The sequence below is a fragment of the Equus przewalskii genome, chromosome 1 (genome assembly GCF_037783145.1).
Source record: "Equus przewalskii isolate Varuska chromosome 1, EquPr2, whole genome shotgun sequence".
Lineage (NCBI taxonomy): Eukaryota > Metazoa > Chordata > Mammalia > Perissodactyla > Equidae > Equus > Equus przewalskii.
Genome location: NC_091831.1, coordinates 149466819 through 149538907, shown reverse-complemented (window position 1 = coordinate 149538907; position 72089 = coordinate 149466819). Strand labels below are relative to the sequence as shown.

The following is a 72089-nucleotide window of genomic DNA, read 5'->3' as shown; positions in this document are numbered from 1 at the left end:
TGTTTCTTGAGCTAATGTTCTTCAGTGAACTGGACTTTACTGTGGGCACTGAAGCCCTGTATGGAACATGTTTGTAAAAGGGTTCCAGAAATTCCTGTATCACAGGGCTGTTATAGGGATTAAATGACAGAATATGTGGAAGCAACCAGCACAATGACCGGCCCACTGGAAGTACTCCCCAGATATTCAAAGTTAGACTTACATGTCCTTAAGTTTGCCTTTCATGGGTATTTAATAGGACAACCAATGGCATAAAAACATAAACTTATTTTGAAGACTGCGATATCCTTTATTCATCAAATATGATCACACAAAGAAAACTATGCTACCATGATAAATGCTATTCTGTTAATATTGTATTTTAATACAATCAAGCCTATGTGTGTAGAACTACATATAACTATACTTACTAAGTCATACTTAATTACGTTATACATAAGTATTTTTTTAATGATCTAATAAAGAAAAACACATTTGAAATATAGAATATTAGGCTTGAGTTTAGGCATCAGAAAGAATTTTGTGACATAGTGGTTGTTAAGCAAACGAGCCTATAGAATTCTGTGGCATTGTCTTCCCTGAATTTTTTTGTTTTTTAAAAATTGCTGTTTAAGGCTGCCTCACTCTGCTAATTATACTGAGTCCATATTCTGATTCATTTTTAAAAACTTGAAAATTAAGCTCTAACTTTCAATGTTATTTTCTATAAGGACACATTTATAAATTAACTACATTTATATTAAACAATTAAGAATTTCTACAACAGATTCAACAGCATCCTCCCCCATCTGCTTCACTTGTCTTGAGGTGAGGTAGCAATTAATCATCCAGGAAAATGATATTCTCTCTTATTTAAAGATTGCTACAGATGGTAACTTAAAACTTTATATTGTGGCCTGTTTTCATGTTTACTAACTGTTACTGGGAAGAGCATGTTTCACAAGTCTAATCAAACTCTCCCTTTTTAAACTCTAATATAGATTCTTTCATTAATAAAGATTTATATAAAAGACTTATTTAGTCTCTGAAGATAGAGGAAAGACAGCTTTGTAGCTCTGTGTTGAAATGCCACACGTGGATGTAGGGTAAACAACAGAGAAAGAACTAGAGCTGTCCCACAAGCCAGCAACTCTGTATTGGGACATGGTTTCAAAGGGCAACTGGAAAATCAAGATCAGAATTTGCACCTTACATTCAGTTTTAGCTTCTAAATATCACCCGTGAACTCCAGAAGGAGCTGGGCCAAGAAAAAAAGGATCTCTGTCCATAGCAGATCTATAAATCTCCAGAGGATCTGAGGAGAATCTAAGGAGGACGTCTCTGAATCAGTTCCCTGTGTTGAGATCATAGCCTGTTGCATGACACTTGCCATCTCAGAACAAAGAGAAAGAGTCAACACCTCGTGACTGTATTTTCACAATAGCTGAAAAGCTCATCTTCTCCTTGAACTCGAAGATGATCTCTTGCACCATTCTTTGACAAGCAGCAGACTGTGGAGACAAGGCAGTGTTTTTCCAGAGATAAACAAGGTTAATGGATATTCCATGATGGAAAGCTGCCGGTTCTAGATGCTGCCAGCTCCTGTTCAAAAGAACTTACAGAAAGGTTGTCTGGCTTTCACTCACTTCACCCCAAGGCATTAGATTACCCAACACAGGCAATAAACGCATCTCTTCCTTGTTTTCCTGATTGTCTGAGCTCTTTAATGGGGAACCCTGAGCTAGAGATCACCTCCTATCACCACCTAAGTTCCCATGCCGCGAGGTCCTACCAGGTCATAGGCTATCATTCGGTCAAGAGCACCAGGTCCCAACATGCTAAACTCAGTGGAAATGGCAGAAATAGGCAAGCCCTTCCCTCTTTTTATTAGATTATTTGATGAAAACAATAGTTATAGCCAACAAACATGAAGTCTCCATTAAAAAAAAAACCACTGATGATGCACCTAAGTCTATTGTTGCTAAAGAAGCATCCAACAAGTTGCAACTAATTCATCCCATCAGAACGAATTATGTAGCCAGACTCCCGCACTCCACCAGCCAGAGTGTTAGTGGGAGACCCTCAGGGTGATTTTGCTTAATGTCTGAAAAACAAACAAAGCAATTGAGTCTTTTATAAAAACTCAGGTCTACCTGTCCAAATAAATCAGATCTCCGATAAGAAAACTAAGATTCCAAGCCACCTTCAAAACCACAGCCACGAATGTAAATAGAAGAAAGTGAAACATCCCAATTGTGCTAAGTCTACCGTAAGAGTTACCTCTTGCCTCTAATCCCCAGGTTGCATAAATCATGTTGCTTTGAATTAAAATTGGCCTATAAATCTAAGGAATATCTGAAGATGAACAAAAATTCCAATCAGTCTTGCTCATTGTGGCCATTTTAGCAGTCCTGAGTAGGCACTCGCTAAATATTTGATGAATGAATGAATGAATGAATGACTCTCTGCTGGTGGAAATTGACACAGATCAACATGTGATTGTGTCAACCAAACATTCATTTTTCAGACTGGTGAACTTTAGGAAGGACTGTTTGCTCCAATTCTTTGCAAGGCATAAACAACTAATATGCCAGTATTAAGGTGCAATCCACACTTAAGCCCAAAGAGATTTTGATTTGCTTTTGTTTTGTTTATTTATTTTATCCTTCTTGTAATTTAACTAACTGGAAGACAGGACAATTTGCATGTTTTGCAATTACTTAGGTCAGAGGACTACGCAGAAGAGACTTCCCATTAGTAGATACTGACCCTAATATTCTAGGGCTTGACCATTCTTCCTTTTAACAGGCCACACAACTTTAACCAAATGGACATGGAATAAAAATTGATGCCATGTTCAGTATGACAGTGAGGGCCAGTCTTAATATCATAGGTCATGGTGTTACCTATTCTTTCATTCTACAGCTATAGAATATTTACTGTATTGGTTTCAGCAGGCTAGCTTATGTTGCAGTAACAAATATGTCACCAAATCTCAAAGTCTTATCCCAACAAAGGTATGTATCTCAATCACACAAAGTACTTTGCAGTTCCAGTGATTCACCATGACAGCTTTTACCATCCAATAACACACATATCTAGGCTCCCTCCATCATTTGATGCCTTCATCTTAATGTGTCATCTCTAAGGTTTTTGTACTAGAAGAAGGGAGGAAATGGAGAACTCACACCTACTCTTAAATACCTAAGCCCAAGTCATATCACCCTGTATAAATAAAAGGAAGCACACGGATCCTTGGGAAGTACTAAATGTCTCTTTCATAGTTACTACCTGTAAGAAAATGAGATAAATGCTGGAGGATGTTTAGGCATACAAAAAAATACACACTGACACTGTTGGGATTTCTGACCACTCTAGCACTCATCTCCAGCATCCTTTCCTTTCATTCATTCATTTACTTTCAAAGTCACTCATTCATTTAGTATACATTTATTGAGTACCTATTCTGCCAGGAGTTTTGCTAGGTGACAGCATAAAAAGATGATTAAAACTGATCTCTTTCATCAAGAAATTCATAATCTAATATGCAAATTAATGTATAAACACTTCTATAACCATAATTCAGTTCAGGACCAGCTATGATAGAAATATGCGTTAAATGTCATAGAAATACATTCATTCACTTATCCATTCAGCCAATACTCTGCCTTAGCTTATGCCATGCACCATGCTAAGCAGGGTTTTCTAAGACTCTAAGAGTTTTCTAACTAAGTTTTCACTGGCTACAGTGGGGAGGGAATTAAAAGAAGTGATTTTTGAGTTGGTCTCTAGAAGGTGAGTATGAGTTTTCCCTGACCATGAAAAATCTCCAAGGAATAAAATGTACCAAACCATTCCTTGCTGCAGAATCTAACAGATAAGAGTGCACGCTAGAGTCAGATGCCTAGTTGTGAATGTTGATTCCTCTACTTATTAGCCATTTATTAGCTATTGACTTAACTGCTCTGGACTTCAGTTTTCTCATTTACAAAATAACAACAACAATAATAATAATACCTACTGAATAGGGTTGCTCTGAAGCTGAAATAAGAAAATACATTTAAGCCTTAATAAGAAATAAGTGTAGGATATTATAATTATTATTATTCTCTCAGAAGAGGAAAGAATATGCTAAGACTACAGTATCTGTAAACCCTATTGCCAACTGGATCAATTTCCAAATAGATTCCAGCCTGTGTCTCTGAACAGCAGTAGCTAAAACAGTTGGGCAAGGTTTCCTACTATCTTCTGAGTGGCAATATTTACTGCCTTTATTTTGTGTTACAGCATAAGCCATGGGTTATTGGTAGTGTAAATCATGGGGTCTTGTGAGTGCATATTTATTGATGAGTAGCCAAGTGTTAGACTCTGGATCAGAATCTGAAAAATCCTCTGCCTAGAACAACCTCCAAACATCCCCTTCATCTGACCTATCCTCTTCCTCTTCTAGATGGTAGCTTAGATATTACCTTCTCCAGAAAGACTTGCTTTGCTTATCACCCCAACATGCCCTTCTTATGCTCTCTTCTGACCCCCTGGTCAGAGCCCCTGGGCTTCCATGTAGAAATATTTAATGAGACATATTACAATAGCCTATTGACTTGTCTCTCCTTCCTGCTCAACTCTGAGTTCCATGAGGAAAAGGACCACTTGTCACAAAGTCATTATTATATCCACAGTGCTTAGAATAGTACCTGGTGTAGAACAGGTGCTCAATACATTTTGAGGTCAAAAAACTTAAATATACCAGGAATGAGAGAGTAGGAAAAGGTTACGATGGAAGTAGTGAGTTGAGAGCTTCCATGAGATGATCAGCCCTTAGGTAAGGCTTATAACAGTTGAAGTAAGGGAGAATGTAGGTCATAGAAATCAGAATGGGGAGAAATTTCAAGACTGAGCATCATGAAGATGAATGTTAAAGTCACTGAGAGTCGTGGTGATAGGACTTCTCCTATAAAGAGGGTGGTTCAATCATATTTAAGAGTCTGATAATTTTTTGAGCCTTGGAAGAAAATTCCAGTGAGAAAATTCCCCTGACTACTTGGTCCTGTACTCAAAGATTTTATATCATTTTTTTTTTTTAATGGAAGTTGTAAAGACCAAAATTTCACTCTTTGGGACAGAGGCATAAACCTAAAAGAGCTCTTCGGAGTGAATGTCAAAGTTGATTTAACACACCTTGAACTACCATTTATATACGATACGCTCCTGCCTCTGGAACTCTGCAGTTCAATGGAGGGTGAAGGACCATCCAAACCAGTTTCTCAACAGACACTAATCATGAGTTGTAGCAGTCTTATTCTACTCGGCACATCAACAACTCCACCCCATTATAAAAGTAAAGTTCACCTCCCTCCCCCTCCCTGCTCCTCTAGTATCTTCCATCTTTCCAGTCTTTCAATTCCCTCATCTTACACTTGAACTTCTCTCATCAAGTTTCAACTCCAATCACCACTGCACACACAAGGCAATACCATAAACCACTGAACCTTTTTCTAGAGTGATTTTAAATCCAAAGAAATAGCTTTGAGGGTATACTCTTCTCACCTAAAACAATGAAAAAACATGTAAACTATGAAAAACCACATAACAGGATTTGAAACATTATACGAATAACTTCTTATGAAAAGAATCTAATCCTTTGACTTTTTTTTTGAAGAAGAAGATTAGCCCTGAGCTAACATCTAAGCCTGTCTTCCCCTATTTTATATGTGGACACCTGCCACAGCATGGCTTGATAAGCAGGTATGCACCCAGCATCCAAACCAGGGAACCCTGGGCCACCGAAGCAGAGCATGTGAACTTAACCCCTATGCCACCCGGCAGGCCCTCCTTTGACTTTTTAACATGATAAAAATATAAGACAAAAGTCAAAAGTAAAGAAAAAAAAACTAATAGAAAGTTGAAAGATCCCTTCAAATATAAGAGAAGGTTTGGGTATATTTGGGACTGAAGATAATAATTTTTTCCAAAATATGGTCCAGGGATCATAAGCAGTCTAAGAAGATTGTCTAATATTCAAGGTTGCTAGATACTTCTGGTATAGGAGACCCAATTAGGAAGAGGCAGAAGGATTGTAGAAGGAGGGAAAGTAAGCAGAACAACATTCTACATGGAGAATGTACTCTGAACAGAGTGAGGAAAGCTGTTCTGACAAGCAATATGCAAGTGTATTCAAGCTCTTGCTGTTCGTTCCTTTTCTCAGAAAAATGACTGCAGGAATAAAGTGAGATACACCATTTTGCAAAGGAGTAAAATTATATATCCCATTAATAATTATGCCAGAGACAGTTAATGCATATGCCTATTCATACTCCATTGAGCAAACAGGTCTGTAAGCCATGGTGTTTGAGTCCTGATGGTACCAAAGTTTAGATATCTGGTCCATAGTGTGTAGGCAGTGTGAAAACACACCACTGGGCCTATTTTGCTGAATAAATGCTCTGAACATGTCTATATCATGAAGTTTGGTGAGCCAACGAGATAACCTACACTCGTATACAACTTTTGTTTAAGATACGAAATGAAAATGAAATTAGTCGAGATTCATCAGGAAGAACAAAGACAGGTCTCTCCTAGAATTGTGGTGTTAAATACGACAGCGGTTATGATTCTGTTCCTCATATGAAGTAATGTTTTCCTAGGGATATTTAACAATATTTAGCCATCAATTATTTGGCATCACATCAAAAGAAACACCTCTGTTCCTCCTGCTAATGTGGTGTGGCTTCTTAATCCCATTGACAGGAAGTTAGCAAAGCATGTGACACGGTGGAAGTGAAAACCTGGAAAAGCTCTGCTTTACATCCCTCTTTAGTGGGATCTACAGTGGATCCTAATTTGCCTACCTTTGAATAGAAACTGAAAGTGCAAAATAAATACATTGCCCTAGCCTAAGAGCCTAAAAAAGCTGGAATACACCACTTGAAAGGAGAAAGAACTTCACTCAGAAAAAGAGACATCATTTAATCAGATGGAAAGAACACCTTTCCAGGAAGATAAGGAGGCAGCGTGTGAGCACCAGAGTTCTCTCAGACACAGCAGGAACAGTTCTATTTAGGAGAGTAATAGCCCATGTAACCGTGGAAGTTTCTGTGATTAGAGGCAGAAGGAATGATGAAACCTCTTGAAGCTGCTGCCTGTGATGGGTACAGGAATTCCAAAGCTTTGGAAGATTGGAAGAGCTGCCTTATTTCTGCAGGAGATCCTTCACAGATCCCTTAAATCATTTACCATCTTCCCTTTTTAATTTGTCATTTGTATCTACGTCTCTTTACAGTAAGTTCAGTGTCTGATTCACCTTCAAGGTCCTCACAGCACCTATTATAATGTTATTTAATGTTATATTATATATATATATAGTAAGACATACAGTAAGCATTTATATATTGTAGAATTGACCTAATACATCTGTACTTTTAATGCACTCCATTATCAGGGCACTTTTTTATCCTATGTCTATAAATTTATTCAGATCCGTGTGTGGAAATTTACATTCGTCATTTGTTCCTTCATTTATAATGGGTACTTACTAAATATCTACTATATGCATGGATCCTTAAGCCCTGTTGGGCAATAAATAGATGTTAAAGTCAATAACTTCACTACGAAGAACTTGTAAATGAAAATAGTTTTCATCTTGGTGGGAAAACTCTATTTCGAAATTGATAACCTAATTTAAAAAATTCTCAATCCAATTGAATCAATACTTAATTGGTGCCCACTATATCACGCTTTGTTGTAGGCACTGACTGTTGCTTTCCAGCCCAGCATATTCATTAATCAGGAGTGAGGGAACGACTTAGGAGATGAGTGAGATGAATCTGATCTATACAGCTTTGAATAAGTCATAGACCAGGATCAGTTATTCTAGAGCTGTCCTTGGCCAACACGTGCCTAGCTGAAAGGTCCCATATCATGGTCCTGTTTTGGTCCAAAAGGACAACTGAGCTGTGAGATGTGATGAGGGAAAGAGAGATGAACAAAAAAGAGAGAATGCACAGCCATGGATTCCGTGAAGTCCTTGTCCTTTAGGCCTCTTGTTCCTTCGCTCTGGGAAGACCCATCACGGAAAGAAAAGACCAGCTGTTCAAGGTAAAACAACACCACTTCTTAAATAAGAAGAACAAGACTTTTGACTGCATATAGGTAAATTATTAACTAGATAAAAAATATGCTTAAACTTTCCCAAATGAAAACATTGATTCAACGGAAAAGAATGCAGAAGGAAGTGTGTGCCCATGACTAGAAACTTAAAGTGTTAAGTGGAGCAAGGGCACCGGACAGGCCTAGGTTAAGAGCTGAATGTAAAGAATGCAGCTGACAAATGTCTGGAATTCTTGAGGCACCAGAATGGCTTTATTCTGAGCAGCCACATCAATAGGGGCCTGTCTTTGAGCTGATCCCTCAGCAAGTGACTCAGCAGTCCCGACCCTCCAGGTGAGGCCGGCTACCTGCTGGAGAAGAGAAGACCTTTTCAGGTACATCACAATGGCTCTGTCTCAAATAACCTGCCCTCGTCTTTGTGGCTGAGCTTCCAGAAACTGGACGAGGAGTTTCTAGGAAAGAGGCCAGAAATCCTGCAGTTATCTAGGGAGTTTGAGTCGGTATTGCCCAAGTCTCGCTTCTTATGCAGAGACCATCGTTTAACCAAACGGCCTCCCCCTGTTTCTCCTAGATGGGACTTCAATCGCTTTTCTGTGCAGGTTCCCGACTAGTTACCTGGTTCCTCAACCCCATTTAACTGTTGAAGTTTGGGGCCTCAGGATGAGAAACTAGATTGTGTCTGTCCATATCAAGACGGAGTCTCGCTTATGATGAGTAGCTTAACACTCCTTCGAGAGTATTGAGTTGCTTTGGAAAGTTCAGAGGATTGTGTTTTAAGAGGAATGGTTTTAAATCCCTCCTCTGCCACTTCTTTCTTGTGCGATTTGGGGGAAATCATTTAAACCTCATGTTCTTCGTCTGTAAAATAGGAATAATGATAACTTGCCTATTTACATGGTTACTTGGAGAGTTCAACCAGATGTACTATATGAAAAGTGCTATGAAATCTGTGAAAGTCCCAGACAAACAGAGATTCTTACCATCATATCTTTTCTTTTGTGTATACCTACTAATTTTATTTAACTCTACCACATTCTACTTTGTATAATAGCATCTCTTAAATATTCCTTTTTCCCCTTTGAGACAGCAAATTATTGAAAGGAACTTGTATCATTATGTCTCCCAGAAGAGGAAGCCTAGAAATTTTGCACATTTTCAGCAAATATTAAGGAAAGATCCATTACGTGGTAAGGGTACCCCGGTGGTACACAGTTGATAGCTCTGATGGTTGTTTTCATTGTTCATATTTTTAAAAAACTGCTCTTGAAGGGAAAATGTCTTACTTATTTCCTCCTAAAGTAGTAGCTTCAGATAGTATTCAGGAAACTCTCAGACATAAAATTGCTTCTAGAATGTCACATTGATAGCAATTGCCATATAGAAGAACTCCTAAGCCCAAAGCAGTAGTGTTTACTCTTTTAAAATGCACTAGCACCATGCTCCACCCACCCAAGTATCTGAGTTTCTTCCTTGTTCACTTTTCCTCAAAGGACTGGGGACAGTGGTTGCTTTCTATAGTTTCCACCCCAATTAAACTGCAGATGTCTCTATTCTATCCCTTTTAGAACCTAACCTTTTACCTAGTTAACAATTCTTCGTATTAAACCTCCCTGCTCAAACTACTAGTGTGCTTTCTGTCTCCTGACCGGATCCCACACAGCAGAGCTGGTACTGAGCGCCAGTCCAGCTCTCCCGCAGGAGCTGAATGGGTGAGATGTCTGCATTATAAACACATGTCTGGAAAAATCAAGATCCTTTTAGCAATAGATCAGAACATCTGGCAATATCCTGAAAGGACTTTTTTGGCAATTGAGAGTGTCATGGGAGTCAAGCCTTTACTTTAAATTTCCACAGTTTGGGCTTTATAATTATATTTTGCTTTTTTGAATGTGTTGTTCATTAAATAGAAACACACATTTATACATGCATGTGCCACCTATATATGAGGCACATACACTGTATCCATATTTTAGATATATAACATATTCTTATTTTTTTTTTAAAGATTGGCACCTGAGCTAACATCTGTTGCCGATCTTCTTTTTATTTTCCTTCTTTTCCCCAAAGCCCCTCAGTACATAGTTGTATATTCTAGTTGCGGCATGTGGGGCGCCGCCTCAGCATGACCTGATGAGCGGTTCTGTGTCCACGCCCAGGATCCAAACCAGCGAAACCTGGGCCCCCGAAACGGAGCGTGCAAACTTAACCACTCGGCCATGGGGCCAGCCCCAACATATTCTCTTTTATAATACATTTTGTAATGAGATCTGTAAGTCCTCATTAAATTTAAGTCAAGAATATGCAGCTATTTCCACTCAAAGCAATGGTTCCTCAGCAGAGACTATGGAAGCCCAGAAGGGGACAATCCCAGTACAAAGTTAAGAAAACAAACAGTTGTATTTTCTTTATAGAAAGGTGATTCTATTTGGTAGGGAATACTAGGATTCAACATGTGGCTAGGATAATTTATTAAAATTACTGTCTTATTGCATTGTCTGTATTTCCTTTATTGTGTAAAGTTTTTTTTTAACAAGCATAGAATTTTAACCTAATCGATTCTTCCACCAAACAGTGAGGTAGGCAAAGCTGACCTTTTCAGCTCATTTCATAGGATAATGTGGACTGGAGAGTTTAAGGGGTTTAGCTGAGGTCACACAGATAATAAGAGGTAGAAATAGGACAAATACTTTCTGACTCTTTTCCACACTACTAGGCTGCCTCTGTTCCCTTTTTTAAATCAATATAGTATTTTAAGGACTGGATATTATTAATACTTATTATACTAAACATATACTGTGTACCAGACATTGTGCCAAGTGTTTTTACATGGATTGAAATCATAAAAACAAAAAAACCACCTTCTAAGAGATGTCATAATTTTTCTCCCTCTTCTACAGAGGAGGTTTAGAGAGACTAGGAAAGCTGCTCAAGATTGCACAGCTGTTAAATCACACCAAGGTGAGAGTCACATCCAGGACCTTGATCTAGCACCCATGCATTTATGTCCTATACTATTATGCTTCCTTTACTAGACAGATATTTATTGATAAAAAATGGGGCCAGATATTCCTGTTTAAGAAAAGGAAGAGAAGAGGTCATAGGAGTTAATAATCTAAATCTTCAAGAAATTTGCTATATCTTAAGACAGGAATAGCACAAAGCAAATAAAGTGAATACATGTTAAAAAAAAAATCAGCCTAAGTGAAAACTGATTTGGGAAAAATCATACAATTCTGTGATTAAGAAATAAAAAACTACATGTGAGAAAAATATTGATTAAGCAAACATATAAAACAATTAGTCATACAGGTTATAGTTTTGCCCTAAAACATTGTTATTATTAATCAGCTCACTTTCTTAAGACTATTTTTTAGAGTCGTTTTTGGTTTTCAGCAAAATTGGGTGGAAGGTACAAAGATTTCCCCTATGTCCCCTGCCTTCACACGTGCATAGCCTCCCTCATTACCGATGTCATTCACCAGAATGGTACATTTTTTAGTAAGGATGAACCTATACTGACACATAATCACCCAAAGTACGTAGTTTACCTTAGTGTTCACTCTTGGTCTTGTCCATTCTATGAGTTTGGACAAACGTGTAATGACATATAGCCATCACTATAATGTCATACAGAGTCTTTTCACTGCCCTTAAAACCCTCTGTGCTTTGCCTGTTCATCTCCCCACCACCACCTCTGGCAACCACTCATCTTTTTATCGTCTCCATAGTTTTGCCTTTTCCAGAATTTCACATAGTTAGAATCATAAAGTACGCAGCCTATCAGTTTATTTTTAATCAGTCATTTCCTTTGGTCTTAGAAAGGAAGATGAACACACAGGAGTTAGAAGAAGGACTACATTGAGAAAAATGCAATAGGTTACAAAGTTTTTCATCAACTATAAAGTGAAATGACACAGACTGTACTGGGTTAGAAAGAGAAAGTGCCCCTGTGGGCAAACAACAAATGGTCTGGAAAAATCATTCTATAAATAACAATCAGCAGACTTCCATTTTTGGCCATAAGAAGGTAACTGGTACTGAATTTACCCACTCTCCATAACTAATCATAAAAATGGTAAAAAAAAAAAAAAAAAAAAAAAAGTTCTAAAGCAGCAGTCTTCAGGCATTGGACCAGAGACACTAGAAGACAGGGACTGCAGAGAAAAAGAAAACATGTGAGTCCCAGGTACTTCCTGGCATTCTGGCTCAAGGTATAAAGTGGACCACACTTCAGGGAAGTGACACCTAAGAGAAGATGGTAATCTTGCTGAGCTGAAGAGGCTGAGATTGGATTTTGAGGCTGTTGAAGCAGCTAGAATTTGCAGAACAGAGTACTGAAAAGGATGGAGCTACACCATTGAGGGGGCTGCCAGAGGTCTCTGTGAGGGCTAACTATGGGTCTTTGTTTGAGGCTATGATGTGCATATGCAAGGTTAGACCAGCAAGGCGTACTAGACACAGCCTGCCATGCAGCTGAGAGCAGAACAGAGATAGCAGAGGTTACACGGTACTCAGAGATACCTGTGTTTGGGCACAGCTAGCGCAGAGAGACTTCACTAAGCTTATAAAGCATTCATTTGAGACCCCAGCTAGGCTATGCCTTGGGGGTAAGGACCCCCCCCCCCCAGATTAGGGGCCATACTCAAGGACAAAAGGTAATACCCAATATAGATTACCCCAACAAAGAATAAAACCAAGACTGATAGAAACAATAGGAACCATGAGAAATTTAACTGCCCACCATAACAAAATGCAAAACTATGTCAAAGAAGGCAACATAATACAGACTTCCTACAAAATATCACCTACAGTCTCCCTGTGTAGAATCAAAATTACTAGACATACAAAAAAGTCAGGAAAATGTGACTCATAATGATGAAAAATAAAAATAGTGAAGAGAAACATCTTGGAAGTGCCAAGGATTTAAAAAATAGCTATTATAAATATGTCCAAGAACTTAAAGGAAAAACATGAAAAACTGATTGAAAAGATAGCAAGTATTAGAAGAGAAATGCAAGGGGCTGGCCCCATGGCCGAGTGGTTAAGTTCGCGTGCTCCGCTGCAGGTGGCCCAGTGTTTCATTGGTTCGAATCCTGGGCGCGGACATGGCACCACTCATCGAGCCATGCTGAGGCAGCGTCCTACATGCCACAACTAGAAGGACCCACAATGAAGAAGATACAACTATGTACTGGGGGGCTTTGGGGAGAAAAAGGAAAAAAATAAAATCTTTAAAAATAAAGAGAGAAATGCAAATTGTAAAAGGAAAAAGGAGGGGGATTCTAAAACTGAAAAGTAAAGTTCCTGAAATGAAATGAAAATATAACTGTCTGGGCTCAATATCAGACTGCACACTGAAGAGCAGTAGTTAGTGTGCTTGGGGATAGATCCAACAGACACTGTCCACTCGATAACGGAGAAAAATAAAAAGTTTAAAAAAGTGAACAGAGACTCACTGACCTACAGGAAAACATTAAATAGTCTAACACAGCTGCAAGTGGAGTCCTAAATGGAAGGGAGAGAGGAGATGACAGAGAGAGAGAGAGAGAGACAAGAAAGGAGAGACGAAAATTTCCCAAACAAACTTGGCAAAAGGCAACCACTTAACACAACCAAAAAGCTCAGTGAACTCTGAGAAAGAAAAAGAAAAAGAAAATCACAGTTAGCACATTATAACAAAACTGCTGAAATCCTAAAACAAAGACAATTTTCTAAAGCAGAAAATATGATACATTATGTACAATCATTCTCATCACAGCTAATTCACAACAGAAATGATGGAGACCAGGAGACAATGATGTTTTTTAATCCCAAATTCTATGTATAGCAAAAATATCCTCATAAGTGAAGGTGAAATAAAGAAACTTTCAGGTAATTAAAAACCACGAGAATTCTTCACCAGTAGATCTGCACTACAAAAAAAAAAAAAAACAGGGGCTGGCCTAGTGGTGCAGCAGTTAAGTTTGCACCATCCACTTCAGCAACACAGGGTTCGTGGGTTCAGATCCTGGGTGTGGACCTATGCACTGCTTGTCAAGGCATGCTGTGGTAGGTGTCCCACACATAAAGTAGACGAAGATGGGTACAGATGTTAGCTCAGAGCCAATCTTCCTCAGCAAAAAGAGGAGAATTGGCAGCAGATGTTAGCCTAGGGCTAATCTTCCTCAAAAAAACAAAAACAAAAACTAAGTAGATATTCTGTCACATGAAAAGAAATTATTCCATTTGGAAACTCAAACTTTGGAGTTTATAGTGTATTTAGAAGCAAAATATATGATAACGATAACTGAAAAGATTAAGGATGGAATTATTTTGTTATAAGTTTCTTGTATTTATTTGAAATGTTACAACATTATCTCTAAGTAGAAAGTAATAAGTTAAGGATGCATAGTTTAAATCCTAGAGTAACCACTAGAAAAATAAATACAAGGACTCATAACTGAAAGTCAACAGAGGAGACAGAATGGAAAACTAAAAGGAGCATTTGATTAAAGTGAAGGAGACTGGAAAGGAAGAACAGAAGAACAACAACGAAAACATATGGGACAAACAGAAAACAAAGAGCAATATGAGAGAACCATGTCCATCTATGTCTATAATCACATTATAGATATATGTATAATTACATTAAATGAAGAGAAACCAAACACTTCAATTAAAAGGCAGAGATTATTAATTGGATTTTAAAAAAATTAAAAAATCAAGCTTTAATGTAGGCATTTAGAAAAGCTTAATTTTACATAGAAGGACAAAGATAGGTTAAAAGTAGCGGATGGAAACAGTTGTACAATGCAAACAATAAGCATAAGAACGATGCTGTAGTTATAATAATCCAGACAAGCGGTATTTCCATGGGCGAAGCAGAGAACTTCCAGGAGAGCCGGAGAGCCATAGGTGAAGAAGAGGGAAGTTTAACAATGATAACAGAATCAATTAATCAAGAAAATGGAGAGGAGAACCATCTTGAATGTTCACTCATCTAATAACAGAGCTTCAAGATAAATGAAGCGAAAACAAACACAACTAAAGGGATAATTAGGTAAATACACAATTATATTTGGACCTTTTATACCCACTTATCAATGATTGATAGAACAAGCTGACAAAAAATCAGGAAGGATATAGTTGTTAACAATATTATCAATCCTCTTAACCTAACTGACATTTATAAAATACTGCACGCAGTAGGGCAGAATACCATTCCTTTCAAGAGCACAGGCAACATTCATCAAGATAAAAAATATGCTGCTCCATAAAAATTTCAAATAGTTGAAATCTTGATGCATGTGTTAACTAACCACAAATTGAATTAAATTAGAAAATATCAACAAGATTCCTATTGAATCCCCAAATATTTAAAAATTAAATAACACATTTCTACATAACCCATAGGCCAAAGAAGAAATCACAAGACAAATTAACAAATATTTCAAACTGAATAATAGTGAAAATGCAATATATGGAAATTTGTGTGATGCAGCCAAAGTTTAGAGGGAAGTTTATGGCATTTAAATGCTTATATTGGAAAAGTAGAAAGGTTTTTAATTAACACTCTAAGTTTCCACATTAAGAAGCTAGATAAAGAAGAGCGTATTAAGTAGAAAAAAGAAATAGCAATGATATTCGTGAAATAGAAAACAATAGAGAAAATTAACAAAACCAAAAGTTGGTTCTTCAAAGATACTAATAAAATTGAAAAATATCTAGCAAGACTGATCAAGGAAAAAGAAAAAACACACATACCGTACCAATATCAGAAATGAAAGAGAGTACATCACCAGAGATTCTGCACATATCAAAAAGGATAATAAGGGAATATTATGAACAACTTATAGAAATAAACTGGGTGGCTTAGATGAAATGAATTCAAGTTTCTTGAAAAATACAACTTACTCAAGTAGACAAAAGAAATAGAAAATCTGAACACCCTCATATCTATTAAATAATTTGAATTTGTTACTAAAAACCTGTCCACAAAGAAAGCAATTAGCAAAGACATCAAGTGGTAAGTGAGCCCCACAAAGTTATTCTGAACAAGTTGGGTGGACGGATTTCTCAGACTCTGGGGAGGATTAGAATGGGTGGTAGCTGGGAGGGTGGGTGTGCTGAGTACCTTCTGTGTTCTCTTTGATATCCACCCTTCATCCTTCTCCACCTTGCTCTCTGCCCCGCAACGTGTCACTCATAGATTACATCAGCAGGCACTAGTACTAGTCCCCTAGTGCTTCTCCTGGTTTCAGACCATGGGAGATGCTAGGAGAAGAGGGAAAGAGGAGAATGAAGTTGGGGTATTTATTCCACTGGCTCCCTCCCTGTGGGGTCGAGGCAAGACACTTCCTTTGACCAGAGAGCACAATTCCTACCAGCTGGCCCTCTCCACACAGATCTCTCTGCCTCTAGGTTCCAGAAACCTCTGTCTCCCTTTGCCCTTCAGGCTTACAGGTAGTAACAGGGCCACTCACTGTTACTAGCTCCAAGGTTCTAAACTATTCCTCGTCATTTTATTGCATGCTACCCAAACCTTCGTAAATAGTCCCTTTCTTAAACTCTCTTTGCATTACCTACTTTCAGCACATCACATGCTTTCTGATAGAATCCTAACTGATACAGCTGAAAGGTATTAAGACTTAACCCAAAGCTATGAATAGTTTCTAACACATTTTTGGGTTGCCTTCATGAAGAAGTATTCAACAATAAACAATTATATTAAACATTTTCAGATCAGAGGAGTGAGAGCAGAAGCAGAATGGCAAAGGTCAACTTAGAGGGAATGTGTTGCAGAGTGAGGGTTCCCAGATGTGGCCTTGCTTTTCAGCATCCTTCCTATTTCAGTGGGAAGGGTGCTTTGGGTGAAAAGATGCCCCACAGCACTAGTCATTGGTATCCATTACACCCACAAGTTATTAATAAGCTTCCCGTTGAGAACTGACCTTCCAAAACTCAACTCTCTACGAAGTCACATAGGGTTCTGTGGGTAATTTTTTTCTCATAGATTGTAGACCATTCTGGTACATTATTTGTATGTATAGAAAACTTCATGTTGACTCAAGAAGTTAGAAAAAACAAGAGCAAAATCTGAAGAAAAATAGAAGAGACAAAAAAATAGAAAAGACAAAAGCAGAAATCAATGAATGAAATGAGAAAACAGGAACAAATAGAATTGAAAAATAAATCCAAGACAGTTCTTTGAAACACACACATGAATAATAACATCAGCTTGGGGGCCGGCCCCGTGGCCAAGTGGTTAAGTTCCCGAGCTCCACTTCAGCAGCCCAGGGTTTCGCCATTTCAGATCCTGGGTGCAGACCTAGCATGGCTCATCAAGCCATGCTGAGGTGGCGTCCCACATAGCAGAGCCAGAAGGACCTACAACTAGAATATACAACTATGTACTGAGGCGGGGAGGGGGGGCTTCAGGGAGAAGAAGGGAAAAAAAAAGATAGGCAACAAATGTTAGCTCAGGTGCCAATCTTAAATAAATAAATAAATAAATAAACACCAGCGTGCTTAATCAAGAAAAAAAAAGAGAGAAAATAAATACACAAAAGTAAAATTGTGAAGAAGAGCATAATCAAAGATACAGAGGATATAGAAGGGATTACTTTGTACAAAATATTTTTTTAATGTGGTTTATAAAAAAAGGTCCCAGAGTAGGTAGAAAACCTGAATATACACCATAGCCAAACTTCAAGCAGACAACGGAGAAGCTGGTAGGAAAAAGAAAACTATCCAAATTAGGGCATGATATAAGGCTCTTTGACAAATGCCTTCAACAAGATTGTGTATTTGTTACCTCTAACAAAAAATATAATTATATGCTATTATTTAATAAGAAAAAGAAAGGCAATTAGAAACTTTAAGAGAAAGAAGAAAAAGCTGCACTTGAAGATCATGTTGATAAAATGTAAAAAAAAGGGAGAATCTTTTTGATGAGGAGGTTTGCGACATTCTGCTTTGTGGGGCACAGGTTTAAAAGCACAGTAGTACGTTTCCAAATCTATAGGTTTAATTGGCTCAGAATGGAATAACAGTTTTATAATTAAAATATTACAAATTATATTCCTTGGCTTTCAATTTTTAGAACCAATCTAAGAGAAATCGTGGAGCTCAGGTATAAAACAGGATTTTGAGAGAATAAAAATGTCACTAGATTGATGAAAGTATTCGGGTGCTGATTTCTTCTTCCTACATATTGGGGTTTAAAAAATAGTGTCTAATATAAATGGCTTAAGAAATAAAAGTTAATAAGTTAATAAAAGATAATAAAATGCTGAATTACTTGACAAAATTAGGTAATAAAATAATATTTTTTAAAGTATACAATTGGGAAGGATGTAAGGAGGAAAAGGGCACGTAAATGTGCTAAATTCTTAGTCTTTCATGGCAGGAGCTAATGGATATTATTAAAAGCAGTTAAATCATGAAATGGAAGTAAATTTTTTTTAGGATTATATTTAAATGTAGTGACTTTCAGGGAATGGGACTTGGGGTAGGGTACAAGGTGGTACAAATGACATCTATTTTTATCATATGTTCTTCTACACATTTTCGTTTTATTTTCTTGTGTATGTGTTAATTTTATAATATATTAAGATATTTTGAGAGGCCGGCCCCGTGGCCAAGTGGTTAGGTTCTCGAGTTCCACTTCGGTGGTCCAGGGTTTCGCCAGTTCGAATCCTGTGTGCGGACATGGTACCTCTCATCAGGCCATGGTGAGGTGGTGTCCCACATGCCACAACTAGAATATACAACTATATACTGTGGGGCTTTGTGGAGAAGAAGAAGAAGAAGAAGAAGAAGAAGAAAAAAGACTGGCAATAGTTGTTAGCTCAGGTGCCAATCTTTAAAAAAAAAGTTAAAAAATATTTTGAAAAGGATTATTACTAAACATGAGAAGAAAGTTTAACACCAATGAGAAAAGTATCAACTATTCAACAGAAAGGAAAGTTAAAGCTATGACAAGAAAATTGCATTGCAGACCACAAATGGCTAATAAGCCATCAAAATATGCTTAACTCCATTCATAGTTAAAGAAATGCAAATATGATCTTGTACGCATAGGTAGCAAAGATTTTAAAAATATGTATTGGTTGGCAAATTTAAAATTATTGGTTGGCAAAATAAAATTATATTGGCAAGCCTATAGAAAAATGGGAATTCTCAAATACCATTAGCAATGCAAATTTTTGGAGGATGACATCTGTTAAGCTTTAAGTATGCATATTATCTAGCCATTCTAAAATTTTAGGAATTTTGTAAAGATAAATATGCAATGATGTTCACTGTGGTATTATTTTTAAATTGAAAGGAACAAAAGTAAAAGAACAGCTGCAACAGAGGGAAAGCAACCTCAGTGGGCTTCCAAAGGCGACGGACAAGGTCAACTCATAGCAGCATATTCACGTGATGGCACACTGCACCAGGGGTAAAAATAATAAAGAAAATCACAGCGTGCTAGCACCAAAAAATCCATAAAGCGTTGGTAATGGAAAATTTTTCCAGAAAAGTTTTTATAGTGTGCTTGGATCTGTATTAAAAACTCTGGAATATTGTAAATATAGAGAAAATATCCTGGAACAATGGAATACTCCGCGAATGATCAATAAGGCAGTCTGCAGGCAAAAGGGAAAGGAGGTCATTTTTTTACTTTACTTTTACTTTATTTTCACTTTATATTGCTTCTCAATTCTTATTTTTTCCAATGACCATTTATTACATTACTTTATTTTTTAAAAAAGCTTTTTAAAAATCTCAGTGAAGAGCTGTGAAATGCAAAATTAGACCAAATTTTATTTGGTAGATCTTACTTGGCAGTCCTCACTCTCCCCAGCATTGAGCACAATGATCGGCAGAGAGCAGATATGCAAGCAATATTCGGATTAGATGATAAATGAACCAATGAGGCATTGAAACCTGACATATTCAACCATGTATTTATTTTTGTAATATTAAAGCCATTTCGCTGTTATTAAAGAAATCCAACTCTTGCATAAAATAACATAGAACACATCTCATTTATCCTTATTTATATTTTACAGGGTGGCTTTCAAACCCAAGATTGTGTGTACTCATTTTTAAAAAATTTTTTTACTCTCTGTGGGTTCCCCTGTCCACAAACCCATGTTAGATGTACACCAGAAACCCTGGGAAATAGGTCCCTGGTTAAAGAAAAGCTCTCAGGAAACGTTTAGAGAGAAGTAGCTCAGGAGACAGAATAGCATTCGAGAAAAATTGCTCGTTTCCATTTTAGAAGTATGCAGAGACAGAGAATGTGGCCAGGAACACATTCCACCTCTTCCGCTGTCATTGTTTTTTGCAGGAGGCAATTGTAATTCATTCGATGGAAATAAACATAATAAAGAGCATCCTGGCTTCAGTGTCTACCAAAATCAGAAAACAAGTCTGACTGTGACATCAGTCTCTAGAGGAAGCCAACCAGTTTCTTGTTTGCTTTGGTCTGACACATGCCTGTGGTGATTAACTCTGGGCCCCCCAGTCTCTTCGGGGCACTAGACTTTGGCCCTTCCTCACCTGTAAACAGATTCAGGATGTGTCTTGAAGTTTGGCCAAGAACATCTGACTTCGAGTGAGACATACTCCTCTAAATACACAGAGTGCACACTGGGGAGGGCAGCTCAAGGGAAAGGGAGAGGAGAGAAGTCAGGAGGGGACTCTGACATCCATTTGCTTATAACAAATTCCATCAGATGCCAATATTCATGTGCAACTCAGAAGGGGAAAATTAAGAAGACACCCATGAAAGACATTAGTCTTCTACATTATAAACAGCTTTGGAAAATCGGAAGTACTGTTACCGAAACCGAAGTGGGTTCCCTCCTGGCGAGTTAAATCAGACTCTCCACCAGAAGTAGTCATGTCACAGACTAAGGTATATTTGCAGCAAATAGGAGACCATGAGGAAGCATTTCTAAAGTCATGGCGTCCCCAAACAAAGGGAAGCTAGGATATCTTACTTCAGATGGGGAATGAATATTCAAAAGGAAGAGGTGGGTATTCGCTTGCGCAGGCTCAGTTGGATAACATGCTTCCACAAACAGTGCAGGTTATGGTAATAAGGCCTAAGCTCCTCCTGGAGAGATCTTAGCATTAAAAATAAGGCAAAGGTCATAGGTGGAGCTCTGAGGTGAGGCTCAGTCTGGTTCCGGGTGGTTGGTGATTGCATCTCCTTAACATAACAAAAGGAAAAAAAACAATTTGGAAAATCAGTTAAATGCTTCCAAACCCACCCTTTAGTTCCTCAGGGCAATTAGATGGTGACATTATTACCAAATGCCAAGTGAGAAAAAGGGAAAACAGTGTAAAAGGAATGAGCTCTTTAGTGCAATAGAGGATGTCTTAGACTGTGTGAGTTACATAACGCAGAGATAGGGGCAGCAGCTTCAGTAAAGGATACCTTTGAAGAGAGCTGATAACAGGTCTACATGTGTGTATTCCAATAGATGTCTCAAAGCATCTTTTTGTGCCCCTGTCTTTTTACCTACAAGAAGAGCATCAATACATTTCCATTTAAAATGGAAACCCTATTGATTATAATTTTTTTCCCAGCCACTGGCCAGGCCACTTGGTAAAAGGATAAGTAGGTAATTATATTAACAGACATTGTGGCTCTATCTTCTTTTTTAAAAAATCATACTTTTAAAAGAGGAAAATTATTGTCATCCTGGAAAGCGGTTCCAGGAGAAAAGGGAGAGAAGCTATGAGGGCACATGTCCATTACTTTTTCCAGAAGCAAGGTGATGTCCCATTTGTGTCCGAGAATGGAATATCTCTAATATATAATAGAAGCCAAAAATTCAATCAGAAAGTTTAATCTTTGACATTAGTAACTGACTGATGGCCTTTTTCTGAATTGATTGAAATGACCACGTGGCATGGTATTGGGCATCAAGTAAATTCTTCTCTAGATATATGAAAATCAGTTAGCAGCATTGTTTAGGTGCTGATTGATCTGGCAATTTATGTGCTATTCGGATATTTACTCTCATGAAGAGGACTTATTACTGTAAGTTAAAAACTTGACTGCTGGAAGAGATACCTATCCAACTTATTTCACAGATAAGGAACTAGAAGTCATGTGACACTGGGTAAGAGATAAACCAGAATAATGATCTTCCAACCCAGCCCAGTGTGTTTTCCATTACACTCAACCAAGGGAACTATCGATGCCATGAACCTGAGCCATCGTGTCCAGGGGTAAACTTTTAAACCTAGGTTCATCTTTTCCATGCCAACTGGTATGTGTGGCTAGAAAATATTCTAAGACATTCATTCCTGTTTTTCTTTCTCTGTATTTATACCTTTCCCCTAGTCAATTCAAGAGCAGACTGTGTTTCAGTGTCTCAGGGAGATATGTGACCTAGCAGAAGTCAAAGTAGCATGAATAACTTCCTGAATTATGTCTTCAAAAGCCCAAGCTCATTGAGAAGGAGAGAGTTTGATTTAAAGAAAAAAAAAGCATAGAGTCTTGCAAAAACCAGATAGGCCAGAGGAGTTTTACCCCTAAACTAAAAGAGGGAAACTCCCCTGCTGAGGACAGGTTGCAGGACTCAGGCTTGTTTATGGCAATATTCCAGAACTGACTTCCAGTTGTCTCTAGGGGGATGAGTCAATGGCCATGGGGATCTCCTGCCTTGAGGAGCATTCCTGTGTGCTGAGTGGCTGAGTGTGGCAAGGAACAACAAAAAGCCACTGGAGCCCAAGCGTCACATTGATAGGGAGAATACTCAGAGTGGCAGCAAGATGATGCAGATCACTCCTCCCCATTTCCCTGATGGCTCGATGCCATTTGGTACTGATGATTTTGGAATACTGTCATGACCCAGTGGGAGAGGTGACGAAGACTCTCTCCATGACCAAACTCTAGTCAGGCCCCTCTGAAGCCCCTTGCCCAGGCTTCAACCTTGGCCTGTAAAAACTGCAGACTTTCAACACAACTGATTTTGTCTACACCCCTCCACACCCCACAAACATACACACTAAGAGATATGAACAAACACTAGCAGAGTTTCTAACAGCTCCAGGTTTGGGGCTTGGTAAAAAGGATAGGGGGGATTTGAGTTATTTCTAGAGTCCCATTTCTGTTCTTGTAAAAACTAGATTTGTAAGACAAGTACAGTTGTTTTTAATTCCTCAGAAAATTGGGTTGTAACCTGAATGATAACAAGATATCCATACATTATCCTCAGCTTGCTTCCTCATATCAGGAAGCATATCTTCAACTATGATGGACATCCAAAGATTTCTATGTTCTAGATTGAGAGCTGTGTGTCTTTGGAATGTTGCAGTAAATCCTTCCATAAAGCCTTCAGAATGTTGTTCTTTCCCTCTGGCTACATACTTTCATGTTACCTTGGGGGAGAAAGCCTAAAAAGATGTTCCTGTCAGGCTTTGAAGAACAGCTTCCAATTTGGCCAACTGCTGACTATAGGGCTACTTTTAAAAAAATCCTTTCAAATATCTCATCAGATTTCAGCCTGGACAAACCGTAAATATTCCTGACAGTATTGAAAAACCCATGGACACAAAAGGGGTCTCCAAAAAACAGTGCAAAACATACTCCTCTCCCAAGATCCAGAGACACTTCCAAAGATAACCAAAAGAAAGAAAGACTTAGACAACTGCTCGGAGAGCTGGCAACAGTTGGTAGGACCCTGGCTGCAAGTGGAGTGCAGCCCACGTTTTTGTCCTGCCATATTTTTGGGGTCCCCAACTTGATAGTTGCCAAGTCAAGTTCTCCAAACACAAAATGAGATAAAGAAGAGGGCAACAGCTGTCTCTGCAAGAGAAAGGATAGATAACTGATGTTTTTTCATGCCAATCTGACCTTGGAAAGGAGAAGACAATGTGAAATTTTACCTTCCTCTCTCCACAGATGGAGATCTGTAAGAGATGACCTTGGTAAAAATTCTTACCCTTTGCCAGTTTCTGCCAGTTTTCCTAGGATGCCGTCTGCAGGCTTTGGAGAGAGTGGGGTGTCCAAGCAGTTCTCATTCTGGTCACCAGAAACTGTAGAGGAGGAAAAATCCTTTTCCCTCTGCCCTTCATAGTGAGTGCCTGACTGAGACCTCTTTTTCTCTAGGGTACTTCGTAAATGGATCAGATTATCTAAGATGGTTAAAGGCTCCCCACTGTGGCCACTGTAAATCAAGATGATCTTTGGTAAAGTTAAGCTACTTGTTCAGCCTTAAAACAAAATTTTATTCGCCTGAGGTCTCACACTGGACGCAGTCCAGTTTAAGTCAGACCCACTCCAAGCCCGCACTCTGTCAGGTTTCTAAGTCAGACTCAGTCCAGTTTCTAAGTTGGAGCCAGTCTGACCCTGAATCCAGTCCTACCTCAGAACCAGTCTGGTTTCTAAGTCAAAACCAGTCCAGTTCTGGCCAGTTTCCAGACCCAGTCTGGAAAAAGAAATGCTCAAATAAAGTCAGAAAGCACATAATGCAAAAGCTGAGGAGCAGGGATCCAGGATCCAAGGATTTACCCACGCCGTCCAGAGGCAGTGAGCTCAAGGGGTACCCACACCTGCTTACTTCTTCCTCCCGGGGAGCCATCAAGGATCTCTTTTGGTTTCCTCTTCTGATGCTAGAACTATTAAAAGATAAACTGAAGCATATTAAAAATTTTAAGCAAAAATTGATTTGAATTGAGCAGTGCCAAAAGAGAAGTGTTTAGGAACACTCCTAGTATCAGGCGTTATCTTTAAGCCTTTAATCTATTTCAAGTTAATTTTTGTGAGTGGTGCAGGCTATGGGTCAAACTTCATTTTTCTACATGTAGTTATCCAGTTTACCCAACACCACTTATTGAAGAGACTTATTCCTCTCATTGTGTAGATTAAAAACGGAAGTCTTAGAGAAGATCAATTACTTACCTAAGGTGATGGAGCCTGTAAGAAATCCCTGTTTTTTTTGCAGTAAACCACACAGACCTAAGACCTGTATATATGTGTGCCTTCCATTCCCAAGATGACTATGTGGGGTCTTCAAGGGTCTCCTGGGAATGTACTTAATAACTAGTTCTTCCATTATTCTTCCACCATTGAACTTGAAGAAGAGGTGACTGGGAGAAAAAGGCAAAGTAAAGGATGAGAAGGTAGAGATGAGGCAGGAATTTTAGACATGGAGAACAAAGGAAAGAACAAGAGTGAAAAAGTGGATTATTCTCTAATTAGTCACATGGGAGAGAAGATTGTAGTGTCTAGGCTGAGAGCAGAAACAAGTCCATTCTTATAAGTGCAGCTAGTCTACAGGTCCTTTCTCCCACTGAATTGATGGGGGAAAGAGTCACACCCCTAGACATATTACTGGAGTGGTCAAAGATGTCTTAATCAGCACAGACTAAATAGTATTCCATTGTATGTATATAGAATTTGCTTACAAATTTGTTTACATTTATTACATACATTATATGTATTTATTTATCCATTTCTTTGTCCATGGATATTGGGTTGTTCCTGCCTTTTGGCTATTGGGAATAATGGTGCTATGAACATGAGTGGACAAATATCTGAGTCCCTGCTTTCAATGCTGTTGAGTATATACTCAGAAGGGAAATTGCTAGATCAAATGGTAATTCTATGTTTACCTTTTTGGGGGAACTGCCACACTGTTTTCTACAGTGGCTGTACCATTTTATATTCCCACCAGGAATGCATAAGGGATTCCAGTTTCTCCACATCCTCATCAGTGCTTTTTTATTTTCCATTTTTTGTACTAGCCATCCTAACAGATGTGAAGTGGTATTTCACTGTGGTTTTGATTTGCATCTTCCAAATGATTCGTGATGTTGAATGACATTCATTCACTCTTGGATAGCTATTAAGTTGAAAGCAGACCACTTCAGCTCAGAATCTAGCTCTAACCACTTATTTCCTCTGTGACCTTGTGCAGGTCTTTACATCTCTCTAAGCCTCAATTTCCTCATCTGGAAAATAGAGAAAATACATGACTGACTTAATCAGGACTTGGTGAGGATTAAATTAAATAATTCACATAAAAAGCTAGCACAGTACCTGAAACATGTGAGGGTTCGTGAAGAGGTAGCTTCTATTCTTGACCCTGTCATTCTTGCCGTTGTTACCATTATTATCCTTAGCTTAGAAGTTATCCCAAGTTTTTTTCAGCAAGAATACATATAATACTCTAATTTTGTGTGAGCTCTTTTAGGAAAACCATTGGCTTCCTAAATGCTAAAGCACAGGTATACATTATGAATACCACATCAATTGATAGACTTTGAGCCTAGAAATTTTTCTGAATGGTGAGAATATTAAGTAATTATGAACAACATTAGTCCCATAAAAGTTCCATTAAACACTTGTAAGTTTGCAAAGAAATAAACTACCTGAAAGAACTAAAGAGCTAAAATTAAATTTTTCCTGTTCCTGAGTACAGCCAGATGGAGAGAAAGAAAAGTGGGTAAGGATGGAGTAGATTGTGCATATCTGCTGCCATCTTTGAATCATGAGGCAATTGGATGTGTTCATGATAGAAACTCCTCTTTCTTCAGCCAAAACCAAGTTGGTAAATGCAAGTGCCTGAAACCACACTCTGGACACAGCCTGTGACACAATCTGGACAGAGCCAGGGCTGAGATCAGACTTGGAAAGGGCCCTTCTATCCCTCTGAAAAATGTCTGTGCTAGTAGGGAGCGCACCACCACGTCCCCCGGTCTTCCATGGGACCTTCAAGACCAGAGAGACCAAGTGGGTCTGTGGGCACATTGTTTTAGAAGACCACAGAGGGTCTTCTAGAAGCCATATGAAAAACAGGGTCACACACACAAAAAAAGCAAAAACCAAAACACATGCTGATAAGCCTCTCTGAAGGGAATACTCAAGAGCTCAGTTGTAGCTCTCACACACATCGACATGCATTCTTCTTAAAAATGAGTCTGTACGTGTCTACTTGATTTGTACTGGGATTCCAAATTCATATATGCTTACCATTAGCTGTAGGTAGTTAAATGGAGCACTATTGATATTGTAGCTATAGTTATCTAAATGTCATTTTGTGGATGGATCGGAGAGAATCACACTTTTCACCCTTGCCCACAAAAGAGCTTTCCAAATGTGCATGTAAAAACTTTCAAGTCAAAAACTCCAAGAATGATTTAAACGCTAGTTTAAATTGTTTTCAGACAGTATGCAGACTCCCAAGGTGAATAATCTGAAGCTTTCATTCTGACATGCTTCTTCAGCTGTCCGTCTTAGAACCTCAGGCTTTGAAGGACCCCCTTTACGAGTTGGCATTCCTGTGAACTCTAGCCCTGGAAGGGAAGGGCAGGAGAAGACTCTGAGCTTAGAGGAAAATAATGATGCAAAGTTTCTTGCTTCATAGGACAAGGCATTTGTAATTCTTTTGAGCTCTTATACCACATATCAAATTTCCCTGAAACCGGATGCTCAAGAAGGAAGGGAAAAGAACTGACATTTACTGAGCTGATACTCTGTCATGCATTATCTCAAGCAAACTTCATGGCAATTTATATAACTCAGAGGAGATGAAAAATCAGAGGGATAAAGTAGCTTGCTCAAGATTACAGAGTCAGTAAGCCCAAATCTTTCTCCCTCTAAATCCTGTGCATACTGCTTTATACCTGAAAATATCTTCCCTGTAGTTTTTGTTTCTAAATGGTGGATGTAGAAACGTCTCTGTTTGTCTCAGCTTTCTTAGGTTAAGACAGCACCCAACTAATAGATGACCTCATTCCGCATGCACCAGGAGGGCTGCCAGGGCAGCTGGAACAGTGAGAGTGAGGACAAGGCTATTTCCTTGATCATACTAAAACCTGCTCAACAGGACATCTCGGAAAAGAGAAAAACATCCTGATTTCCGCAAAATAGTCAATGATGGCATAAGATAAAGGCAAACATTTGGATTGGCACGAACCATTGACATGAAGCCTGATGAACAGGGCCATCAGACAGAGGGAAGAACTACTTTCATAATCACTTGCAGAGTGAAAGCATGGTGAAGGGAATGATTTGTAGCTCAGTTATATTTTTGCATGCTTTGTCTCTCTTTGTGCCCACATGGATCCATTGGTCTTTGCTTGGCATTGGTCTAAATCCTCTATCTCCCCTTTAATTCCTACAGTCAATCATGGGTTGATAGAGGTGGGCTCCTCCAAAGGCACTTGGGCTTTCCCCACAATCACCTTTGACTCCACATGCTCCAGCAGGTGTACTCACCACAAGCACAGAAGACTCCAAAGGATGCAGAGAGCTCTAGAGCCTTCCACACTTTGCAGAGCACAAAGACACCACAAGAAATGGCTCAATTTATACATTTTCACAACATGTTCTTTCCAAAAAAGGATCTTATTCAGGAGATCTTTTCATTTGTCACCATATTGTTTAATAAGATCGACAGGAACGGCTGCTACCATGATTTTATAAATGAAGATTTCAAGAAACGGCAGTAATAATGATAGCAGCAATTGTTTCTTTTTATAGCCCTTTCTAGGCTGTGAATTCTAGGCCCTCTGATGTTTAGCATTCAGCCCTTACTTAAGGTTGTCTTAGATGCCTGTGATTTAGAGTCCCAGTAGGGGTATCTTCCATTAAAATTAACTCACATCTAAAGTCCCTCAGACTTTAGATTAGTAATAAAATGCTGTCCTTAGCCCCTGTGAGTGAGGCTTCTTTTATTCCCTGGGGAGGTTTTTGAGGAAGGGTCTTGACAAGAGTATTCTTCTCTAAGATGATCATCCTAAGACTTGGAGTAGAAGAGGAAATGAAATCCCAAGTTGTTTTGTCCGTCTGCTAGTCCCCTCCTCTTGGCTCATCACAGTTGTCTATATCTCCCCAATTTGTTCATGCACAGCACCAGGAAAATTGATTTTCCCTGGGCCTGTAAACATAAGGAAAGTTACCTCTCGCCTTCCCTTGGCAATCACCCTTCCTCCGGGAAGAACTTCCTGTGCTGCCCGGATGGGGATAGGCGAGCTTCCCCTGGACCCTAATAACAGCCTGAATATATTTCTATGATGTCATTTGTTGAACTATTATGTATTAATTTATCATAAATTATAGAAGCTTTTCATTAATATCCAAAGTGTGCTTATATGATGGGCTTCATTTGATACACCGTCTCCTTCTATTGTTTGTGGGTTTAGCTAAGAGTTTCACACAAGGTACTTTTACCTCATTTAAATTTTTGAAAATGTTATGTCCCTGGTTGATGGTAAATGTGTGACCAATCTGCTGTCAGTAAGACATAAAATCTGAGTTGTTGTGATCACTGCATTAGTTTTCTGTTGCTCAGTAACAAATTACCACAAACTTAGCAGCTTGAAACAATACAAATTTATTACTGATCTTTCTGTAGGTCAGAATTCCAGATGGACTCAGCTGGTTTCTCTGCTCCAAGTCTCCCACTAAGGTGTCAGCCAGCTGCAGTCCTCATCTGGGTCTCAAGGTCCTCTTCCAAGTTCACTGGTTGTTGATAAAATTCATTTCCTTCTTATCCTTTTCACATGGCCCCTTCATCTCCAAGCAGGCAATGGTGGGTTGAGTCCTTCTTATGCTTCAAATCTCTCTGACTTCCTCTTCTAACCCTAGCCAGAGAAAACTCTCTGCTATTAAAGGGCTCGTGGAATTAGTTTGGCCCACCAGGACTATCTCCCTCTTACCATATAACTTAACATAATCATGGGAGTCACACCAGGGGCCAGTGGTCTTGGGGGTCATCTTAAAATTCTGCCTACCACAACCATGATTGCGCTACTTTTAATCAAATGTATCCTTATTTTTTTTTCATCTTTTCATCTACATCAAGGATGTGATTTTCTATGAAGGCTGTTTAGGATTAAGAAATGCGTCCTGAGATCCTGAAGCTGTTAGAAAATCACTGATTCAAATGGAATCACTCCCATGGTCTTGACTTCAAAGGAAGTATGTGCTACACAAATGAGCAAACCAGCCGTTCCCACTGGGCAAGTGGTAATAAAGGCGGCCTCGATGTCAGAGGCAGAATCAAAAGCCAATGATTGCATTAAAATATTTCAGTGCCCCAAAAAAGTAAGGTTGTGACAGCCATTTGAGTTGGAAACCCAGCTATCCTGCTGTGAAGCCCCAGTTTCAGTTATGTTGTGCAACCCAGAGTTTCTGAGCTAAATATGATTATGCTGCTTTCCTGATTATAATGGAATTAAGTTTCAGCTATTTCTCTGTGCAGTTTCTATTTATTGCTACAAAAGTATACCAATCATAATCGTTGTAATACTATTTTGAATGTTTTCTAACTTCTATATGAAGTTTATGAGTTGAAATCTCTGACAAATCAACCCCAGATAATTTAATTGGACTGTTACACAATACTGTCTGGAAGAAAGAAGATGGACCAAATAAGCCCCAGGAGTTGGTTTTATGAGCTGGATTTACAGAAACTACAAAGGGACCTGAAAATCAAAGAAGAGGAAAAGGCACCTCTTAAACAGTTACTATCATTGAGGAAAGATTAGCCCCTTTTCACTGAGTCCCTTAAGGAATGGACTATTTGTGTCTTAATTTATCCTTTTGCCAGCTACAAATAATGCCTAATTTCATGATTTGCACATGGTAGGTACCCAAGAAATATTTGTTGAATAACAAATAAATCAATGCTCCTTATGAAATTTCATTATTTTAATAGTGAAAATTTGAAGTTAATATTAACAGTGAAAAATAGAGAACTATTTAAAAATGTTTTACAGGCTTTGAAATTATGTTGAGGAAGAATATAATATACAGTGATATAAAAATTGTGAAATGAATGATAGACGACAAAGGCAGGTTACTAAATAGTACAAAATCTTCCATTAATTATGGAATATGAAAAGATAGACAGCAGCACACTATGTTGGGAGTTAGATTACAGATTGTTTCCATTTTCTTCCTTGGGATTTTTCTGTAATTTCTGGATTTTATTCCTTTGTAACCAATTTGAAAACAAAGCTACTGAAAATAAAAAAAGAAAATGAATCAAGTTTGAATTGCGAACTGGAGTTTTCAGGAGAGCATAGTTGAGTCTTTGCCACGGACACCAAGTCATTTCCTTCTTTTCAGTGGCATTCATATCACCACCATGCATTTTTCCCAACTGAGATGACACAATGGAAAGACTGTTCCTACACTAAGCGCCGAGCCATAGGAAAATGAAATGTCAGTCTGAGCATCTGCAGCTCAGGAAATCAGGTCATGGAGTAGCACCAGGGTAAGACTAAGCTTATGTCACTTGCTGGTCAGTCGCTACACTTAAAAAAAAAAAAAAAATTACACACCCTGTAATCCCCTCTCTCTTTTCCTCAACCTCTATGAAGAGGAAAGGATTTTGAGCAAATGTCCTTTATTTTTATTTTGTTATTGAATCTTTTTGTGCCTTGATTTTGGCATCTTTATTGTGGTCTCTATCACAGGGCCAATTAACTTGAAGAATCCAGCTGGAAAATTCCAACAATATCTAGTTACTAAGTTGCATTTTTAGGGCTGTCCCACTACTGTGATCCTTTTTCATCCTCTTGTCCACCTCCTTTGCCCTACCCTTACCTACCAAATAGCCGGTTTACCCCACAGTTCACAGATCTATTCTCCCTCTAAAAGAGTAAAATTGTCCATGATTCCAGTAAACTTTATCCCTGAGTCTGAACAAATGGACTTCAAATGGAGAAAAGAGGAGGATCGACTACTTCAAACTACCTGAGATTAGATTTTAGTCAGAGTCTCTCCCTAGAGTGGAATTTGCTTCCCTATTGGATTCAGGTTCAAGGTTAGAATCTGCAGCCCAGGAATGACAGGCTCTCAGCAAAGACTGAAGAGCATCATTAACATCAAGCAGACCTTATTTGTCCTTATCCGTTTCATCTTCTCTTCAACTCCTGGTTTTGTTTATATTTCTCTGAAACACTTAGAAAAATTCCTGACTCATTGGCCTATTTCCTCTGTTTTCCACCCAAGTGGTAAACAATGGGCTCTATTCAAATGGGTACCGTCTGCAAGTTGGGAACCTGCGTGCAGACAAAGCTCATTGTTGCAGGGCAGACTGCCAGACCCATGCTCTCCTCTGTTCACCTCCTGGGCTCTGCTTCTCTGTTCTAAGGGCCCCTTGACAAAATGCAAAACATTCTCATGGTCCTATGACCTTGCAGCTCACTGTCCCCTTTTCCCCTAGGCCCTCAAAGAAATACCACCCCAAACTCTCATGTCAATTCATTTGAGAACAGCCTTTCAAAAGAGAGTAAAAACAACACAGGAGGCAGCTCAGGCCCCAGTTATGTGATTTTCCTTAAGGATGACCACTTTTTATTCATAATCACTTAAAGACTGTGTCTGAACTCTCCTCCTAAGTTATTTTGTCTGTAGATGGTGGTTGCTGGGGAAGAGAGCTGTGCAAAGCTGGGGACATGGCAAGGCATGGAAATACACAAGGCTATTTAAGACTTTGGAAACACAGCAAAGGGTACTGAGAATCAGACTGTGGAAGAAGAGAATCAGGACAAAGCTTCAAGTTAAAAGGGAGCCCACAGCACAAGTGAACTGAATTGAAATGATAGCACAGCCCTCAAGGTGAGAGACAGAGACAGAGACAGCTTGCTAGGGGTCGAGGAAAGCACCTCTCCACTGGTGTCTAGGAATCACAGGAGAAGCTTTCACAAACCGTGTAGACGCTCCCTGCCAAGAACTTCATTCGATTCCTGAGGAACACTGACAGCTTCCCCGCTCCATCTAAAAGTGGTTAGGAAGAAAGTGAATTTAAAGAGACGTTAAGGAACTAATAATCATAAATAATCAATAATAAAGAAACTAATAATCATTAAATAATTACGATATTCCAGTTATTACATTAGATATGTTTACTTTTTTAAATCATTTCAACAACCATACAAAGTGTGGCTCTTATCCCTATTTCTATTTTCCAATGAGAAAATTGCAGCTTATGGAGGTGAAATAACTGGCCCATGGTCATGGAACTAGTAGGGTAGCACTAGGATTTAAAACCAAGCTGTGGGACTGAAGTCCCCTGTGAGAATTCATTCCTTCTTAAGCAGTAACTTCTCTCTCTACTGATAGCCAAACAGTAAGTTCTCTAGATTCTCCTTCTTCGATGTCATGTAAATCCATTCTCTTCTACCCAATCCTACTGCCCCCACCTCCTGGCTTACCAAGTTTTCCCCAAAACCTCTTTACTGACCTTCCTTTCCTCCCTCCCTTCTTCTCTCCCTCCCTCCTTTCTCCTTCTTTTCCTCTCAACCTCCTTCCATCCCTCCTCTCTCCTCTTCCTTCCTTCCTTTGTTTCATAGCAAATCTGAACCACTCCAGCCTGCTTAAAAACCTTCACTATCCCTCTACCTATGGATATCTACACGTTATAAATTAAAACTGAGAAATTTTTAAATATTTAATTCATTTAAAAATAACATGGTAAGCTGATTCCATTTAAACCTAAATAATATATTTTATGAGGAATAACTACGTTTTCCAAAACCAAAAATACATTAGTGGGAAGAGTGGCATTGTTTTACATTTTTGCAAATCTTTTTAATGTGTGGCTTAATAGAAGACAGATGGATTTTCATGTCTGCTTCTACAGTCAATCCGTGGTGACAGCATACGTCATGTAGACTCTGGAAAACTCCGCTGCACACTTGTAAGAGAATGAGAACGGAAATGGCTAATCACTTCTTAGCATTATTATGAAGATAGGTTTGACTCCTGAACCCCTTAAAGTGTCCTAGGTAGGACCTCCAGGGATCCCAGGCTAACCTTTGAGAACTCTCATCATTCTTTTTTTCTCCCAGCTTTGTTAAGGTACAACTGACAAAATTGTAAAATATTTAAAGTGTACAACATGATGTTTTGATATATGTATACATTACAAAAGGATACCCAGAATTGAATTAACACATTCATCATCTCACATAGATGTCTTTTATGGGAGGGTGGGGGGTGAGAACATTTAAGTTCTACTCTCAGCAAATTTCAATTATACAATTCAGTGTTATCAACTATAGTCACCATATTATACATTAGATCCTGAGACATTATTAATCTTATAGCTGAAAGCTTGTATGCTTTTGTCAACCTCTGCTCATTTCTCCCACCCTTAACCTCTAACAATCACCCATTCTACTCTCTGTTTCTGACTTTGACGTTTTTTTTTAGATTCCACATTTAAGCAATACCACACAGTATTTGTTTTTCTGTCCAGCTTATCTCACTTAGCATAATGCCCTCCATGTTCATGTTGCCACAAATGGCAGGATTTCCTATCTTTTTAAGGGTGAATAATATTCCATTGTATATATAGCTCAATTTCTTTATCCATTCACTTATCAACAGATACTGAGGTTGTCTCCATACCTCTGCTAGCATGAATAATACTGCAGTGAACATGGGAATATAGACATCTCATAGAGATAATGATTTCATCTCCTTTGGATATGTACCCAGAAGTGGGATTGCTGGATCATATGGTCATTCTACTTTTAAGTTTTTGAGGAACCTCCATACTGTTTTCCACAGTGGTCACACCAGTTTACATTCCCACCAACAGTGCACAAGTGTTCCCCTTTCTCCACATCCTTGCCAGCATTTGTTATGTCTCATCTTAAAGTTTAAATTTCCAAGGTCTTCCCTGAGCTCAAAGTATAAGTTGGGTTCTCTTGTTGTGTGCTTCTATAACACCTTCAAACTTTCTGTCAAAGCACTCATCCTACCTATAATTTAACCAATAATTTGTGTGAGGACAGACTTTGTTCATATGAATCTCCAATGCTCAGCCCACATAGCAAGGACTCAGAGAATCGTAGTGAGAAGGAGGAAGGGACAGAGGAAAGAAGAGAGAGAGAGAGGGAAGGAGGTTATCAGACCTGGGGAGACAACTTCCTGACCACTGCTGTGTTCCTCCAGCAGAATGTCTACAGATGCATAGCTTCCTACAGCAGGCTGATGCAGCCCTGGCCTCCATCTCCCTCTGAAAGACGGTGGGAGAGAGAGGCAGGCACAGGACTGGAGTGAAGACCCAGGTGAGACAGTATAGAATAATGGTTAGGAGTACATGTGCTGGAATCTTTGTCAAATGTACATTGAGTATCTACAATTTGCCAGGCACTCTTCCAGGCATTTGGGGACACTTTAATGAGCAGAACAGAGAAAAGGTTCTGATGTCAAGAAGCTTCATTCAGACTTGAACTCCACTCCAGGTTCCCCCACTTGATATAGGGGTTGCCTTGGACTAGTTACTGAATCCCCCCTATGCTTCATTTTCCTCCTCTGTAAAATGTGCACAAGACTTACAAGTTTCCTGGTGAAAACTGAATGAAAGAGCACCGGTGATGTATCTAATGGAGAGTCTGGTGCTGGTAGGTATTTAATGAACAGAAATCTGGCTGGTGGTAACTCATATTCCAAAACTGATTTTTTTCATATGTAGAAACAATTCTATAGACCAGAATCCAGTTATTTATAGAATACCACTTGGGTAGTTGGGAGGTGTGAATTTAGGGTCTTCAGAGGGCTCAGAAGGGCTGCCTTGTTACTCTTTCTATCAAGAAACAGTAGCTCTGGCTCCTTCTAGACTTCACAAGGCAGCTGGATATTTTTTACATCGTTCCATAATATTGGAGAATAAAACTATGCAAGGTAATATCATACTCTTAAGCAATGTGGTGCTTCAACGCAGGCTTTCCTGGGGATTCAGTCTTATAATTATGCCAAGAGAATAGACGTTTTTAAAGAAGATATTCAGAGCCAGCTATTTGTAACCTGACTGTCTATTTAGATAGGTCTGTCATGTGTCATAGTGTCACCAAGGTTTCCAGTCCCACCTCTGACTGAGCTGGGCTTAACCTTTCTGAGAAGCAGTGACTGCCTTAGAAATAGGATTACCAGGGGAGAGAAAAATGGATTGTGATCTTTGATTTTTGTTTTCTCTCGCCACCTCTTTTTGGTGACTTCTCTACAGTTAGCACCACACCAGAGAAGTGAAAGATGAAGGAAGAAAGAAAAGGACAGTCATATCAGCTGATTTTGCTATATGTTACAGGTCTGGTAAAAACATTTGGCATTAGAGAGTATTCAAACATGGAACGAAATAAAGTTTGGGAATTGCTTGTGTGGATTTAATTTCCTCAGACTACCCCCATTATTCCTTAGCACGAAATACTCATGAATCAACTATCCAGAATCGTAGTTGTTCAATAGATGTGGATTTAAAAGGAGGTTTGATGCTGTGGCAAACCTCACTGACTTACTAGACTGTTCTTCAAGTTAAGGAGCAGGATGATGTCTGAAGTGACTGAAATGCATATGGCTTTAAAGTATCTCAAGAAGACCTGAAAGCTCCCGCATGGAAGTAAAATTCATTATTGGCAAGCATGGTGACAGGACACCCCAGAGGACTGAGCCACAAAGAATTTGCAGAGCCCTGTGGCTAACTCCATGGCCTAGTTTGATCTGGAAGTCATTGTCTTGGATAATCCTCTCAAATCTGTTCCTGCACTTGAGAGCCACTCAGCATGTGACTGAGCTCTCCCTCCCCGGGTTCTTTTACATTGACCTGTCAGAGCAGACTTGCAGCAAACACAGATACCACGTCAAATCATCCAACAGATGTCCCTTTCAAATGAGTTGAAGCAGAACCGACTATACGGAGAAGTCATAAACAAGGAAACATGCAACTCAAGGATTTTCAAGGGATTGGCATAGCTCTTTGCACAGAAAACTCAGTCTCTGGGGTGGAACATGCATTATACAGAGTATGAACATCAGAAAGTTGACTCCTGTCCCATTTGGGGCTCACACTGCCTGACAGAGATGCAGGGGGACATTTTAGAGTCTAAACTCTTCATCATCTCAATGAAGTAGTCTTCAATTCCATAGCTCTGAGAAGTAACAAATTTTAATAACTGGCATAAAAGGACTTAGGCGAGAGAAACTCAGCTTCCAGCCCCCTTTCTGTCAGTGACTCAGTCATCATATTGCGAGGGGGTGGCCAGAATTTTCTGATCTCTGTTTCTGACTTCCCTCTTCACTGGCATCAGACGATTTCAGTGCAGGAAAACTAATATCTGACTGAGTTCCAGGTGCTAAATGAGAGCATTCCATGTTCACTCCAGGCCACCAAGAGGTTCAGGGTCACTGAGTCACATACTATGAATTTGAACATTTGATGATTTTTGCAGGTGACTGGGTGAACAAGGGAAAACCCAGGAGATACATAAAGGTGGAAATGAGGAATTTCTCATTTGACTGATTTAACATGTCTCACTCCAATGGTTCTGAATATAAAAGAACTGAAGATGCTTCACATGAAGTTACCGAGTTTAGTTTTCTGGCTCATACTGGAATAGGAAACATGTTCCATAATATTTACAAGGCTCTTCAAGGCAACTAGTAAAATGACCAATTTATTGGCAGGATATTTTTGTTGCTGTTGCTTTTATTGTCCATATAGGCAGGCAATTAATACTACTTAAAATATGAAATCACCAATTCAATGCTGCCTGCTTCTGATTTAATTTTATTCTAGCAACAGCCTAGAATTTATTGAAAACCTCTTATGTACCAGGCACTATGCTAAGCTTTGGGAATACAATAATCAATAAGGCACTGTCCCTGGGTTCATGGAATCTTCAACATCATTTGAACAGTTTTATTATGTGTTTATAGGTTGGAATTACAAGAACACTTAGCTCAAACTAAGGGCTCAGATTAGACTTTGTAGAGGAGATCCTGGCTGAGCTCAGTCTTTAAGAATGTGGAGATAAGTGTTCACGTTTTTGTGTGTGTGAGGAAGATTGGCCCTGAGCTAACATCTGCTGCCAATCACCATCGTTTTGCTTGAGGAAGATTGTCACTGAGCTCATATCTGTGCCAACCTTCCTCTATTTTATGTGGGATGCCACCACAGCATGGCTTGACAAGGGGTGCTAGGTCTGCACCTGGGATCCAAACCTGAGAACTCCGGGCTACCAAAGCAGAGCACGTGAACTTAAACGCTACACCACCAGGCCAGCCGTAAGTATATACATTTTTTAATGTTGGTGGCCTCATAAGAAGAGGGGAGAAAGAGAGATACAGAGAGAGAGATCTCTACCTTGTTAGGACACAGCAAGAAGGTGGCCATCTGCAAGCCAGAAAGAAAGCTCTCACCAGAAACTGACGATGCCCATGCCGACACCCTGATCTCAAACTTTCAGTCTCCAGAACTGTGGAAAAATTAATTTCTGTTGCTAAGCCATCCCGTCTACGGTTTTTTGTTATGGCAGCCCAAGCAGACTAGTAAAGTAGTTAGCACTATTTCTGAAGAACAATATATGAGACTGAAAGGGGTCATTAGGACATGCAGTGAGTAAAGGTGGTTACTCCGGGGGTTTACTTGCTAAATCCTAGGATATAGGTCCAACCTCTGTGGCATATAGTGTACTTTCCCACCGGTAGGCCATAGCCTACTGTTCCAACAGGATCAGGGTACAAGTGAGCAAATTCAGGGGGTGCAATAGTCCTCTACTGGACAAATGGGCATGACCACTGTGGTTAGGGATATGGAGTACCATCTGGCACTGATATGTACATGCCAATCCTGCTTATTGTTTTCCTTGGGAATGGCCACAGATGTTTCCATAACAGGTGTGTTTTCCTCCCCTATGTAGTTTTCCCAGACACATCACAAGCAGTGTTCTCATTGAGTCACCTTTTACATTCAGTTGAAGTAAGCAGAGAAATGAGACAATTGCTCAGAAATTTGGTTCAGGGGAAAAAATGATATTACTTGCTTGCTTCTGGAGTGCTTGAATGTATGTTTGGCAGGGAGTGGGGAAATTACCAAATGCTGGAGACTGCACGTTTCCCAAACCTTTTACAATTGTTGAAATGTTTCACTCCTTTTTGCGTTGTTCTTGAGTAACAGAATAAGGACAGAACAATGTACATCTATTTTCTGAACAATAGATCTGCAGGCTGAAGCTTGAAATGTACAGCAATATGGTGGCAATGGACATATTGTTGGAGCTCAAACTTGACTACTAAACTTACAATCTTAGATTAAGTTCTTAACCTATCACCCCATGCATTCTACCAAGAATTTTTATTGTCTAACTTTTTTCATGAATCTAGTGAAAAGTACTAGCAATTTTTAAACTTTAAACCATGTGGTTTGCATTTCCAGTGTATAAATAACTTGTGGTTAATTAGGAAATTCAGAGACCTTTGTCTTTCAGTCACCATATAGCAGAATATAACCTTCCACAAACCCTGAATTAAAAATGCTCTCCCATCTCTAGAACCCTTTTTAAAGAGTAACACAGGATGGTGAAAACTCATAAGTAACCCTAATAAAAGACAGGACTCCATGTAATTCCATCTAAGCATAAAATTACATTCAAAGAGAAACAGTCTGCCAAGTGCAATTAAAAGCAGTTCAAATTTTTACTTATGTTTTACAAAGAACGACAAATAGAAGGATATACACCCTTAAAGTAGAAAAAAGCATCTTGAAATTATGTTTCCAATTATGGACTGTACTTTTATTCTGCTTGTTAATTGTTTCTACATTTATATGACCCTAGAATCTCACTTTTCGCAGACATAGCAAATACGAATTTTTTGGTGTCTTTTTAAATTAATTAATTTTTTATTGCAGTAACATTGGATTGTAACATTATATAACTTTCAGGTGTACATTGTAATATATTTCAAATTCTGTGTAGATTACGTCATGCTCACCACCCAAGGACCAATTACAATCCATCACCACAAGCATGTGCCTAATCATCCCTTTCGCCCTCCTCCCTCCCCCCTTCCCTCTGGTAACCACCAATCCAATCTCTGTCTCTATCTGTGTGTTTGCCATTCTTTTCATCTTCTATTCATGAGTGAGATCATACGGTTTTTTACTTTCTCCCTCTGACTTACTTCACTCAGCATAATACCCTCAAAGTCCATCAATGTTGTCCAAATGGGAGGATTTCATCGTTTCTTATGGCTGAGTAGTATTCCATTGTGTATATATACCACATCTTCTTTATCCATTCATGCCTTGCTGGGCACGTAGGTTGCTTCCAAGTCTTGGCTACTGTGAATAAGGCTGCAATGAACATAGGGGTGCATGTATCCTTATTTGCATTTGTGTTTTCAAGTTCTTTAGATAAATACCCAGCAGAGGAATAGCTGGATCATATGGTAGACCTATTCCTAATTTTCGGAGGAAACTCCATACTGTTTTCCATAGTGGCTGCACCAGTTTGCACTCCCACCAGCAGAATATGAGAGTTCCTGTCTCTCCACATCCTTTCCAACACTTGTTGTTTCCCGTGTTGTTAATTACAGCCATTCTGACCGGAAAGAGGTGATATCTCATTGTAGTTTTGATTTGCATTTCCCTGATAGTTAATGACGTTGAAAATATTTTCACGTGCCTGCTGGCCATCCATATATATTTCCTGGAGAAATGTCTGTTCAGATCTTTTACTCATTTCTTAATTGAGTTGTTGGCTTTTTTGTTGTTGAGATGTATGAGTTCTTTGTATATTTTGGATATTAATCCCTTGTATGATATATGGTTTGCAAATATGTTCTCCCAATTGTTAGGATGTCTTTTTGTTTTGTTGATGGTTTCCTTTGCTGTGAAGAAGGTTTTCAGTTTCATGTAGTCCCATTTGTTTATTTTTTCTATTGTTTCTTTTGCCGAGTCAGACACAGTACTTGAAAAAATGCTGCTAAGACCAATGTCAAAGAGCATACTTCCTATGTTTTCTTCTAGAAATTTGACGGTTTCAGGTTTTAAATTCAAGTCCTTAATCCTTTTGAGTTGATTTTTTTGCATGGTGTAAGATAGTGTCTTTTGCATGTGGCTGTCCAGTTTTCCCAGCATGATTTATTGAAGAGACTTTCCTTTCTCCATTGTATGTTCTTGGTCCCTTGTCGAAAATTGGCTGTCCATAGATGTGTGGGTTTATTTCTTGGCTCTTGATTCTGTTTCATTGATCTGTGTGTCTGATTTTGTGCCAGTACCATGCTGTTTTGGTTACTATCGCTTTGTAGTATACTTTGGAATCAGGGAGTGTGATACCTCCAGCTTTGTTCTTTTTTCTCAGGATTCCTTTGGCTATTCAGGGTCTTTTGGTGTTCCATATAAATTTTAAGATTCTTTGTTCTACGTCTGTGAAAAATGTTGTTGGAATTTTGATAGGGATTGCATTGAATCTGTAGATTGCTTTAGGACGTATAGACAATTTAAACTATGTTAACTCTTCCAATCCAAGAGCACAGAGTATCTTTCCATTTCTTTGTGTCTTCTTCAATTTCTTTCAACAATGTTTTATAGTTTTCAGCATACAGATCTTTCACTTCTTTGGTTGAGTTTATTCCTAGGTATTTTATTCTTTTTGTTGCAATTGCAAATGGGATTGTATTCTTAATTTCTCTTTCTGCTACTTTGTTGTTAGCATACAGAAACACAACTGATTTTTGTATGTTGACTTTGTATCCTGCAACTTGACTGTACTAATTTATTGTTTTTTAGTTTTAATTTAAGTTTTTTAGTGAATTCTTTAGGGTTTTCTATATATAAAATCATGTCATCTGCAAATAGTGACAATTTCATTTCTTCTTTTCCAATTTGGATTCCTTTCATTTCTTTTTCTTACCTGATTGCTCTGGCTAGGACTTCCAATACTATGTTAAATAAGAGTAGTGAAAGTGGGCATCATTATCTGGTTCCTATTCTTAGAGGGATAATTTTCAGTTTTTCTCCATTGAGAATGATATTAGCTGTGGGTTTGTCATATATGGCCTTTATTATGCTGAGGTTTTTTCCTTCTATACCCATTTTATTTAGATTTTTTATCATAAATGGATGCTGTATCTTGTCAAATGCTTTCTCTGCATCTATTGAGATGATCATGTGATTTTTAGTCTTCATTTTATTAATATGGTCTATCACATTAATTGATTTGTGAATGTTGAACCATCCCTGCATCTCTGGAATAAATCCCACTTGATCATAGTGTATGATCTTTTTAATGTATTGTTGTATTCAATTTGCTGGTATTTTCTAGAGAATTATTGCACAGACTTTCTTCAGAGATGTTGGCCTGTAATTTTCTCTTTTTGTGTTGTTCTTGTCTGGTTTTGGTATCATGATAATGTTGGCTTCATAAAATGAGTTAGGAAGCTTCCCCGTCTCTTCAGATCTTTGGAAGAGTTTGAGAGGGATAGGTATTAAATCTGATATAGGTATTGCTACCCCAGCTTTCTTTTTTGTTTTGCCATTTGCATGGAGTATCTTTTTCCATCCCTTCACTTTCAGTTTGTGAGTGTCTTTAACTCTGAAATGTGTCTCTCGTATGCAGCATATATAAGGGTCTTGTTTTTTTATCCAATCAGCCACCCTATGCCTTTTGATTGGAGCATTTAGTCCATTGACATTTAAAGTAGCCATTGATAAAAATGCATCTATAGCTATTTTGTTGCTTTTTTTGTGCATGTTTTTAGTAGTTCTTCTCTGTTCCTTTCTTCCTCTCTTGCTCTCTTCCCTTGTGGTTTGATGGCTTCCTTTAGTAATATGTTTGATTTCATTTCTCTAACTTGTTTGTTTATTTATTATAGGTTTCTGGTTTGTGATTACCATGAGGTTCACTTATAATATTCTACATCTATAGCAATCTATATTGAGTTGATGGCCTCTTTAGTTTGACCTCTTTCTAAAAGCTCTACTCTTTTACTCCCCTCCTCCTACATTTTATGTTTTTGAAATCATATCTGTTCTCTTATTTTGTGTGTTTCTATCCATTATCCTCTTATCATTGAAATAGAAATTTTAGTACTTTTGTCTTTTAACCTTCATATTATCTTCATAGATGGTCGATCTTCTACCTTTACTATATTTTTGCTTTACCAATAATTTTATTGTCTGTTTTGTTTTGGTTTTTTAAATAATTTTCTTGTTCCTAATTGTGGTCTTCTCTTTCCCAGTTAAATAAGTCTCTTCTGGGCTGGGCCAGTGGCACAGCAGTCAAGTTCCCACATTCTGCTTCAGTGGCCTGGGGTTCGCTGGTTCAGATCCTGTGTGCAGACTTATGCACTGCTTGTCAAGCCATGCTGTGGCAGGCGTCCCACATATAAAATAGAGGAAGATGGGCACAGATGTTAGCTCAGGGCTAATCTTCCTTAAAAAAATAAAAGTCCCTTCAGCATTTCTTGTAGATCTGGTTTGTTGGTAATTAACTCCTTTAATTTTTGCTTGTCTGGGAAACTCTTTACCTCTCCTTCCATTCTGAATGATAACCTTGCTGGATAGCGTATTCTTGGCTGTTGTTTTTTCCTTTCAACACTTTAAGTATGTCATGCCGCTCTTTTCTAGCCTGTAGCGTTTTGGCTGAGAAGTCCACTGATAGCCTTATGGGCTTTCCTTTGTATGTTACTTGTTGCCTTTCTTTTGCAGCTTTTAGGATTCCCTCTTTATCTTTAATCTTGGACATTTTAATTATAATGTGTCTTGGTGTGGCCCTCTTTGATTTTATCTTGTTTGGTGCTCTCTTTGCTTCCTGTACTTGGATGTCTGTTTTCTTCCTTAGGTTAGGAAAGTTTTCAACTATTATTTCTGCAAATAGATTCCCTGCCCCTTTGTCTCTCTCTTCTCCTTCTGGGACACCTATAATATAAATGTCAGTGTGCTTGATACTATCCCAGAGGTCCCTTAGACTGTTCTCATTCTTTTTAATTCTTTTTTCTTTTATCTGTTCAGCTTGAGAGATTTCCTCTAGTCTTTCTTCCAGCTCACTATCCGTTCTTCTGTATCATCTACTCTGATATTGAGTCCCTCTAGTGAATTTTTCACTTCCAGTATTGTTTTCTTCATTTCTGATTGGTTCTTTTTCATATTTTCCAATTCTTTGTTGATGCTCTCACTGTGTACATTCAATCATCTCCCAAGATCAGTGACCATAATTATGAGTTTTTGTTTGAACTCTTTCTCAGGAAGATTGCTTATTTCTGTTTCATATAGTTCTTTTTCTGGAGTTTTGTCCTGTTCCCCTGCTTGGAACATGTTCCTTTGCCTCCTCATTATGGCTCTTTCTCTGTGTTAATATCTATGTATTAGGTGAGTCAGCTATGTCTCCTGATCTTGGAGAAGTGGTCTTATGTAAAAGACATCTTTTGAGGCCCAGTAGTGTGCTTCCCTCTCATCACCAGTCCAAATGATCCAAAAGTGACCCCTGTGTGGGCTACTTGTGTCCTTCTGCTGTGGCAGGGTTGCTCTTACTGCAGGTACCCAGAGAGTTTAGGCTTTCCCTCCCTGGCTGCTGTTTGTAAATCAGGTTTGGGGAGCCCCAGCACAGATGTCTGCAAGGTCTAACAGCACACTCCTGTTGCAGTTTTCCTGTTAAATGGGTAGGCACCCAGTGTAGCTGGTTGCTAGGCTCAGGGGCTTACAATTGCTGTAGGCCTCAGGCCTACAAGGCTGTTGTCAGCTCTCTTAGGTTTGCAGTTGAGTGGAGCTGGCCTAGGCATGGGTGCACCCAATTGTTTCAGGCTTTGGATGTCAAAGCCTATCTCCTTTGTGGCTGTTTGTGAAGCACAGGTTTTCTCCCACTGATAAGCCCCACCCCGCATATGTCCAGACACACTGTCAACACAGTCCTGGCCCTTGCATGCTTCCCAACCCCCTAGAGCATACCCAGTCACCCCACTGCAGAGGCCCCCACCTCTCCTCCAATGCCCCTGCAGTTCACCTGGTCCTCACCCAGGCCCTGTCACATAGAGGCAGATACACTCGCCTGTCTGCAGTGGACCCAGGCATCCAGTCTATGCAGGCTGACAAGTAGCCTGAGGGCTTGCTTTTGGATGGGGCCAGTCCCTAGGGTGGGTTGCCTGCCCTGGCTGAGTTAGATTAAATCCACACTCTCCTGGATGGGGCAGATCCCTAGGCTAAAACGCCAGGTAAAGAACTCCAATGGCATCTGCCAGCTCTGTGTCAGCACACTTGTACTAGGTCATAACAATGGCCACCAGCAATGTGTCAGTCTCTGGAGAGGTCCTACCTCTCACCGAGATGAACTCAGAGCCTACCAGGTGAGTCTGTTTTCACCAAAGGACCGTGACTCTCTGAGACAGGTGAATTCGTGTGTGGGCCCTTTAAGAGCTGGCTTTATTCCGCTTACGTTAATGATCACTTTTCTGGAGGTATTCCCTATTGTAGTTAACAGCCAGGGAAGCCAGATTGTAGGACACTTGTCTCAGTTGTGCTGAGTCTGAAGGATGCTTATAGCAGTAACGTGCCCCTGCTCAGGTCCCTACTTCTCCAGGGAAGGCTGCATGCCTTAGGGTGGCTCCTGCCTAGCTGGCTGAGAAGCTCCACGGCTCAGGAAGGTGGCTTTTTTTCTCTCCAGAAGGAATTCCTGCCTTTTTCACCTCAGTCAAGACTGTGCCTTGTTGTGGGGGTTCTGTTTATCCAGTTTTCAGTACTCTCTCTGGGGTAATTTTTCCAAGAATAGTTGTAACCTGGTTGTGTTCGTGGGTGGAGGTGAGTTCAGAGTCTGCCTACACCACCATCTTGACCTTAAGTCTCACAAATACAAATTTTAAATAACATTTTAATATGAGAATCATCCTGAATAGATAGATGAGAATCTATCTAGGCAGTTAGAGAAGTGGGTCTCTAAGATCACACACCTCTTTCTTAAGGAAATAGGACTTAATTTTAAGATCTCTCCTCCAGATCATGTGAGTTGACATTTCCTTTCTATGACAGCAGCATCCCAGATACTTGTCACTTAAATAAATGAGATACATATTTTAACCAAAAGGATAAAATGTTAAAAATTGAAAAAGATGGTATATATCAGTCACAAGTAAGATCTCAAGGAGACCATTCGCTAGACTATTGGGTCCCCTCAAGAGCTATGAAACTTAACCCAGTGGCTTCTACCAGTATCTTAGGGGTGGTGGGAGGCTGGTCTTAGAATTACAGTGAACTTATCACTGTCTAGAACCGTCTTTTTTATTTGCTTGTTCATAGGTATTTAGCCTGCCTTTTCTACCACTAGTCTGTAAACTCAAAGGTAGGGACACACCCTGTCTTTTCACCCCTTTATTTATAGCTCCCAAAATAGTGCTTTGTAAGAGTGGATTCTCTAGAAGTGTTTTGAATGAATGATTGAGTGAATGAATAAGTGAATAAGTGTTGTTTAAAAGCCCCTTTAACCTTTCCTCCACATTGACCCATCCGACAGGTGCTGGAGCCACTGCTCCAATGACAAAAACTGAGCAAAAAGTTATGGATTCAGACATCAAAAGATGGACATTAGAAGAAATAATAAACTAGGATGCCATGTATCTTCCAAAGTAGGATTCTAGGGAAATATATATGTGTTCTTCAATATTTCTATCAACAGTTTGAAATTAGGCACTTTCTCTGATTACAAAAGCAAATTTACTGGCCATTCTATGTACTCAAAATGGCTCATGCCAAGCTTTGTGTGTGTGTGTGTGTTCGTGAGTGTTTGTGTATGTTTGTATGCTTGGGAAAAGATGTTGGGAAGAAGCATTTAAATCAACTCTTAGAGATGACTTGTATAGTATAAGAATTTCAGGTAATTATAAAACCAAATTTTTCCTCTAAATATAATTCGTTATAGTCAGTAAGAAATAAGCAATTATCTATTGACTAGAAATTATTCGCAAAATACTGTGTTAGGTAGTATATTAATGTGCTAGAACTTTCATAACAAAATACCACAGTCTAGGAGGCTTAAACAATAGAAATTTATTTTCTCACAGATCTGGAGGCTGGAAGTCCAAGATCAAGGCACTAGAAAATTGGGTTTCTGGTGAGTCTCTTCTTGGCTTGCAGACAGCTGCCACCTTGATGTGCCCTCACATGACCTTCCCCCTATGTGCACAGAGAGAGGTCTCTTGCATCCTCTCCTCCTGTTATAAGGACTCCAGTCCTATTTGATGAGGGCCCCATCCTCGCAAACTTGTTTAAACTTAATTACCTCTTAAAGGCCTTATCTCTAATACAGTCACATTGAGGGTTAGAGTTTCACCATATTAATTTGGGGGGGAGCATTTAATCCAAACAGGTAATGAGGGGAGAATATGAACAAGGCACTGATTTCCCCAAGGAGGTTACAATGTAGGGGTAGCTTGGGGAGTAGAAACCAACACAAACACCCAGGCATAACTGCAGCATCAACTCTGACAGAAGTTCCATGAGAGAAGCAAAAACCAGTTGCCCTGAGACTGATGAAGGGAAAGCTAATGAAGTTGATTTGAAATGATTGAGAAAGGCTTCATGAAAGACATATGTGGTAATCCCACAAATAGAAGAAGGCTCCATAACAGCTTCCTTCTGAAACAGATGTCAAAAAGAGCAATCTGAAAGAAACTAACAGTGTGAGAATGGAATGAAGTCTTTGAAAGAAAGCAAGATAAGATCTATGAAAAACAAAGTTTGAAAAACCCAGAAAAATTCCCTGTTTGGGGAACTCAATAATTGGATATATGTGAAAGTAGCTATTTTTTCGCTTGTTACAGAAGTCTGACGCACAGACCCCAACAGCAGGGTCTTGGCCAAAAGAAATAAGTCTAGGAGCCAGCCCAGTAGTGTAGTGGTTAAGTTCGTGTGCTCTCCTTCAGCAGCCCAGGGTTCATGGGTCCAGATCCTGGATGGTGACCTAGCACTGCTCATCAAGCCACTCTGTGGTGGTGTCCCACATGAAATAGAGGCAGATTGGCAACAGGTGTTTGCTCAGGGCCAATCTTCCTCACAGAAAAAGAAAGAAAGAAAGAAAGAAGTCTAAACTAAGATAAGCAAGAATATCTATAACAAGAAGGTACATATTTACCCACACCCACACGTTTCAGAAATCCCTCAATTCTAATTTACTAACCTGAACAAGTTGAGTGCGTTTTTTAACAGGTGACTAACTTCTACTGATAAAAGCACATTCGTCTATGGTTTAAGAAAAGCTCCTTTTCATGGTTTATTTTCCTTTTTACGTAGAGAGAGAACTCTGCTCCCAATGTGGTGCAAACAAGAGGCTCCTTTCGAGGATTTCTCAGACCTGGAATTTCTCCAATGATGGGTGTTCCAATGTAGACTCGATGAGGTACATTTAGGAGAAACAAACTGGCAATTTCGTGTTAACATATCTGATGTCAGTCCAAAGCGGCTTCAAGTAATTTTTAGCTGAACAGCAGAACCCCTGCTGCACATAATACTTTCACGAGGATGGACTGATTCTGATTCCAATGGGAAGTCTTTTAGTTTGCTTTGAAATGACTCTGACAGAGTCCTTCAGAGCCCATTGCATAGCATATCGCCATCATTTGTCCCCTCACTATCTCCTCTGCTAGACTGTAAGCTCTTTGATGACAGACACTTGCCTCATCCGCTGCCCTATCCCCAGCACCTCTCATAGACAGTACCCTATGGAAGGTTTTGAACTTTGGCTGTGAGGGTTCCTGTTCACCATTTTCTTTCTTTCTTTTTTTTTTTTCTGGTGAGGACTATTGGCCCTGAGTTAACATCCGTTACCAATCTTCCTCTTTTTGCTTGAGGAAGATTGTTGCTGAGCTAACATCTGTGTCAATCTTCCTCTATTTTGTATGTGGGATGCCACCACAGCATGGCTTGATGAGCAGTGTGTAGGTCTGCAACCAGGATCCAAACCGGGGAACCCCGGCCTGTGGAAGGGGAGCTCACAAACTTAAACACTATGCCACCAGGCCAGCCCCTCCTGTGCACCATTTTCCACAGTTGTTCTTTTCTTTTTTTTTTTAGGAAGATTAGCCCTGAGCTAACATCTGCCGCCAATCCTCCTCTTTTTGCTGAGGAAGACTGGCCCTGAGCTAACACCCGTGCCCATCTTCCTCACTTTATACGTGGGACAACTATCACAGCATGGCTTGCCAAGTGGTGCCATGTCCAAACCCGGGATCCGAACCAGCAAAACCCGGGCCGTGGAAGCGGAACGTGCGAACTTAATTGCTGTGCCACGGGGCCGGCCCCAGTTGTTCATTTTTTTATTTGGAAAACATTTGCACTAATCTAATATCTGGACTGGAAATCTATACACAATGAGTAAGCGGTTGCTTAAAATTGCAAGTCGGTTATAAAATCTTAAATTGGATAAATCTTTATAGACCCTGGGCAGGCCCTGTCACTGAAGGGATCAAATTACACTGCCTCGTCTGCTGGAAGCTTCTATCAGTTTGTGCTGCCTTACGGAACCCTGACATTCATTTCTACTTGGAATCCTAATGTTCAGAAGTTACGTCTGTCAGAGACTGCCAAATGACCCCCAGCATCCATTCTCCTCCTTCTCCCATAGTAACAGAGTATCTAATTTTAGGTGAGCATGACTCCCCTAACTATTACATTTCAGAGCATCTGTTGCAACTAGGTATGGCTGGCTTCACAACTAAAGCTCTTGTCAATGAAGTGTATGTAGAAATGATGCATGCAACTTCCAGAAAGTGCCTTAAAAGGATTGCTCTTCCAACACCCACCGCCTCTCCTAGCTGGCTGGAATGTTGACATAACACTGGAGTTCCAGTAGCTATCTTGGAGCATGAGGTACGTTGAGAAAGAAAGCCACGTCCAGTGAAGTAATAAGATAGAAGAAGCCTGGGTCCCTGATGCAAACGATCCCTGATGACCCCAGTCCCTATGCCAGACTCCTTTAATGTGAAAAAAGAGCTGCTATCTCGTATAAGTTGCATTATTTTGCTTTGTTTTGTTTTGATACTCACGGCCAAATGTAATCCCTAATCTTATCCTCTGACTGAGGAGGGAGTAGTTTATCAGTCTGTCATCTCTCAGCAAATATTAGAGAACTGATGCCAGCTTCATAAGGGTCTGTGAGGGGGCATCTATTTAAATGCAAAATGCTATCCATGGACCAATGACCATCCACAAGCTATTCGTTATGGGCCCATGACAAGATAATCAGAGAATTTGAGAGTAGTAAGCATTTAGAAACTTTTATATCAATTTCACACGGCCCAACTCATCTCATACAACCAGTTGGACGTTGTTGAACTTTCCTGGTGAGTCACATGTAACGCAAACCGCCTACTAACCGTGTTCAATGGAACTTCATGATATGGGACTTTTAAGGTCACTTTGTCAGCTCTCACCAAAATTGTTTAAAAATCTGAGAAAGTGTAAGTACATATTTTTGCACATATATCTCTCTCTGTATATAGATACCTGAGAAAGTGTGATGCTATAAGCATATGTAAATAAAATTTGTAGGTATAATTCATTCTTACAATAGTTTTAATCAAGCCTATTTTAAATCTATTTTTAACTTCATTACCTATATTAGGGAACTGAAATTGGTGTTATTAATTTTAACCCCAACTTATAGATAAAAAATAAGCTTCGCTGAACATTTTTGTCAAGAAAATATCAACCCATCCTGATTACAGCTATAATGCTAACTCAGTGATAACAATAAACTAGAGTCCAAAGAAATAAAGATCAAAAAGTTGTACCAGTTTTAGTTAAAAGCATGATCCTTTGTATACGGAGCTCAGTTTTGCAGTCATAATTGATGCCTAAGAGCTAAAATAACAATGTGTTATTTGAAGAGACATATTGGCTAATCAATGAAACTATTAAGACCTAAGGAATACTTACAGCCAAATCATAAAAGGTAGATTCAAAACCAAAAGAATCATTTTTTAAAAAGAAAGGATCTTGAATTAAAAAGCCACCAGAAACAAATGTGCTTTGTGGGCTTCTTATAAAATAACACTTTGAGTTGCTAAGTCTAAAGACCCACATGCCTTTGTTTAAATATTAATGAACGAATGCATCAAAGATGTTTGCTTGGGGGCCAGCCCTGTGGCACAGCAGTTAAGTGTGCACGTTCCACTTTGGTGGCCTGGGGTTCACCAGTTCGGATCCTGGGTGCGGACACGGCACTGCTTGACAAGCCATGCTATGGCAGGTGTTCCACATATAAAGTAGAGGAAGATGGGCATGGATGTTAGCTCAGGGCCAGTGTTCCTCAGCAAAAAGAAGAGGATTGGTGGCAGATGTTAGCTCAGGGCTAATCTTCCTCAAAAAAAAAAAAAAGATATTTGCTTGGAAATGTTGAGAGAATCTTGTCAAACAGGGTGGCTCAACGGCCATTTTCCAGTGACACAAAACTTAACGTCATGCAGGATCAACTATAAAACAAATAAAGCTGGTAATACAATTTTCATTGCAGCTAGACAGATATACAAATATTGCTAAAATGTCCATCCTTTTCACATATGTGCAGTTTGAACATGAAGGTGATTTAAAGGAAGAATTTGTGTTCTAAGTTTCATTTTCAAAAAGACAACCAGTTCTAAACTATATAGAGCCATGAAGTATTAATCAACAACTGTGATTTGGAGTTTAAATTTTTAGAAGTATGTTCTGATGGCACAGCTCTCATAACAGGAAGCATTCTGGAATAGCTGTGCCCAATATAAATCAAGGGAATGCTTCCGTCATCAAGAAGTCTTATTCCAAAAGAAAACAAAACAAAAATGTTGGCTGAACTAAAAAGTGCTCTTGGTGTAAGTTGTAAAGTACATAAAAGCTAACTCGTAAAATTTGAGGGCATTCTTTTTACTTTTAATCATATGGAAGCTGATTATAAACAACTACTGTGCAATGATGGTTCCTGAGAGGGAAATTTCCACCAGGAATATTTGAACTGAACAAACCTATTGTGTTTCTACAAGAAAAGAACCAGTTTTAACATTTCAAAGATATGCATTAGACAGTCTGTCATGCTTATTTGTTGCATATCTTTTATACTTTTAAAGATCTTAATACTCCATTCAAATAAAGGACATGACATGTTTTCAAGCGCAGATAAGAAGAAAGGGAAAAAGAAAAGTTGGAAGCTTGGACAAACAATTTCTACAGAGTGTTGATGTCCTGTAATTTAACAGCAACTAATAATAAAGTAGGTGATGATCTTGAAATTACACATCTGCAAAGTTATTGCCATACATCTGAGAAATTTTGGAGAAGGTTTTGGATTTTACTTTCCATTATAAGAACATTCACGAAGAGGAAATTAATGGATCTGATATCCATTCCTTTTATTGAAAGTTAAATTAATTTTAACTTTAACTTTGCAGGATAAATTGTCCAAATTTGCTACTAATGAAAGATTAAAGATGAATTTTGCAAATACTGTATTATTTGCTTCATTTTGAAGAAAAGTTAAAAATGCATATCCTGAGTTTGCTGAAGTTACTTTAAAATTTATTCTCCCATTCATGTCAAGATACCTCTGTGAGACTAGATTCTCTACTGGGAATGTTATCGAAACAAAACACAGAAACATCTTCACCATAAGGAATGTCATTGTCGATTTAACTATACTAGCTAAATTAACAAGCAAGAAGCATGCTTACTTATTGCATTTAAAAAAACTTAAAATTTAACGTACATGCTGTTCATTAAAAGCGTGCATATAGACATTTAATATGGGAAATTGCCATCTCATTCATAACTTTTCATTAGTTCATAACTGCAGAGATAGAAAGCTATAACAGTGATTCTCTATAGTTATAGCTTATATGCATGCATTAAATGAACAGTATAAACTTTGTAATTATTTTCTCTTTTCCCATATTATGTTTATTCTGATCACATTTATTAAAATAATTTTTATGCCTGTAGACTCTAATCATAAAATTTGCCTTGTATTTTGTGTGTCTTCTATTTCTTTTGTGTTTCTAGGAATTCACGTATATTGTATTTTACGAAACTACAGGTCTGTGATGACTTGGAAAGTGGAAAACAAACTGGTCCTTCTCCACAGACGATCTGAGAAGCACTCAGAGATTATTTTTCTGCCTCTAGTTTGGAGCATTTCTGAGCTGTCCCAAAATCAACATTCCACTTTTCCTGAATCACTACTAGCCAAACCTACCCTGATCTCTTGTCTGTCTTAGGCACAGCACCCCTAATATCAAGATGAAATAAATGCAGGCTGTATCTGCGACTCATCAAGGTCAAAAACCCAAATGCTCACAGGGCCTGGGCTAGTGAAGAAATGGGGGCAGTGGGCCGAGGGGGCAGGACAGAGTGAAGAGCAGGGGCTCGCTCTGCAGCTTCAGGTCAACGTTTCCAAGCAGAAGATGGGCCCAGGGTTGCCAGCTCCTCAAAGTTTTTTCAAGAGAAGCCAGAAATCCCAATTTTTATATAAAAATAAGTTCATTTAAAAATGTTAAAAAGTAATTCAGATTTTTACAAACCACAAGACCAGCTAGAGAAAATACATCTGTGGGCCAGACTTGGCCTCTGGGCCACCAACTGGAACCTGTTGGGCCTCCAAAGATTCTTGATAGAGAAGGTAAGACCAGCAAGTGAAAACGGTTTCTTTCAAGTTCAGCCTATAGATAAGTTTTGGCCATTTCCTGTCAGTCTTTTCCATCAGTGGAAACAGCTGCTGGTGTGATCCAAAGTTTACAAGCACACACTTCCTGCCTTAGTCTAGCCTGAGGCACCCCCACAATCGGTCTCAGATATCAAGTGAGCATGAAACAGATCGCTTCGGGAATGTCCACACAGGAAGCATTCAACAAGAGGTTCTGTAACTCTTGGACTACTCATCCAGAAAAGGATATGAAAACAAGACACAGGGGCTGGCCTGGTGGAATAGTGGTTAAGTTCGTGCCATACACTTCAGCAGCCCAGGGTTCACAAGTTCAGATCCCGGGCGGGTGTGGACCTAGGACCATTCGTCAAGCCATCCTGTGGTGGCATCCCGCATAAAATAGAGGAAGATTGTCATGGATGTTAGCTCAGTGATGATCTTCCTTAAGCAAAAAGAGAAAGATTGGCAACAGATGTTAGCTCAGGGACAATCTTCCTCACAAAAAAAAAAAGACACAGTGCAGACAGGCGAGAGCATCTGAGGAGGATCTCTGAAGGAAACTGGGAGTGAGTCTCCTAACCTGACTAGCGGGCAGGCAGGAGAGGTGCTAACTTGCCCTCAGTCCCAGTTGGGAGAGGGGTGTTCCATGGGACAATTCAGAGAACCTGATATTTGTTCCTGACCTTGAGAGGTGTGGAGGATTGGTGTTTGGTTCATGCATGACACAGCTAAGTCACCTGATAGGTTTGGCCATGTGGGCTTGGCCCAGTCCCCCAGTTTGGCAGGCCAAGGGATGCATGAGTGTTTCCACCAGACACATAAAGGCTCCGTGCCCATGATTCACTCTCAGAAATCAGGGAAGACCAATGTGCATTTGCTCTCCAGGGGTGTCATGCAAGACCTTACCAGCTGCTGCTTATGAAAGAGTTTAAAGTGCTATGTAAGTACTGAATGGCATTGTTCTTCCACAGGGCTTTCACGGACAAGATAAAAGATAGGCACTCTCTCTGTGCCTTTGAGGGCCTTTCCCAGCCCCTTCTCCTTTTGTCTGCCCCATCGATAAACTGGAAGGTATCTGCCCTGAGATTCCACGATGACCTTTCCCATTAAGCCCCATTATTATTCATGATCTATGGAAAGAACTCACTCTAGGTCGGAATCTCCGACAAGCTGTGGGAGTGTCCAGTCAAACCCAGCACAGTGCAGCAATGATCTCATTATCTAGGGGTGGTTTCATTTAAAGAAATGCTTCATTCACTGTGGGGATGGGAAGGCTGGGGTGGGAGGTGCGATTTGCATTCATGGTGGGGGTCTTAGTACCTGAAACAAGCGAACTGTGTTTCTGTGCTGGACTCAGCCCTTCCCTTTCTCACCCAGTAGCTCCAAATTCTGTATCCACAAGATCTCCAAAACCCCAATACAAATCAAACAATAGAGCTCTCGATTGAAAACTATAATTTGAGTTTCAGGGAGCCAAGCCAATATCCAAACTCTCCCTGATTTTTCACAGCACTTACTGCTTGTGTCATAGATTTGGCACTTGATTATATTCAATTTAGCACATAATTATAGCCCTGCTGTCTCATGTTATTCTTTCACTGCTTGTCAGTGTTCTGTTTTCTTCTTCCCAATAATACAGCAAGTCCCTGGACAGCAGAGACCACTTTTCACCCTTCATCAGAAATCCACATACTTAGCACAGTGTTAGACCCAGAGCAGACTTGCCATAAACACACACTGAGTTGAATAGAGTGGAAGGAACCACCAGATTCGCCTTCCAATTAGCCATGCAGTTGATGAGGGGAAAAGGCGAAACCCACCGAGGATTTGGCTTCCCTGTCTCTTTCACCGCTGGGAAGTTACAAGCTTCTTCACTGGGCTTTTCATGGGAAAAGCATGGTATTCCTGAGGCTTCAGCGTGGGCATGTCTTAGGGGAGCACCTTCTAATGCGAAGCAAAGGTCTGGGTGGATAGTGACCATGACTCATTGTCAAGTCTATGTGGGAGCCTGGGCGGCTATAATCTCATATGAAAAGTATTTCCATTCCATCCTGCTCCTTCCCACACTCAACCTTCCTGGGCCACTCTGTTGCCATAATCATCCGTACTATGCCCTGAGGCTTGAAACTAAGAGTAGTCCTCAGACCCTCAGCATCAGCATCACCTCAGGCCTTACTAGAAATGCAGAATATTGAGCTGCATCTTAGATTTAATGAATCAGGACCTTTTAAATAAGATCCCCAAGCAAGTCATAGGCACACTGAAGTCTGAGGAACCCTGGCTAGAGAGGGCCTTGTCTCTTCATCCTTGAGGAGCCAGCTTGGATTTCTGAGATGAAGCTGCAGAATAAACCAGAATAATCCAGGATAATCCAGAATAATCTCAAGCTCTAAATTACATTTTCTCTCTCAGGAGAGGAAAAGATCAATAAAGCAGTAACACCACAAATTACCTTCAACCCACAGATAGGCACAGAGCTCAAAAGAAACCAGGCCAAGCCAAACAGCGAGCAGGATGCTATTAGTAAGAGTCATAACAAACAGTGGAAACAGTTCCCCATGTCCTACTCTGTCGTGCTGTCTGCTGCCATCTATGATCCAGAGCATCCAGCCTTCAGTACAGTGCTGGTCCAACACATTGGAACGGTCCTACCACGCATCCGAGGACATATTCTAGAGAAAGTCCAAAGCCTTACTAGGTCTCAAGGCACAACATCAGCTAAATCCTTGAACAAACGTGTAGAAGTCACTACAATGGCTCCAGTTTCCTGGCACGAAACTCTGAACCCCAGTTTGGTCCAAGCTATTGTAGTCCACTACTACGCAGAGTACGTTCTTCCCTCCCTTCCACTTAGCAATGCTCTGTACAAGTTTCAAGGTTCAACTCAAGACCTGCTTCTTCCACAGCATCTGCCTGATCACTCCAAACCACCCTGGGGACATCCTCCAACATGCTGGTGTTTAACAATTTCATGGATGGTTTTTCCCTCAACAAGGTTATAAGTTCCTGGAATGGGGAAAACTTGTGTCTTACGTTATATTCTACACTTAGCCTAGTCTTTTTAATATTACAGGCTCGTAAACCATTAAATATGTGAGTGAAGGTCTTCAAATACTCAGTGTGAACTAGCATAACCATCCAGCAAATCCTCCTACAGAAGGGACCCAGGAATAGCCCATTAGCTTGGGAATCTTCCTGTCACTTCTTAAAAGCACAGCACCCTCCAAATCTACACCATCCCAGCTTGGCTCTGCACTGGGTGGACCATCTCCTCTACTTCTGGGAGAGTCCAAGGGGCACCCAAGTTTCAGAACCATGTGCAGTCCAGGTGATTGGGCTGAGAGACAACCCTCAGTATGACAATGGCAAGTGATGCTCACTCCAGAGAACCAAGCCAAGCAATTCCTCCACTTTCCTGTGACTCTTGGGGAGTGCTAAGCTAGTATTTCACAACGGGAATGACCAGATGGATTAAGAGAAAATAACAGTAATAATAATCATTTCTGGCTCAGATTATTCCACAAGGCAAATCATATTTCTGACCTCCACTGGGAAAATAGCTATGGTGCTATCGACAGGAAGAGGACAATTTGAGACAATGACCAACGCATCCACTGACCTTTCCTAGTAGGAATTTTATTGCCGAAAGAAATGATGCATGTGTTATCAAAGCATCTTTTTCTATTACACCACTGGATTTTCCTCCTACAGGTATGCAATGTCGCCTAACATGGACTAAATTAGTGATATATAGACTAGATTTTAAAATAAAAGCAGTGAAGAACCTTAAATACCTAGGCAATTGAAAATTGTAGGCAGGCAACGCTAACTGTGATTCCACCCTGCCATGACTGGCATGAAGCTCAGGCTCTTCCCCAGGACCAGTGAATTCACAGCTCCAGAGAACACTACCCCCAATGCAGTCTCAGTTATGGGGCCCCTGGCATTGGTACTGCACAACACGCGTGTCATATGCGGTGGCCCTGAGCCTTCTAGTCCAAGTTATCATTTATTCTTTCTAATGAGTACAGAAACATATCTAACAAACTTGTAAAAGATGGGGAAACTTGGCACACGTATTAAGTCTTGAAATAAGCAAAGTTGAATGTTTTTGCTTTAAACTGCCCTGAACATAATGTCTTCTAGAATTACAGGCCTAACAGGAACTCTCAGGAGTTGTTAAATTCTTGTCTCAAGAATAAGATTTCACACATCTAGAAATCAGTCTGAGTCTTTCTTTAAAAAAGAAAAAAACCCAACCTCCCTCCCTGCCGAGAAAAAATTCTAAAATGGAATTGCTAAAATTCTACCCAATGATGGAGTCTCACCTCTCGCCCCTCTCATGCCAGGAAATTCTTCCCAATGGCTAACTCTCTGATGCCGTCCCTATCTAAAATAGAGGAGCACCCCACCAAGCACAGAGCTGCAGGCTTTGCACAGCGTCCATGGCCTCATACCCTTTGCCACTACCTTTCTAAGCACCAGTGCTAAAAGCATTCCTACAGGTCCTTAAAATTTATCCTCGCTCTTCCACTCATCTTCTCGTTCAAAGGAGAAAACTCAAAAGTTGGTTGGTGCTCGTTTGAGATTCGACAAATATCTGAGAAATATTTGCTGTTTTTTTGTTTTTTTGTTTTTTAGCCAACTTTCTGTCCACGGTGTAGAGCAAGCTGCATCTGTCTCTGAGGTTAGAGAAATGAACCAAGAACTTGAAATAGTGGTGATCTTGTCGTAGAAAAAGCAAGGGTGGAAAATCTCAATCTCAAAAAGAAAATTTGTGTGGAGAAGGTAGTGAAAGATTTATCACTCTCCTTTTTTCTCTTTGAAAAGAAGTCAATGGCCATTCAGTGTTTAAATGAGAACAAAGACTCCAGGGGAGCCAGGCGAAGGTAAATATTTGTACTAATGTGTCATTGCATTTTACATAATGGGCCAGCAGCCTTTGAAATCTGACATGCTTCACATCGACAGGGTTTTTTTTCTTATTTGCTCTCATGTGGCAAACCTCTCCTAGGCCGTCAGTCACCAAAGAAGCTGCTGAATACAAGGACACTGAGGGGCATTTGGCCAACATGACCTCAGATATATTGACACACTGCAATGAAAGCGTGATATAATTCAGTTTCTGCATTGCTGTTCCTTCTGCCAACTAATATTCGAATGTGTCCCTGAAGGATGTGGGAAATGTTGATTTAAGATAAAATAGTAAAGACAAATATTAGCATGCTACATAAAGCTTCTACTTTCCATGAGAGCATTGTTTCTTAGCACTGGCCGCCTGGATCCCATCACCAGAGAGTCTGATTTCATTGGTCTCAAGAGCAGCCTGGGTTTTAAAAATTCCTCCGCTGATTCTAATGAGCAGTCACGATGGAGAAACACTGCCTTTGAGAGTTGCCAGAATATTTTATATTCTATTTGGAACAACAGATAAAATTGGTCTGATGAGTTCATGCTAGATGTTAAAAGCTGGGCCTGCAGAGAAATAGGGAAGGGATATACGAAGGAAAATAGCATCAGAAGAGATGCCACCCCACCCCACCTGAAATCTGGTGAAGGACACACAACACACAAATGACAATACAAAGGGTAAAGCTTAATTAGTGCAGTCCTTGAGCCCAGAAAAAAATGTCACAGGAGACCTAGCGGAAGTTTACTGAAAATCAGTGGGTCTCTAGACAACTCAATTGCTGCTCCAAGTACCGGGGACGACATTTGGAGAGGCTGGCACCCCTCACCTCCCCACAGCCCCTCAGGGCCCTCGGATGCCCTAGGGCTCTTTTGGGATTTCTCTCCAAGTGGGGATTTCCACACTGGCCTGGAGGCCGGCGGTGAGCAGCCCTGCTTGCCAGAGCTTGGAGGAAGGTGAGCCAGGTGATGCAAGGCGGATGGGTGATATAAGGCGGAATGAGGTCAGAGAAGCCTCCTGTTAAACGGCGCCAGCTTCCTGATGCCCAGGAGCATGCCTTTTCTCTCCTATTTCCTCAGGGCCAGGGCCTTCAGGTTTCCCACAAACTGCTTTCTTCACACAAGTGGGGAAGGCTGTGTTGCAACCACATGGCAATGGGTTGATAAGGGGTCACCCCTGTGTGTTAACTACCTTTCCTCACTTATTGAAGGAAAGAGCTCTGCTTCTAGTTAAGGGAATCGGGGGTCCTAGGAAAGGTTTGGGAGGGTTGGAGCAGGGATAAAGGGAATAACTTCTTTATGTCCCTAATATCATACAGAAATGAGGAAGCAAGGGACAGGACATTTACCACGTAATAGGAATGAGTTAGGATGGTGTCAGTTATCACTACGTGGAGTATCAAGGAAAAATGTTGATCTAGATAGTCTTCCAGGATCTATAATCAATCTCATGATAAGAAAAATCTAACGATTTTCTGGGCTAGGTAAGGTGTTAATAATTGTATATATTTTTCTGTGAATAATTATCTATTTTTCTGTGAATTCTTTATCACTGATATTTAACTCTCATGGCACAATGATTACGTATATCATTAAACACATTTCACCTTTGAGTCAATGGTTAAAAAAATTATTCAAGGACGTTTAAGCTTCTGAACCAACAGCCTGGTGGTTTGGTTACAGGTTTATAAATGACAGGGAATACTGTTCCCAGTAGCTGCATCATGCTTTATCTTTTTCTGCCTCTCCTATCCTTTGTCAAAATATATCCATCAGCGGGGGCTGTCCCCAGGCGTAGTGGTTAAGTTGGTGTGCTCCACTTCCGTGGCCCAGGATTCAAGGTTCGGATCCTGGGCATGGACCTACACCCTGCTCATCAAGCCATGCTGTGGCTGGCCATGTCCCACACACAAAATAGAGGAAGATGGGCACAGATGTTAGCTCGGCAACAATCTTCCTCAAGAAAAACAGGAAGATTGGCAACAGATAGTAGCTCAGGGCCAATCTTCCTCACCAAAAGAAAGAAAGAAATATCTGTGAGGGCAAGATTTCTGACTATGATAGAATAAAGAAGTCAGTAAATCTTCTTCCCCAGAAAGCAACTATAAAATTGGAGAAAATTGGCAAAATAACCATTTCAGGGCTTTGGAAACTAAGTAAAGGCAAACGACAAATTGAGAAGTGTTTGCTTATTTAAAAAAACTGATACACTTTGTGTCAGAACAGATGAAATCTGCGGCATTCTTGCCAAGGCTGCTGTCACCATCCCTCCAGCTCGGGCAGCGTGGCGATTCTACCAGTGCAGGGCCAACCCGGAAAACCAGCCGCTTCCCTGCTAGAGAGGCTCACTCATGCCCAGTGGGACTGTCAGTAAGAGGAGCAAAACTGGTAGGAAATAAAAGGGGAACCCCACAGCTCTCGTAGCCTGAGGATGCAGGCCCAGTTGGGGCGAGTAGCAGACTGGCAGACCAAGCAGACATCCATTTAACGAGGAGATCCTGGAAATGAGAGCAGGACAGAAGGCCTAGATAAGACCCCAGGCTGGGTAGGCCCAGATAAGATCCCCACCCACAGGGGAGACCAAGAGGGCCCAAGAGAAAGTACAATCCAGGGCAGACTTGCAAGCTGCCTGACTTTGAACATGCTCCTGCTGCACACACAGACCCGTCGGCAGAGGGTGGCAGCTCTGCTGGCTGGGGCTGTTTAAGCACAACCTATGACCAGTCTTGGGTTGACCACTGAGCCGTGCAGACACAGAAGCCGCCTAGGAAGCCAGGCTAATAAAATGAAAATAAGAATTTAAGAAACAAAACAATTGCCTGACATCATGCAGGAGACAGCCTGTGCAGATTAAAGTCCAGAGAACTTCCTAAAACGACAGCAGCAACAGCAAAAACCACTAAATGACAGCAACCTTCAGGGGAAAAGAATCAGAATCTGGAGTTTTACTGTAATATATTTTCTAAATTGCTCGGTTTTCAACCAAATCGTACGAGATAGGCAAAGAAATAAGACGGTATGAGCTACATTCAGGAAAAATATCAGTAAACAGAAACTGTCTCTGAGGGGGCCCTGATGTTGAATTTCACACACAAAGAACTTATCCAAAATAAAGGAAAAGAAAAAATGACTAAAGAAAAAGTTGAACAGACCGTTAATGATCTATGGGACAGTATCAAGTTGTCAAACATATAGTCAAGCAGAGTCTTCGAAGAACAGGATTGGATCAGAAAAAAAATATTTGAAAGAACAATGGCCACACATTACAGGCATATAGTAACAAATTCTGAAAAGCAAAGATAAAGAGAATATCCTAAAAGCAGACATATGAACAATATAAAGAAGGACAAGAAAAATGATGGCTGACTTCTCAAGGAAAACAATGCAATTCTGCTTCCAAAAAAAATAAATAAACAAAAGGTTTGTCAACCCAGAATTCTATATATCCAGTAATAATATCCTTCAAAACAAAGATGAAATACAGACATTGTCATGTAGATTAAAGCTGGGAGAATCCATCGAGAGCAGACCTATACTGTGAGAAATGCTAAACCACGTTCTTCAGGCTGAAGCGAAATGATGATTGTTTGAAAATTGGTAATTTGGTTCTACATGAAGGTTTAAAAAGTGCCTGAAACGGTAAGTGAGTTGGTAAATATATAATATTATATAATATATAAAATATAAATATATAATATGGACTATTTTTTCCCAATTTCTTTTAGAGATATTTGTTTAAAGTAAAAGTAAAAACATCATGAGCCAGCCCTGATGGCCTAGCGGTTAAAGTTCCGCACGCTCACTGCTTTGGAGGCCTGGGGTCATTTCCCGATTGCAGAACCACACCGCCTATCTGTCAGTTGCCATGCTGTGGCGGCAGCTCACATAGAAGAACTAGAAGGACTTACAACTAGAAGGTACAACCATGCACTGGGGCTTTGGGGAGAAAACAAAAGCAGGAAGATTGGCAACAGATGCTAGCTCAGGGCCAATCTTTCCCTGCAAAAAATGAAAAAAGGAACAACATTGTATTTTGGGGTTTGTAACATATGTAGTAGCAATTTATATGACAGCAATTTCAAAAAGGACAGGGAAGGCAAATGGAATATCAGGTTTCCCCCGTTATCCAAAAGTAGAACGTTCCTATGAAATGTTTCTTAAGGGGCAATGGCATAAAGCAAAGAAGCAATTACTGTTTATTTATATGGAAGAAATTTCTGAGTGCTCCCAGACCCAAAAAGTAACTTACCAATCATACCAAATGACACATAAACCCTAAAATAACACTACCGTATAGTAAAAGCAGGAATGATAGGATAAATACACAGCTTAGACAAGGTAGAAATCATGTCTCTACAGCGTGGTTTCACTTACCAGCAAAGGGAAGAGAGTGAGCACAGTGGAAGGCTGAGAGGTGGTGGTGGTGATGATGGGGTGTTAGCCTGAGTTGTCGGAGGTTGGAGTGGTGGAAGGTACAGGGGACTGGGGCGTAGGAGAGAGACGAAGAGGGTCAGCTATTAACCACCTAGTAACAGCTCCTCTGAATCCACCAGGACAGGCAGATCACTAACCTCTACACTTTCTTCCACGTCAAAGGTTGAATTGCATCATCTGCTTCGGCTGCTGTGGAAGACCTGAAACACACAGTACGCTTGGCCGCTAAAATGGCTCACTGCAAAACAAAAGCTCAACACTTATTTTTGATTTTGCCTTTTTTTCATAAAAGTGAAAATCCCCTTTGGATCTGTTTTGGTTAGTGAAAATAGGTACTAATGTAGGTCTTTCCTAAAAGCAAAGTGGTGCAAAGAGAATTTTTGGCTAGCGGGGGAAGCCCATATACTGTTGTAATCATCGTACATTACACATAGAGTGGTATTATATTAACCCAAGATATACTGTAGCAAGTTAGATAGATATATTGTAGTCTCCAGAGCAACTACTTAAGAATAAAGCAAAAGTACAAAGATAAAAGGCCAGGAGAGGATACAAATTCGACACTAAACGCATACATATTTGACAAAGGATATGTATTCAGGCCATATAAAGATCTCCTACAATTAAGTAATTTTTCAAAAGAAAACCCCCCAAAAATGGGCAACAGGCTTGAACAGATATTTCACAAAAGAAAATATAAATATGCTCAACATCATTAGTCATTAGGGAAATGCACATTAAAACCACAATGAAATAACACTACACACCCACTAGAATGGTTAAAATTTAAAAACCTAAAATGCCAAATATTTCTTATGATCCTGCAATTCTTCTCAGTGTTCACCAAAAAGAAATGAAAACAGATGTCCACAAAGTAAATTGTAGAAGAATGTTCCTTGCGCTTTTATGCATGGTAGTCAGAAACTGAAAACAATATGATATCCATCAATAGGAAAATGGATAAACAAGTTGTGGTATATTTATACAATAGAATGTGACTTAGCAGTGACTAAAAAGGAATGAACTACTGATGCATGAAAGAACATGGATCAATCTCAGGGACAGTGAGTTGGCGGGCAGTGGGGAAGCCAGACACAAAAAAATCCGTACTATGTGATTCCATTTATGTGAATTTCAAAAATAGGCAAACAGGCAAAGCAAATTTGGGAGATTAATCAGAAACTTCCTAGGGTGAGGTGGGGGTATAGACTGGGAAGGGGCATAAGGGAATTTTCTAGAGTGGTGGAAATGTTCTATGTCTTAATCCGGATATGTAAATTTTTCAAAATTTAAGATTTGTACATTTTTACTGTAAATACATTTACATGATATAATTACACACACCTCAGTAAAAGTACCCAAAAAAAGTACATTATTCCTTTTTCACTCTATTTCATTAACTGGGATCTCCTTTCAAAGCTACTGAAGCAGGAAGATACAGATTTGATACCATAAGTTCTGCTCAGCTTCCAGCCTTGAATATGCTTTTCAGCTCTAGGCTGTGGTCAGCCCTAAACTTTTGAAATAAGGGGATTTTCAAACTGGAAAAGAATGACCAAATTTATGATCAATCCACCATAAGCTACCATGTTGGCAGGTGTCTGCTTGAATATAAGGAACCAAGTAAGCATCCATACTCTGCTAATCCACCTGCCTAGGTTGATAGCCTGACTTTAGTATATGAAATAGAACTTAGAAGCCATATATCTGAAGCCCGCAAGTTGCAAATCAACAGATGCCCATTTTATTGAGGAATAAGAAGCATGTTTATGAACAACACTCAAGAAGTTTGGAAGAGAAGGTCTGGTGCACCAGTAGCCTCCCTCACTTACCTAAAAAAATTTTCGTAAACCTCTTACTTCTAGTCAGATATGGAGCATGAGAACATGCGGGCTTCAGTGTAAAAGGATTTAAAACTACAAGTATTCAAATAACTAAGAAATTAACAAAGTACCCAGAATAAACTCGAAGCATCGTTAAAGAATTGAGTCAATCTTTGGTTGCTGATGTGCTAAGAACTCAGGACCAGGACAGAAGTGACAACAAGAGAGTAGTCACATTTATGGTGAAATAGTCATAATTCCCATAATTCCTCGAATTTCAGAGCAAATTCAAGGCTCTGGGTAAGATATTGATGACAAAGACATGTGTAGGAAGCCTGAGTATATGAGGAGAGCATCTGCTTTCTCCCATCCTTCCATTGCAAAACTAGTCTCCAGTCCAGGCATTTTCCTCAGCAACAGTTTTTAAGAGATAATGCTAAAGAATTTTGATGTGCTGGACAAAAACATTCCACCTTTAAAATAAAAGAATTATCAATGACTGGGGTGGGGAAATGAGGCACAGTGGTTAAGCATATGGGCTAAAACTTTGTTCTATCTAGGTACAAATTCTAGCTCTGCCCTCCAACTACGTGACCCTGTGCAAGTTACTTAGCCCTTCTGTGCTTTGATTACCTGATTTGTATAATGGGAATAGTAATAATTTCACAAGGATGCTACAAACATTAAATCTGATGATATATATTGTTGAAATAACTTTCTAGGTCCAAGATGGAGCTGGCCGTGCCTGGGGTGTCACGTCAGCAAATGGAAACTCAGATCGCCTTCCTGCCCTTGTAAATGCTCTGTTTGACCAGAAAGCAGTACATCCAGTCAGCCAATCTCCAACCACCACACCAATTCCAGGCATTCTCACCCCAAGATTGACTATATGGCTCCAGTCAATCAGATATTTTCTATTTTGCTCTTGCTTGTTCTTTATTCTTTATCCTATAAAAGCTTCCTGCCATCCACCCCATTTTGCAGCTCTCTGAAAGGAGACTGTCTACTTCATGACGTGCTAAATAAAGTTTGCTTGTATCACCTAAATTGTCTTCTTTAATCATTTTTTTGACAATCCATAAAGCACTTAGCATGCTACTGGTGCACAGCAAATTTTCAGTAAATGACAGCTATTATTATGATATCCTCTTACAATTCTCAGAACCAAAAATAAAGTAATGTAGGGATAAAATTTTATCAATGTTCAGTTTTTATCCCAAAGAATTTTCTTAAAAGATTTTGCTTTTTATAGCATACACATAAAGTTGTCATATATTTAGCTCAGAAAACAGTTTCTAGGTCATACGATAAGAATAAACATTTCCTTTTTATCTTTTATAATTAGCCTTCTATAGGTATCAGTGAAGAAGCATTTTAATGGCTCCTTGAAACATCTATTGATCACAATGTCTTCCATTTAAATGCCAAGAGGGAAATGGCACATACAGATGCTGTCTCTGGGGTAGGTCAGTGCCCATCTCATCTCTGAGGGTTGTTTGGAGATGAAGCTAGTTTCTTTCATAGCAAGGGAGTTCTAAGAATTCCTTATGAGAAGGATTTGTTTTTCCCTGGAATAAAGGAGAATAGCTATGGCAGATGTCCAGGGGCTTTTCGCTCCAGCAAGTCCTGACATATTTTACCTGTTTTGAAAAAATCTGTGGTAGGTCACGTGCCCCGGGGGACAGACTCTGAGACTCTGAAATTGCATGTAACAGCTTTCTTTGGGGATTGCTTTTAGGATTGAGCCAGGACAAAGGCTGGCTGTGACACATGCACAACAGAGGCCCCAACAAATCTTATGGAGAGCTCTGGGGCTCAGATGGCCTTTCATAGTTGTCCTGCCTTGAAGCACAAGGACCAGACATTGGACATGGGCTGTCCCCAGGGAGGGCACATGTCCTTGGGCAAGGCAGCACTGATGGCCAACTCCTGGAGGAGAATCAGCTAAGAGTCTTCAGCTGCCACACTTCTAGCCACTGCAGGAATGAGTACCTCTGTTCTGAAGCAGCATCCGAGTGGAACGCCACAGCCTCCACTCTACAGTCTCAGAGATTCCGAACATCTCCCTGAGAGTGACAATGACTCCATGGCCACAGTGGTCAATTTACATAAATCCCAAATTAAACTAAAGCATCTTCTGTTGTTGTTCTTTTTGCTGCTGTTTTTAGCTTATCTTTGACTGTCTGGAAGATTTGAACTTCTACTCCCTAAACTAAACTCTATCTTTTTTCATGGATCCTTGGCGCTGTTTAGAACAGACCAGAAGGGCAATCCTGCATCTGAGAGAGAATGCACGTCCACATCCAGAGAGATCCTCGCACTGCTCCTTTGGGCTTGGTAGGGCCCAGTCTAGGAGAAGACTTTCTGAAGTCGAGAAACTATGATCTCACAGTTCGGATTTTAAATTGAAGCTCTGTTTGTTGATACAGCTGAGAGTGATTTGTGCGTGTGTGTCTGTGGGTTGAATTTACTGCCACCATGGGCAAAATATACTGGCTTCTGCTGCTGAAGTGAAACTTAACAAATACATCTTTACATATTACTGAAGCCACAGGCTAATGTGTGGCCTGTGGAACAAAGCCTGTGAAGGTGGTTAGCTCCATTTGGAGGCAGAGGGAGCTGAGAACAGCTTGTCTATCTCTGGTATGTAAGGGTGGTGCCCAAGCAGGGAGGCATATGGCTGTTTTGTCCCAGAAAACAGCTGCTTTGGAATTTCTGTGGTTAGGTATTTGGGGGAGAGCTGATAAAGTGGATAAGATATAAAGGATGAAGGGAAGGGAAAAAAGAGGAGGAAGATTACTCAAAGAGGGAGAGAGAAAGAATAAAGAAAAGAATTATATGTTCCCCCTTCTTTGGTAAATAACAACTGGATAAATTGTAACTCACATAAAGAGGGAGGTAGCATAGAATGATGACTCCTTTGTGACCACAACCTCTGCTCCATTGGCAAGCTGAGTTCGATGATGAGGTGTGATGATGATGATGATGGAAGTGGAAGAGGATGAAGAGGAAGTAGAAAAGGAGAAGATTGAAACCAAAACCACAGCTGAAATAGGAAAGAGGACGGTTGCCTCAGAGTCCACGAATTTGCCTCAAGATCTTTGCTATTGGAAAAGTTCTTTTGACAATTTGCAAATATCTGCTAAAAAGCTTTGAAGAAATGAAGACTCAAAGTTAAGGCATCTGGTTTAGTAGAAAAAGCATGGCACCTGCACTAAGAATATCCGTTTCAGGTCACATCTTGGCCATTTAATAGCTGCTTAGTTTGGTTCCATCATTAATCTCCCCAAGCCTTATCTATGAAATGGAGCATAGAGAGTTGACAGGAAAATCTATAAATAAATATGATCGATGATGTTTTGTACTCTATGGCACTATTCAAATTTAATACCAGATTATTTTTAGAGATAATACATTTTTGTGGTTAATTCTCTGAATCAAAAAGTAAGGAATCCAGGGGCCGGCCCTAGCACTGTTGTTAAGTGCGCACGTTGCACTCTGGCGGCCCGGGGTTCACCGGTTCGGATCCTGGGTGCAGACGTGGCACCACTTGGTAATCCATGCTGTGGTAGGCGTCCCACATATAAAGTAGAGGAAGATGGGCACGGATGTTAGCTCAGGGCCAGTCTTCCTCAGCAAAAGAGGAGGATTGGCAGCAGTTAGCTGAGGGCTAATCTTCCTCAAAAAAAAAAAGAAAGAAAGAAAAGAATCCAGATACTTCTTTCTTTTTATTTTGTTTTGTTGCATGCCGCTTAAGAAGTACTTTAGATTTCTTTCATCTCTGAGTCCCTGAGATAAGAATTCATCTCTTAGGCACTAAGCAGTGATAGATATTCATTTGAGCAAATTGAGGGATAGCTGGTAAACATTAAATTTTATATAAAGCAGGTGTTTACTGAATTCAAGTTATCCTTACATTTTACATCAATAAAACTAAATCTCCTTTGGAAATCTCTATTAAAAAGCACATATTCATTTTTCAAATATAAGCATCTACCTGTTCCTAATGATAACTCTGTGACAATGCAAGACACTACTACCAGCAGCCTAAACTGCTTTTCATTCACCAAAGAAGGATTCATTAGGGACAACTTGTTATTGTGACAAACAGACTTGGATGATGTCAACTCTTTCGGAGCTGGTCATCAGCAGATATGGGAACTTCAGTTAACACAAAGATTCATTCCTGACTCGAGGAGATAGCTAGGATTTTCCTGGAGATACCAATGTCTAGAGAAAAAGAGAACCCAAAAAGGTAGACACATGCACATTTTTATTTGTCTTTCAGCTGAACTTCTCCTCAGATTTTGACCATCACTCGGGACGGGTAGGTAATCTCTTCTTTGTATTCAAGTGCAGGCACACGTTTTCCATACTCCTCCATTTTGCTTCTGCATTCCATATTTCTCCCAGATCCAGAACTCAGGACTCATATGTTGACATACTTAAACACTGAATCCAAAAACTTCTCAATCCTCCTCCTCTTGTCTTGATTCATTTGCTATTTTTGAAAAACCTTTAAGAAAGATTTTGTGCCTCCACAAAGATAACAGTCAGATGATGAATACGTAAAAAAAAAAAAGGCAAAAATCTTACTCACATGGATCCACATGAACCAAGAATGACATCTGGATGTCATAAAATAGATTTCTCATTTGCCAGTAAAACGTCTCCTGCTTTTTCTGTTACAGAAGCAACAAGCAAGATATGCTCTTGAAACCCAGCCATACTCCAGAGCAACTGTGTCCAGTCTAGGGCTATGCTCAACCTGCTTTAAGGTTAACAAGCACGGAAGTTTTGGTACCCCCAGTGCTGAAAATTCAGAGTAGTGATACATCACGGTCTCTGTTCATCACAGACGGGGGCTTCTTTCCACATGTAACAGAGTCTAAGAAATTGCATTTTTCACTTTCAAATTCTGTGAATTACACTCAGAAGAAAGAAAGAGAATCTTCTAAGATTCCAAGTAATCTGAAAAACCCATTTACCTGACAGCATAAAGACTGATCGAAGCTTTTGCCCCCTCCCAGGGATCTGTTCATTTTCGGTCAATGCATGAGTCTTGTGATGTCTGCGGATTCCAGGGTGTCGTCCTCAGACAGCGTTCTGTACCTGATTTTGCACATAAGAAGCTGAGTCGATGCACGTCAGCGTATTTTGCTGTTGGGAAGCGCTGATGAGGGCACTCTTGGAGTTACTCCACTTGTAGTTAATGCCTCTAGGAAGGGAGTATTCTAAACCAGGAAGCCCTTTCATGCTTCTGTGCTGGGGTTTATGCTATTGCCTCAGTTTGAAATGTTCCCCCTCCTCCAATTCTCATCGTATTGAAATATTTTAAGTCTTCCTCAAATACCACCTCTTCTCTGAAATTTTCCCTTATTTCCCGCATTAGAGTGAATTGTTCCTGCCTCTCTGTAGCAAACTTTTGTCCCTCTATTTTGAACCTATCTATCTTTCCTTTTCTCATGGCTAGTTAATTTCATATCTATGTTTCCTTTTCTCCAACAGAAATTCACAAGTGCTCTGAGTGTCCCAGATAAAATAGGACAGATGGAAGTCAGACTTGGTTTGAACCAAATTATTTTGGCTCCGACATCTAAGTTATGTTTTGTTCAAGAAGACTCAAAAAAATAAATTCTAGTCTAGCACCGATCTTTAGATTTCACAGCTAGAATTTTCCAGGGAAACACTTTTGTCATGTCTCCTGACCTTATTTTGTTCTCACGCTCTAATGAGGACATGGCAGAGAACACAAATATAAAGCCCTGATTTTAGGAGTTGCCCAATGCTCAGGAAATTAAACAGAGATTCTGTGATACACCTCAGAAAGCCGAAGGCAACCCAGAAGGACAGCAATTTAAGGATGCTTGTTTTATTCCCGTCTCCTGGCTAGGACAGAGAAAAATGTCTTACCCCTGCATTCCCGACAGTGAACTCCTCCTACAAGCATCAAACAGATTCTTGCCCCCAAATCAATTAACTCTTCCCAAAAGCAGACTCCAATCCAAGTAGAAGAAAGCACCCAGGGGAGAAACACACCATGAACAACACTTGAGTGAACATCAAAATGAGGGCTATGCGACACCTAGCATGGAAAGAGCCACAGAGACCAACCCGCCACCACCTCCCCTCACTCACGTCTCCAGGATTCTTACTTTTCCCAGAACTTTTTTCAAACAGCTAATTTGTTTGTATTCTGAAAAGTGAAGTTTAAAACAAAATTTTCCATGGAATTGGTTCACGAGACATGTGATTCTTGTCTGCCTGGTGACTGGCCCTACAAGTACCCTACAGGGGAAGCGTGAGTCTGGAAGATCACCGCAGTCAGGGCAGAACACCAAATCTGCGACGCACAGATACACGCATCTTCCCTCGAGACAAAAATGCCTTCTTTTTCCTATAGTCGTTTTAGCATCTAAAGCCATCTTTACACAGTTTTAAACTCAACTCTTCACCTTCAATGATCCTGTCCTCAAGGTAAAAGGGACCAGATGGCTAATTTCATAGCAGTAAGGCAATTCTAGGTCTGTCTCCAGGTAGAAAACCAGGACTCTATTTCCCAATCCTGCTCACCCACCCCAATTTTCTAGGATAATGGAAGAGAGAAAAGCAGGGAATGAGTCAAATCTTGGGACCATTCAGGAAAAACCCTGCTATCATGCACTATTTAGAATTACTCAGATCCCTGTAACAGGCAGCCCTAGGTGAGGACCTGTGGGAAAGGCAATGAGACATAGGATCCTTAGTTACCTGCCAGCACAGGCTCTTTGGAAGAAGACAAGGAGTAAAACCAGGTGACGCTGGGTCGGCTGTGCCGGTGTGACAGTCCCTGGAAGAGGGTTCTGTCAGCATCCAGGGATCCTGGGGAGGGTTGGATCACAACAAGAGGTGATTAGGTACAGGGAATGCAAACCGTATGGTTCACATTCAGAGCGACTTGACTCCTTTCCTTCCTGCCGCCTTCCCGTCCTCCCTCAGAGGCTGAGGCATTCGTCAGGACACTGCTAGAGATGACTGAGAACGCAGCGCTGCTCACAATAGCTTCTTGTTTGGGAAAAAACCTGTGTTCCTATAAATTAGTTTCCTTATTTTTTTCTGAAGTCCTAGAGAATACATGAAGAACACGTTTCACTTTGTTACCTGATTTTGTTGTTGTTGTTGTTGTTAGAAGTATTTACAATTCTCAGAAGGCTAAATGTCCCTTCCCCTTTAAGATGCCAGGTGATAAAATAATAGTTAGACCTGTCGTCCAGGCAAATCAGTCAGGAGTGAGCGACTTAGGGGCAGTGGAGGACACACAAGTGGTGTTCTGAAGGTCCCCTTTGAGGGCAATTCAGTGCCAGAGAAGAAGGAAATGAGGGTCTGTAAGAACCCGAGGCTTCAAATGGCAGGAAGGATGGACTGAGGAGACAATCTTATAGCTCCTTAAGAATTCATTTAGTGCAACTGATTTCC

The 72089-nt window shown here is 39.9% G+C and overlaps 1 long non-coding RNA gene across 2 annotated transcripts; it reads right to left on the bottom strand.

The window, feature by feature from the left end:
* Positions 1-29390: 29390 nt before the first annotated feature.
* Positions 29391-62964, bottom strand: LOC139084147 (uncharacterized). Of its 2 annotated transcripts, none has more exons than XR_011541502.1 (3): positions 62752-62964; positions 32698-32809; positions 29391-29664 (listed from the first exon to the last, which is right to left on the bottom strand). It is a non-coding gene; the product is annotated as an uncharacterized lncRNA (long non-coding RNA). The 2 variants fall into 2 exon arrangements; XR_011541501.1 differs by having other exon boundaries at positions 32742-32809.
* Positions 62965-72089: the final 9125 nt, after the last annotated feature.